This window comes from Eptesicus fuscus, chromosome 12 (assembly GCF_027574615.1).
Source record: "Eptesicus fuscus isolate TK198812 chromosome 12, DD_ASM_mEF_20220401, whole genome shotgun sequence".
NCBI classification, from domain to species: domain Eukaryota; kingdom Metazoa; phylum Chordata; class Mammalia; order Chiroptera; family Vespertilionidae; genus Eptesicus; species Eptesicus fuscus.
The window spans coordinates 5,116,955-5,188,088 of record NC_072484.1 but is presented as its reverse complement, the minus strand read 5'-3'; the positions used below and the strand labels follow the sequence as shown (position 1 = coordinate 5,188,088).

The following is a 71,134-nucleotide window of genomic DNA, read 5'->3' as shown; positions in this document are numbered from 1 at the left end:
AAGTGTGCGGGGAGGGGATGGTCCCAAACCAACCAGCACACCTGTCCTCCCATTCCTGTGTCTAATACTGCCTTTAAAAAGGAACAAGGAGAAGATGCAGCCAGTGGTGCCCACCCCGCCCTCCACACGGGCAATGGGCTGAGCATCCTGTTCAACCCTCCCCCACCCCAGGATGCTCCTCCTCCCTGGCTAGGGACCTTCCAGCTGGCCTCAAGTTTGGCTGCAGGTCTTCGTTTGTTTGGACCTTGGAGAGACTTTGCAAGCTGCTCTTGTCGGTGTCTGTCTGTTTATGAAGATGACTCTTGCATGAGCCTCCCAGGGCTGTTCTGCTGATGCAAGCATCTGTTCAGCTGAGTCTCTCTATTTATTTCTCCAGTAAACAACCAGGGAAGAGGCAGTGTTCTGTGGTATTTCCACAACTCCCACTGCCAGCGCCAAGATCTAATAGGATGCAGAGATGATGAGGGCAACATGAGGGCCCCGTGGTCTGAGCAGAAGAGTGTCAGGCTCTGGAATCTACAGGCAGAGGCTGTATCTTTGCTGCAGGCACCCACGGCACCCATAGTACCCACGGTACCCAAGGCATGGACAGAGCTGGTCACTCTAGTGGACATCTGCTGGATTTGCCCCACCAGCCTCTGTTCCCTCTTTTGCTGCTCACAGCACCCTAGTGATCCCCTAATGGGCCCCAAAGGACCATCCCTCCCTTTTCTCAGTCCAGGGAATTTTAAGGTAGGCCTGAAGCCCCTGCTTCCAGCCCCTACCCCTGCACCCACAGCCAGGAACAGGTACATTGCTGAGCCCTGACCACTGAATTTCCTCTACTTCCTCTGGCCTTTACAATTGGCTCAGCAGCAGTCATATGATCCAAGGTGGACCAATGTGGGCCATCCCATGACTTTTAGGGGAACTTTTAGAAAAAGTGAGGTCTCCCTGTTCATATTGCTAAGATAGCAGGATGTGAGCTCACAGCGGTTGGTGATCATCTTAGCCACCATCTGGGGGGAGCCTGCCTGAGACTAAAACAACACAAAAGAAAGCAAAGTGGGTGGCTAGAAAGATACAGATTTCTGAAAGTAATAATTGAGCTCCGAGACCCAGCCAAGCCTGAAGTCCATGGATTTGGGAATCAAATAGTTTCTGTGGTTTCCTATCACTCAGAATCAACAGGGTTCTAACGTATTCACATGCACACAGCAGTAGATCAATAGGAGGAAGTGGGGTGTGGTGGCAGAATGAACACTGGGCAGGATGGAGAACGAGAGAAGGCAAGTGTGTGAGCAGAGGGCAAGGAGATCTGAGAGTCACATGCTTGTGATGGTTTTGTGTCCCTCTTCATAAATGCCAAGTCTTCCCCACAGCCTACATGGCCCTGTAGGATCTGGCTCATTACCTCTTAGGCCTCATTTGCTCTTTTTCCCTCTTGCATCCTCTGTTCTAGCCACATGGCCTCTATATCAATAAATTATTCAATTTAGCGGTTTAGAATGGCATCTATTTATTAGCTCACAGTTCTGTAGGTTGGAAGTCAAGCAGAGCACGGCTGGCTTCTCTGCTCAGGCTGGAATCAAGGTGTTAGCCAGCTGTGTTTTTATCTGGAGCTGAGGGCTCTCTTCTGAGCTCATTTCTGTAATGGGCAGAATTCAGTTCCTTGTGGTTATAGGACTGTAGTACCCATTTTCTTGGTGGCTTTCAGCCCAACAGGTGGGGGGACATGGCGGGGGAGGAGCATCTCTCAGCTCCTCCAGGCCACTTTGTCACATGGCTCCCTTTGTTATCTTCAACCAGCAATGGCACATCAAGTATTTCTCATGTTTCCAGCCAGAGAAAACTCTCTGATCTTAAAAGGCTCACCTAATTAGGTTAGGCACACCTGCCTCTTTTCTGCATCTTAAGGTTAGCTGACTGGGGACTTGAATTACAAATTCAGAGTCCCTTTACAGCAGCACCTAGATTCATAACTGGGAATAACCAAAGGATGAGGATTTGGGGGGGGGGGGGTCAGCTTTAGAATTCTGCCCACCGCAGCTTCCTTGTTCCACAAACATTCCAATCAGGCTCCCCCTCAAAGCCTTGTACTTGCTGTTCCCTCCAAGAAAGCTCTGGCTGCAGGTGGCCTCTTGAATCACCCCTCACCTCATTCAGGTCTCCTTACAAATGCCCTGTCCTTGAGTAGCCTCCACGAAACATCACCCCCATCGCTGTCCAGCCCCTTAACCTGCTTTGTTTTTCTTCATAGTGTTTATGTGCGATTACAGATTAAATAAAGACTGGCTCCCCCGCTGGACTGTAAGCCCCAGGGACAGGGACTTTATGTTGTTTGCAGAGCCTGGCACAGAGTAGATGTTCAATAAATATTTGTTGAATAAAAGGATGAACATGTTTCTTAAATTTCTTAATGGTCTTAAACAGTCACCCTGAGGTCTTTCCCATGTTTATCTGCCAGCCCCAGGCTCCATGGGAGGCAGAGTAAAGCTAAGACTGAGAGCTCACGCATGGAGCCAGATGGCCCAAGTTCATATCCTATGGGCCCACCCCTTTACCTCTCAAAGCCAGATTCTTCATCTGCAACACAGGGAGAATATTAGGACTATCTCAAAGGGTGTCTGTTTGAGCTAAATGAAATAATCCAGGTAAAGTGTCTGGCTCCCAAAACAGAACCGTAAGATGACACCATTTTACACCCTCAGATAGGCAAAGAAGTAAAAAACACTGACATTATCAAGGGTTGGCAAGGATGGGTGTGACAAGGACTTTCTTGGGAGCACATATCACTGCCATCACTTTAGAGATTCCTTTGGCAAAGTCTAGCAAGGTGAAGGTGTCCATGTCCTCTGTCCTACCAAGGAAACAAGTACAGGAGTCTTCATCACAACAATGTTTGCAATGGGATCTACACATCTATCAATATATAATGCTGATATCAAAAGGGTATTACAATACAGACTCACAGAGACGACCAGCAATACAGCATCAACTGACTGACTGACACCAAACACTAAAGGAAGCACTTTACAAAAATAATTTCACCTATTTTTCTCCTCACCTTAGGGGTACGAATGAAGGCTTGGCAATGTGCAAATTACTTGCTCGAGGTCACACAACTGGGAAGTGGCAAAGTTCTGACCTACACCCTGGGCAGAGGATAGGGAAGGGAGGGTGGGGGAGATGAAAGAGGAAAAAAGGAAAATGACAGGGCAGACAAAATGACATCATCAACACATCTTAAAGAGTACTGTCTCCTGCAAAATACTAAACACAGAGCTACCACACATGACCCAGAATTCACTACCAGGTACATACTCAAGAGAAATAAAAACAAATATCCACGAAAAAAAAATCAGTATATGTATGTTCACAGCAGCATTATTCATAAAAGTGGAAACAACGTAAGTATACATCAATTAATGAATGGATAAATAAAATGTGGTATATCCGTATAGTAGAGTACTACTTGGCCATAAAAAGGAACTAAGCATGGATACATATTACAATGTGGATGAACCTTAAAAACATGCTAAGTGAAAGAAGTCAGTCACAAAAGGTCACATGTCATATGATTTCATTGACATGATTTCATTGTATGCTCTTGCTTTCTTTGTCAAATATTAATTGAGCATAATGGCTTGGGTCAATTTCTGGGGTCTCTGTTCTGTTCCATTGATCTATATGCCTATTCTTGTGCCAGTACCAGGCTGTTTTGATTACGGTGGCTTTGTAGTATAACTTGAAATCTGGTATTGTGATTCCTCCGACTTTGTTTTTCTTTCTCAAGATTGCTGGAGCTATTTGGGGTCATTTTTTTTTAAATTTCTTTATTGATTAAGGTATCACATATTTGTCCTCATCCCCCCATTCCCATCCCACACCCCTCCCCACACATGCCCCCATGCCCCTGTTGTCCTTAACGGCTGGTTAGGCTCATATGCTTGCGCACAAGTCCTTTGGTTGATCTCTACCCTCCCTCTGAGGCCCGACAGTCTGATCCATGCCTCTTTGTTTCTGGGTCTGTTCTTGTTCATCAGTCTATGTTGTTCATTATTTCCCTTAGATGAGTGAGATCATGTGCTATTAGAAATACACTTATAAGAACCGAAAATGAGACAAGCAATAATGGTTATGGTGACAGGCAAATTAATCAGTGTGTAGTGAGTTTCTTTCTGGGCCAACCGTTCTTTTGAGACCCAATTTCAATGTCCAACAGTTCCTTATGCGTACATGTCAGCACTGACATTTCAGTTCTGGATGGTGGACAAATGGTGGTAATGCAGGTCCGACTCTCTCTGGTTTGGTCCTGGGCAACCTGCAGTGACACACAGCTGCTAACTGCTAGTATGGGAAGGCCACATCAGCGTCTTCCGTCTCTGGACTGCTTCTCTTCTGTCTTCATGGCTGGAGTAGTCCTGTCGATTCCTCTCTGTTGCTGGAATCCACATGGTCTCGGAGTTGTTTTCTGAAAATATACAAACATATTCTTGACCAAAAGTTAATAAAGGAATATTTTCTATAAATTTGACTTGGGATCCTATTTCATTTTTTGCCCAAATGATTTTCCTCTGGCTTGTTTTGTATTTGGGGTCATTTTTGATACCACATAAATTTTTGGAGTATTTGTTCTGGATCTGTGAAATATGCCATTGGTGTTTTAATGAGGATTGCATTGGATGTGTAGATTACCCTGGGTAATATGGACATTTTAATGTTGATTCTACAAATCCATGAACACGGTATATTCTTCCACTTGTTTATATCTTCTCTGTTTTCAACATCCTGTATTTTTTCGAGTACAGGTCTTTTGCCTCCTTGGTTGTTTATTCCTAAATATCTTAATTTTGTTGTTGCAATGGTAAATGGGATAGTTTGTTTAGTTTCTCTTTCTGAGAATTCATTATCCTATCCTATCCCATATAATGAAAGCCAAATATGAAAACTGTCCGACCGGAAGTTTGACCAGGAGTTCGACCGCTCACTATGATGTGCGCTGACCACCAGGGGGCGGCGCGGAACATGGCAGGCGCTGGCAAAGCAGCACTGGCAGCGGGCGGCAGTGGAGGCGCTGCCGGCCCCCATGGGCCCCGATGAGAGTGGGACCACGGCGGGATGGTGGAACAGGTGAGCGGGTGGCACCAGGCCAAGGCGGGTGTGAATGGGGGCCAGATTGCCCTGCCAATCGACCCACACACAACAACCAACAGCAGTAGTGGAAGATGGACCCGCCGCCCAGCTCCCAGGCACTGAAGGAGCTGGGCAGGGTCCTGGCTCCAATCGATTGCCCCACAGGGGAGATGGTAGAGCAGGTGAGGGGGCAGCACCAGGCCACAGCAGGATGTAAGGTGGGACTGCAGGGCTGCGAGCATGGGGGCATGAGCTGGGGCCCGATCCCCAAAGGTCACCACAAGGGACCCCACCTGTGCATGAATTCATGCACCAGGCCTCTAGTGGGTGTATAAAAAAGCCATCGATTTTTGGGTGTTGATTTTGTATCCTGCTACATTGGCAAATTCATTTATTAAATCTAGTAGTTTTTTGGTGGAGCCTTTAGGGTTTTCTATGTACAATATCATGTCATGTGCAAATAATGAGTTTTACTTCCTCCTTTCCAATTTGGATGCCTTTTATTTCTTCTTCTTGTCTGATCACTTTCAGTAGTAGGTTGAATAAGAATGGTGAAAACGGACATCCCTGTCTTGTTCCTGTTCTTAGGGGAAATGTAGTTTTTATCCATTAAGTAAGACATTTGCTATAGATTTTTCATACATGGCCTTTATCATGCTGAGATATGCTCCCTCTATTCCCACTTTTCTGAGAGTTTTTATCAAAAACGGGTGTTGGATTTTGTCGAATGCTTTTTTGCATCTATTAATATGATCATGTGATTTTTGTCTTTCAGTTTGTTTTTGTGATGTATTATGTTTATTGATTTGCAAATATTGTACCAGCCTTGCATCCCTGGAATAAATCCCACTTGGTCATGGTGTATGATCTTTTTGATATATTGCTGGGTACAATTTGCTAATGTGTTGTTGAGGATTTTCTGAAATAGTTTGAGGAGTATAGGTGTTAGTTCTTCTTTGAATGTTTGGTAAAACTCCCCTGTGAAGCCATTCCAACTAGGGCTTTTATTTGCTGGGAGGTTTTTTTTGTTGTTGTTGTTTAAAAAATAAATTTTCATTGTTCAGATTATTACAGTTGTTCCTCTTTTTCCCCCCCATAGCACCCCTCCACCAGTTCCCACCCCACCCTTTGCCCTTACCCGCCCCCGCCACTGTCCTCATCCATAGGTGTACGATTTTTGTCCAGTCTCTTCCCACACCTCCCACACCCCTTTCCTCCCGAGAATTGTCAGTCCACTCCCTTTCTTTGCCCTGATCCTATTATATTCACCAGTTTATTCTGTTCATCAGACTTTTTATTCACTTGATTTTTAGATTCACTTGTTGATATGTATTTGTTGTCACTTTGTTGTTCATAATTTTTATCTTTACCTTTTACTTCTTCTTCCTCTTCTTAAAGAATACCCTTCAGCATTTCATATAATACTGGTTTGGCGGTGATGAATTCCTTTAGCTTTTTCTTATCTGTGAAGCTCTTTATCTGCCCTTCAATTCTGAATGATAGCTTTGCTGGGTAGAGTAATCTTGGTTGTAGGTCCTTGCTATTCATCACTTTGAATATTTCTTGCCTCTCCGTTCAGGCCTGCATAGTTCCTGTTGAGAAATCAGCTGACAGTTGTATGGGTACTCCCTTGTAGGTAACTGTTTTTCTCTTGCTGATTTTAATATCTCTCTTTGTCTTTTGCTCTTGGCATTTTAATTATGATGTGTCTTGGGGTGGTCCTCTTTGGATTCCTCTTGTTTGGGGTTCTCTGCGCTTCCTGGACTTGTAAGTCTACTTCTTTCACCAGGTAGGGGAAGCTTTCTGTCATTATTTCTTCAAATAGGTTTTCAATATCTTGCTCTCTCTTCTTCTGATAACCCCCTAACCACTCCCTGCCAGCCTGATTGATGTCTAACTGCTCCCCTGCCAGCCTGTTTGCCCCCAACTTCACTCCTCTGCCGGCCTGGTCACCCCAAACTGCCCTCCCTTGCAGGCCTGGTCCCTCCCAACTGCCCTCCCCTGCTGGCCTGATCGTCCACAACTGCCCTCCCTTGCAGGCCTGGTCCCTCCCAACTGCCCTCCCCTGCTGGCCAACTTGTGGTGGCCATCTTGTGTCCACATGGGGGCAGAATCTTTGACCAAATGGGGGCAGCCATCTTGTGTGTTGGAGTGATGGTCAATCTGCATATTACTCTTTTATTAGATAGGATAGAGGCCTGGTGCATGGGTGGGAGCCAGCTGGTTTGCCCTGAAGGGTGTCCTGGATCAGGGTGGGGGTTCCCTTGGGGCCTGGGGTGGCCTGGGCGAGGGGCCTGTGGTGGTTTGCAGGCCGGCCACGCCCCCCGGTGACCCAGGCAGAGGCCCTGGTATCTGGAATTTATTTAGCTTCTACAATTGAAACTTTGTAGCCTGGAGCGGAGCCAAGCCTTCTGCTCGCTCCATGGTGGCAGCCATTTCTGTTTGAATTTATTTAACTTCTATAATTGAAACTTTGTAGACTTAAGCGAAGGCCAAAGCAGGCCAGGGCTGCAGAAGCTTGGCTTTCTCCATCGCAAGGGGCAACCCTAGCCTCCTGCTCTCTCCAGCTCCGTGGCTGCTGCCATTTTGGTTGGGATTTATTTATCTTGTATAATTGAAACTTTGTAGCCTTAACCAGAGGCCTGGGCCGGCTAGAGTTTATCATTTCAAAGAACCAGTTCTTGGTTTCATTGATTTTTTTTGTGTTTTTTTTTTTTTTTAGTTTCTGTATCATTTATTTCTGCTGTAATCCTTCTACTTACTCTGGCCTTTCCTTGTTGTTCTGTTTCTAGTTATTTAAGTTGTAGGATTAAATAGTGTATTATTAATTTTTTTTTGTTGTTTTTTGAGGTAGGGCTGTAGTGCTATGAACTTCCTCTCAGGACTGCTTTTGTTGCGATTTTGGATTACTGGGTGTTCATTTTCATTTCTTTACAGGAAGTATTTGATTTCTTTCTTGGTTCATTGTTTAGTAACATGCTATTTAGCCTCCATGTGTTTGAATGTTTGAGGGTGTTTTTGCTGTAGTTGATTTCTAATTTCATTCCACTGTGATCTGAAAAGATGCTTGATATGACTTCAATCTTCTTGAACTTATAGAGACTTTTTTGTGTCCTAACATGTGGTCTATCTTTGTGAATGATCCATGTGCACTTGAGAAGAATGTATATCCTGAAGCTTTGGGGTGAAATGTTCCATAAATGTCAATTAAATCCATTTAACTCAGTGTGTCCTTTAGAGTTACTGTTTCCTTATTAATTTTTTTGTCTGGAAGATTTATCCAGTGAAATCAGCAGGGTGTAAAGTCCCCTACTATGACTGTATTGTTGTTGATCTCTCCCTTAAAGTCATCTAGAAGTTTTTTAAAATATATTTAGGTGCTCCTATATTGGGTGCATATATGTTTACCAGGGTTACATCCTCTTGTTGGATCAATCTCTTTAGTATTACGTAGTGACCTTTGTTGTCTCTTGTGATGGCCTTCATTTTGAAGTCTATTTTTTTGGATATGAGTATTGATACTCCAGCTTTTTTCTCTTATCCATTGACATGAAAATTTTTTTTCCATCCCTTCACTCTCATCCTGTGTGTCTCTTTTGTTCTGAGGTGGGTCTCTTGTAGACAGCATATAGTAGTGTCATGTTTTTGTATCCATTCAGCTACCCTATGTCTTTTGATGGGAGCATTTAATCCATTTACATTTAAGGTTATTATTGATAGGTACTTATTTATTGCCATTTTAATTCTGTATGCCTAGGTTTCTCTCTCTATTTCTTCTCCTCATTATAGCAATCTCTTTAATATTTCTTGTAATGCTGGCTTGGTGGTGATGTACTCCTTTAGCTTTTATTTTAATTATTTATTTATTTATTTATTTTTGGTATGGGAAGCTCTATATTTGACCATTTATTTTGAATAATAGCCTTGCTGGATATAGTAATCTTGGTTTCAGATCCTTGCTTTCCATTACCTGGAGTACTTCATGCCATTGCCTTCTGGCCTATAGAGTTTCTGATGAGAAATCAGGTGTCAGCTTTATGGGAGCTCCTTTGTAGGTAACAGTTTGCTTTTCTCTTGCTGCCTTTAAGATTCTCTCTTTGTCTTTAATTTTTGGCATTTTAATTATGATGTATCTGGGTGTGGGCCTGTTTGGATTCTTCTTGTTTGGGGTTCTCTGTGCCTCCTGAACTTATACGACTTTTTCCTTTACCAGGTTAAGGAAGTTTTCTGCCATTATTTCTTCAAATATGTTTTCTATCCCTTTCTGCCTCTTCGGGCATACCTGCTATTCGAATATTATTATGTTTCATGTTGTCCCACAGCTCCTTTATGCTGTCCTCCTGTTTTTTCTTTTTTTCTTTTTAGTTCTCTGATTTTTTCAACCCTGTCTTCTAATTCACTGATTTGATCCTCTGCTTCCCCAAATCTGCTGTGTATTCCTTTGTGTTCTTTATTTGTGCTATGTCATTCTCTATTTCTGTTTTCATAGTTACAATATCTTTTCTCATGCTGTTGAGCATCTTTACCATCATTATTCTGAATTCTATATCAGATAAATTTCTTATCTCCATTTCATTTCTCTCTTCTTCTGGAGAATTCTCTTGTTGTTTCATTTGGGGGTTGTTTCTTTGTCTCCTCATTTTGGCTGCCTTTTTGGGTTTGTGATCCTGTATTAGGTAGATCTGCTACACCTCTCAAATTCTGGTGGAGGACAGTGTCAAATGCTGTTTCTGACTAATTATGTCAGGCAGAGACTCAAATCCTCCAGAGACCACCTCTGCCTATAGAGTGATAGGGTGCCATCTTAAATTGCCCTCAAGCAGTTGTCCACAGGTGTGGCAATAGTTTTTTTCAACAGGGTGAGGAAATTGCTTCTTCCTAGAGACTAACTGTTATTTTCTGTCTCTTAATGGGCCTGAGCAACTCAGCACCATGGGGTAAGAGGGTTTTCCAATAGAGTGGATCAACTGTCTTCCCCCAAGGCAAAGCCACCTATATAGCAATTGTCTGTGTCAGAAAGACCTCTGCAGTGTGAGGGAATGATTCAGCACAGGAAACCAGGGTATCTGCTTTCTGAGCTCTAACCCCAGAGCCCCAGATCCTGGCTTTTGCTCACACAGCTCCAGTCCACTCTGCCCTCCCTCTGCCAGAGCACAAGGGGAGTGGCTCCATAGGGAATTTTGTGCATTGGCCCTTTAAGAGGGTGTCTGCATTTCCAGCTGTCTCTCCCTGGCAGAAAGCAATCCTGCTGCTTTTCACAGCCAGATGTTATGTGGTTATCCTTCTCAGATCTGGAGCTCTCTGCTGGGGAACAGATCCCAGAGTTCTCAATGGCAACCCCCCACAGCTGAGATATCTCTCCGGAACTTCAGTTGCTATCTGTGGGAGCCCGGCCAGCCCTTTTGTGCCTCTGCCCCTCCTACCAGTCTCTATGATGTCTCCATTTTCCGTCCTCAGTTATCCAGGTTCTCTCCATCAAGTCTTCCGTTGATTATTCAGAAAGTTTGTCTGTATTTTAGTTGTAATTCCAGTTTGTTCTTGGAAGCGTGTCCATGAAGCATCCACTTACTCCGTCGCTATCATTAAAGCTGTTTATAAAATGTGTTCTAGGGACCTCTGGTTTTCTGAGTGTTTGTGAGGAGTATTCATGAAAAAATAAATAAAGGTTTGGTGAATGCAGGTTAAGCAAGTTCAATCAATATGTAAATCAGTAATATTTTTTTCTGACTTCTCAGAGCCTTCAATTTGTAGCAATGCATGGTAAAACTCCTAAGAGGAACGTGTTTTGATAATAGATAATGCTTATTGAGTATTCACAATGTGCCAGGCATATATTAACTCATTCACTCCTCACACTAACATTATAAGTATCCCCATTTCACAAATGAAGATAGTGAGACACAGAAACGTTGATGATTCAGCTAGAAAGTGGCAAAGCCAAGATTTGAACCCAGCTATTCTTGCTCTGAAATTCATGCTAGATTGCTTATCTTAATGTAGTGTACAGCATTTCCAAAACATGTTTGACCATAGCTTACATTAATAAAAAGAATCTCAAAACATTTGCCTTCTCTCCAGCTTTGAGGACAGTGCCCTGTTGCACTGTCAACTGAGCATGTGCATTTCCTTTCCCCAGTCACTCCCTGCCATCCATTCTCCTTTCTTAGCACAGAATACATCATTCCCTTGCTTCAAATTCTCCAATGGCCTCCTGCTGCCTTTAGACCAGGCTTTCCTAGCCTTGGCACTTTACTGGTAAACATTTGGGATTGGCTCACTTCCTGCTATGGGGCTTCCCTGTGCACTGTAAGATATTTAACAGCAATGAACTCTACCCACTAGACGTCAATAGCTTTCCCTGCCACCAAGTTGTGACAGCCAAAAATGCCCCCAAACATTGCCAAATCACTGCCTTAGAATATAGTCCTAATTCCTCATCCTGGCTGATAGGCCCTAGGGTGGCCCTTGCCCTCCTCCTCTCTGACCACCCTCTGCAGCACCGGCCTGCTCTCTGATCTTTAAACTCTCCAAGCACATCCTCCTCAGGACCTGTGCATGTTCTTCCCCCTCCCCCACTCCCCAACCCTCGTCTCGTGTCTGGCTCTTCCTCATTATTCAGACTTCTGTCCACCTTCTTTGCTGTTTCTGTCCACTCACTCGCTCTCCTAACACCTGCATTCGTTTTCCCTGTAACACATCCTTAATTTCATTGAATTCATGTCATGTATGTAGTTTTTCTTTATAATCTGACTTCTCCATCTGTGTGTGGGCACTTGGTGATCTTGCTCTCTATTGAATCTCCAGTGCCAAGAAGAGCCCTGGGCACTAGAATGGTGCTTGTCTCTGTGCGCTGGATGAATCACAAATTTGTCACTATGTAAATCAAAAGCCCTTCTGCCGTGTACCTGTGCACAGTAAAGATTGGGAAATAGGGAAACACTTTAGGACTTTTTTTTATCACCTTGACTTTGGGTATCAAATATGCCTTCTGGTCTTTTGTAAAAGGTCTCTTTCTATCAAAACAAGTTGCTAAGAAGTCTTTAAAATGGAAAACAAACAGGAAAAGATGAAAAAGCAGCAGCAGAGGGGGAGGACAAGAATGAACTGCAATATTTTCAAGTCTCCTTCAATTAAAGCAAGTCTCTATTTAGTGTCAACTGATTTTTCAAATAAAGCAGAGACTAGACATTGGAGCAGGCCTGGAAGACAGTTGTGGTGGGGTGTCTCTAGGTCATTGCTTTAACAAATCCAACAAAGAGGGGGTGTGAAGAGGCAATTAGCAGCCCAGTTGGGATGTGAGGAAAAGAGAAATAAAAAGCAGAGAGGATGACTCAGGCTGGTGGCAAGAAGCCACCCAGTGTGCTAGCAATCAGAGAGGGGGCCTTCCCTGCAAATCCACAGGACAACTCTAAAGCTCTCCCCAGGTTTCCTCCTCTGGGCTGGTCTTCTATGCTGGGGTTTTGGTGAAGACCATTGAACCTCCCAGGCTTGGCTTCTCCTTCTGTTAATGAGAGGCTCAGGCTCACTCACAACTTCTCCACTTGGAGGCCCCAGCCGTAGAGGTCCTGGAGGGTTCCACTGGAGGTCATGAATATTTCACACCACCTATGAAATATTTTTACTAAAGAAAAAAAATCGAACCAAAAACAGTGAAGCCCCTAAATCTCATCACAATTTACAGGAACTACCAGGGATGGGAAAACATGTTAAATGATACCACAGGGTTGCAATTCACAAATTCTTTTATATATATACTAGAGGCCCAGTGCATGAAAGTCGTGTCCCTCAGCCCAGCCTGCACCCTCTCACAATCTAGGACCGCTGGCTCCTACCCGCTCACCTGCCTGCCTGCCTGATTGCCCCTAACCACCTCTGCCTCAGCCCCCACCACCACAGCTCCATCGGGAAGGACGCCCGGAATGACATCTGGAAAGTCATTCGGCTGTCCAGTCTAATTAGCATATTGCACTTTTATTATTATAGACTAGAGGCCATATCTACGCATTCGTGCACCAGTGGGGTCCTTCAGCCTAGCCTGCGGGAATCAGGCCGAAACCAACTCTCCAACATCCTCTGAGGGATCCCAGATTGCAAAAGGGTGGTTCTTGGGTGATGCACCCTGGAATCAGGCTCCCTCCTTTCTGGTTCTGAGTGCATTACCCAAGAACTGCAGCTGCCAAGTCACCGCAGCTTGGCAGCTCCTGCGTTGAGCATCTGCCTCCTGGTGGTCAGTGCATGTCATAGCTACCAATTAGACGGCCGAACGGTCAGACGGTCGCTTAGGCTTTTATATATATATAGACATATATTTTATTGATTTCAGAGAGGAAGGGAGAGAGAGAGATAGAAACATCAATGATGAAAGAGAATCATTTATTCACTGCCTCCTGCATGCCCCCTACTGGGGATTGAGTCTGCAACCCGGGCATGTGCCCTGACTGTGAATGGAACCATGACCTTCTGGTTCATAGGTCGATGCTCAACCACTGAGCCACACTGGCCAGCCATCTTTTTTTTATTTTTAAATATGTTCTTATCGATTTTAGAGAGAGAGGAAAGGAGAGGGAAAGAGAGAAACATTCATCGGTTGCCTACTGAATGCCTCCTACTGGGGATTAAGCCTGCAATATGGATATGTGCCCTGACCTGGAATCAAACCAGTGACCTCTCGGTGCATGGGACAATGCTCAACCCACTGAGCCACATAGGCCAGGGCACAATCCATAAACTCTTTTTAAAAAAATATATATTTTTATTGATTTCAGAAAGGAAGGAAAAGGAAAAGAGAGATAGACACATCAAGGATGAGAGAGAATCATTGATTGGCTGCTTCCTGCAAGCCCCACACTAGGGATCGAGCCCTCAACCTAGGCATGTGCCCTGACAAGGAATTGAACCATGACCTCTTGGTTCATAGGTCGATGTTCAACCACTGTGCAACACTGGCTTGGCTGGGCAATCCATAAACTCTTAATCATACAAAACTTTCTAGGATGAATGACTCAGTGCCTTTAACAAATAAAATGCAAGGAAAGGCCCAGCCGGCATGGCTTAGTGGTTGAGTGTCGACCTATGAACCAGGAGGTCAGGGCATATGCCCAGGTTGTGGGCTGGGTCCCTACTATAGGGATGTGGGAGGCAGCCGATCAATGATTCTCTCTCATCATTGATGTGTCTATCTATTTCTCCCTCTCTCTTCCTCTTTGAAATCAATAAAAACATATTTTAAAAAATAAATTGCAAGGAAAGAAAAGAGAGGAACCTGTAGAATTCAAGAGACTTAAGAGACTTAATCAATTAACAGCCATGAATGGGTGGACCTTATCTGCACTTGGAAAGAACAACCTATAAAAACAATTCATGAATTAATTGGGGACATTTCAACAGTGATGGAATATCTGATGATATTAAGAGATGATTGTGAACATATGTTTCCGCATGATAATGGGATTATGACTATTTTTAAGAGACCTTTTTCTTTTTCTTTCTTTCTTTCTTTTCTTTTTTCTTTTTTCTTTTTTTTTTTAGAGAGAGATACATGTTCAAGTACTTATGGGTGAAATAATAGTTTATGGATTGCCCGGCCGGTGTCACTCAGCCTGGGATTTGCTTCCAAATAATTTAAAGGGAGGGTTAGGAAGGGGATGGATATAGTTGGAAAGGTTTGACTATGAGTTTACAGTCATGGAAACTGGTGATGGGTCCATGATGATGCATCATAGCACTTCCTCTATAAAAACAAACAAACATACCTCCATCAGTAAGATGACCTACAGGCTTACAAATATTTAGGTGATCTTATTAAAATTCAATTTAGTTTTCTTTAATTGATCTGCTTTACATCATACGCCCAGTTATATAATCACTGGTTATGAAACATGGGCAAATTAATTCATCAATACTAAATTACCCTGAATTTGAGGCAATACCATATGGCAACTAAGAGCAGAGAAACTGTCAGTGCTTTGTCATTTGCATCTCTAGAACACTCAGCAATTGTATTTCTACTTCTCAGAGCCTCCGCTTTCTCCCCTGTAGAATGGGGAGGGGAAGTAAATGAGATTTTTGTGTGTGCAGTGCTTGGCCCAGTGTCAGCAAACTGCGGTCACTATTATGACCAGGGGCAGCAATACCAGAAGAATGTAGAGTAGGGTCTTATTCATAAAAAAAAAAAAATTATGTTTCTAATGGACAAAAAATAGAGAGAGAGGTATTTAACTGCAATAAACTGGCCCCATGTAGCCCTGCCTTGTCAAAAAAAAAAAAAATTATGTTTCTTCAGGCATTGTAGAAAGATGCCTGGAATATCAGAAATAGAGAACAAAGATAATCCCATGGGAATCATTCATTCGTTCAACAAATACTGCTGAGTGCCTCCCGTGTGCAAGTGCAGTAGCAGAGGATGAGTCAGCTCCTGCTCTCCTGGGGCTGACAGGGTGGAGGAATGCAGACGTGTTGAGACAGGAGAAACCAGGGGGTCAAGACTTCCTTAGGGGAGGTCCAGGGAGACAAGATCTGAAGGCTACAGGAGAATGAGCCAGGCTGGTAGTGGGGAGGGAGGCAGAGAGTAGGGAGAGAAAAAGGAGAAAGCATTCCAAGCTGCTAAGGGAAGAGCAAGTGCAAAGGCCCCAGGACAAAAAGGAATAACTCCAGGATCTGAAGGACTGCCAAGTCCAGAGGGGACAGATCAAGGTAGAGCAGTGAGTGGCTGCAGCAGGGACGGGGGTTGGCCCACAGCGTGCCCTGCAAAGTGGCAGCTGCCAGTTTCAGCTGCAGTCTGTTGCTAGGGGTGGGATATGTTTTTCTGGTTCCCTCTCACAGCCGGGGGCGGCTGACTTTGATGTGGAGGCAGTGCACACACCATGCCTGCAAGTTACCTGAGTGGGCTGGATGCCTGGAGGCAGAGCCACAGCTGCCTGCAAGGATGCGCTAACGCCTCCAACTTTGCTCTGCCACAGTGGGAACCTTTCAAGTCCACACCTTGTGGTTTCTCCGGCAGGAATGCCGGGTTTATGATGCATCTGTTCCCTTCACTGTTTTGATCTCCTCCCGGTGTCCCCACCCAGCTCAGGACCTTTCATTTCATGGCCGATTTAGTGAGGCCACTGGTCCCTAGCTGAGTGTAGTGACCTGTGATACTGAAGGGTCTGTGTCATGAGAGAGAGACACCAGTGAACGGATGTTCTGGTCCCAGAAGAAAAGCACCACCCAGTGAACAAGTCTCACAGATGTCACTGACTTGGCCTCTCCCTTCAAAGGCCTTTATTTGTTCCTCATTGACGATAATAAAGGAGAGCCCACCTGTTGCAATGCCCTCATCTGAAAGATGAAAACACGGAGGCCAGTGTTTTAGATCTCCTCCCTGAGCCCCCACCCAGCTCAGGCCCTTTCATAATCCCATCACCAGAAACCTGCACAAAATTATGACACGTTCCCAGCCGGACCATCAGCAGTGCCTCATACCCTAGTAGTAAGAGCTCAAATTTGGAGTCCAAATTTGCCTCTTGGCTCCATCACTTACTGTGGTACAATCTTGCACAAATGGCTCAACCTCTCCAAGCCTCAGTTTCTTCATCTGTGAAATGGAGATAAAAATTTATACGGCTTAGGATTGTTAATTTAAATCTACTTCTGATTCTATCACTTCTTTATTCCCATGTTTATCTACTAATCCCAGTTCCCCCCTCCCGAAGGGCAAGGACTCTGCGTGCCTTGTTCACAGCTGTGTCCTCAGTACCTAACATTTCCTCACACAGGGTACATGGTGAGCAAGTATATGTGATAACAGTAACAAAGGCCCTCGGCACAGTGCTTGGCACTGGCAGGCAGCCATCATTATGAACAGAGGAAGGCCATTATTGATGATGAAAAAGCAGGTTTCAAAACTACCCAATAACCAGGAACTGAAAACAAATAACCAGAAAACAAACTAGGTTTTTTAGTGGGCCTGCCATCGGTGGCTTTTCTGGGGCTGAGTCCCCAAGCCCCCGCCAGGCCAGGACCCCACAAACCTGGGAGCCAACTTGCTCCAGAGTCTCTTCCCACTGTCCTCGCTCACGGACATCATCCCCCAGACAAAGGACTGGGGCTTCAAAATCCCTCTCTTGTGCTCCAGAGGGCCGGGAGAGGGCAGGGAGAAAGGTGCAGGTCACCCAGGGTGCAAGGGGTCCGATGGCTGGATTGCTAGATGAAATGCCCGAGGTCAGCTAAATTCAAATTTCAGAACAATACATAATTTGTAAAAGTACGTTCCGGAGCCCAGCCCGTGTGGCTCAGTGTTTGAGCGTCCATCCATGACTCAGGAGATCCGGGTACAATTCCCTGTCAGGGCACATGTCCTGGTTGTGGGCTCAATCCCCAGTAGGGGGCGTGCAGGAGGCAGCCATCAATGATTCTCTCTCATCATTGATGTTTTTACCTTTCTCTACCTCTCCCTTCCTCTCTTTGAAATCAATAAAACTTTTTTTAAATAAAAAGTATGTCCTAGAGATTACATGGGATCTAGTTACCCTAAAAAAAGAAAACCAAAGTATTTGGTGTTTATCCGAGATTCGAAATTATCTGAGTGTCCTGTATTTTAATTTGCTAAATGTTGACCCACGCCTGCCTGAACTTGGGGACCTCACTTTACCCTCACCTGCAAAACTGCCCTGAGCCCATGAGGAACCTTCCGGGGTGGTTAGGAGACAACAGAGAGAGGCTGAGTGAACCGGGCTCTGTAAGCCCGCGATTCCTACATCAGCGTCCGTGAGGGCAGGAATGTGGTTTGCTCTGCTCACAGCTGAGCCCAGTGCCCAGCACTGTATCTGCCACACAGCTGAGTTGCCATAACTATTTGTGATGATGACAAATCTCTGGTACTACTTTCCCTAAATGGGCCAACAAAACCAAACAACAACAAAAACCCACAAAATGATTTCAATGAAATCTAGGTCCAACATCCCAAACATACCTTGCTGGTCCCCGTTGCTTGACAGACCGAGCTCCAGGAAGGCCCCAACACTCAGGTGTGACCGGGCCTGACTGTCCTGCGGGCGGGTGGGCGGGCGCGTGCCACTCAAAGCGGGGTGCTGTGCGCCTGCGCCTGTACAGCTCGCCTGGGGGGGTGTAAAGTGTGCGCATGTGCAGGAGGCCTCGACCAGGAAGCGCAGGAAAGCGTCCCCCCCAAGCACGCGCACTGCCCACGCAGGGAGGAGCCCTTTGGGGCCAAGGTGGATTGGCGCACCTGGGCTTCTCATTGGCGTCCGTCTTCATGGCCTTTGCGCCCATGGGGCCTGAGGCCTCGTTTTTCGAGGTTTTGGACCAGCACAGGGCTTCGCTGCTGGCCGCCCTGAAGAGAGGTGGCGGGGAGCCCGCAGGCAGGGGCACACACCTGGCCTCCAGGTATAAGGGTTCTCCTGGGGCGCGAAAGCAAGAAGGTCCCACGGCCTGCTGGGGGCGTGAGGTCTCTGTAGGGAAAGGCCCCGTTCGACCTTCTGGTCTCTCCCGTTTAGGGCCAAAGGCTGCCTGCCTCTCAGGTATTGAGGCCCGGGGGGCCCTTGGCCGGCCAGCCCAGAACCCCGAGAAGGCACCTTCCTTAGCGCTCCTTCCCTTTTCAGCTTTTAATTCTTATTTTGGACTCCCAAAAGCCTAGTGACCCACCCCCGCTGCCTTCTAGAATGTTCCCACTCTGGAACGTTCTGGGAGCATCTCCCTACTGGGCTTGCGGGTTTCCTGAGATCCTTTTGGGTCGGGAAGTTTAGGGCACAGTAAGAAAAAAAATTGGGATAAAAATTTTAACCCCAGTGTCAAGATTTTCTTTCTAAAAGAAAGTGAGAGAAAATGAATGTTGTGAGTTCTCTAAGTGTGTTTTATAAAAATGAACAAGGAAGTCAACACATTTTAAGTGTTTTATAACAAAACAGTTTTCTTGACTTGGAAGTGAAGACAGGGTACATATTTTAAATGATTTTAATATCAATAAAGCTCAGAGTGTGGTGCTGATAAAATCAATTAAAGCGATTCTGCAGCCACCCAACTTGGAATTAACTACAGAAAATATGTTTGTTATTGCCAACTTTTACTTCAAATGCTCTGTTGTTGTGCTTCCTTGATCTGCTTTTCTGGTTTATCAGCAGAGTTTTTCAGCCCAAGCAAATGGCTGGGGTTTTTTGTTTTTTGTGGGGTTTTTTTGGTAAGCCAAACCAATTATCAAACACACACGATAAGAAAGAAAGAAAAACCCACAAGCAAACAATTTTTTACATAAGGATTTAGTTTGAGGGAGAATTTATGATGAGGGAAAGAAGGGAGTGGAAGTCCCTTGTTTACATTTAAGATGTAAATTAATCTATTGTATCTCAGAGTTGGTCACAGTATTGTCCTGCAACTTTTTTTTCAAACTGGAAAAAATTAATGAGATATTTGAGTCAGTTTTTACCTGTCGAGATTAGAAAATATTAAATGTTTTAAATATTTGAGTCAGTTTTTACCTGTCGAGATTAGAAAATATTAAATGTTTTAAAATTTATTTTCTGATACTTGTGTTTCTGAAGACAGCAAGTTCCTGTGGAAATTAGAAGTATCTAAAATTAATTATAAATTTTGCCCATTGGCTAGATTTTCCATCCTAGGCAATATGCTAACAGTGCTTATAACTGAACCGCATTTTTTGAAGCTGATGGTGTGTGAAATTAAAAGTCAGCTGACAGCCGAAACTGGTTTGGCTCAGTGGATAGAGCGTCGGCCTGCGGACTCAAGGGTCCCAGGTTCGATTCCGGTCAAGGGCATGTACCGTGGTTGCAGGCACATCCCCAGTAGGGGGTGTGCAGGAGGCAGCTGATCGATGTTTCTAACTCTCTATCCCTCTCTCTTCCTCTCTGTAAAAAATCAATAAAATATATTAAAAAAAAAAAAAAAGTCAGCTGACAGAAAACTGCTGTAAAGTTTGCTGTAAAGTGGTATAAGAGTTGCCAAGTCTTTTTGTGGTAGTGATTAAAACTTTTTTTTCTTTTTAGTATCACTAAAATTCAAATGGGCTGATCTAAGGCATGAGATCAATTAGGGAAATTTGCTACAAAAAGAAGTGTTTCTTTTGAAATACTTTTGCACTGCAGTTTTGGGGAAAAATTTAAATTCAAAGTCAATATGACATCATTTTAATTGAAGTAGTAGTTTTTTTAGCCAATGAATTTGTATTTAAGTAGGTTAACATGAAAAGTAGATTAAAATCCTATATAATAAAAGGCAAATATGCAAATTATCCCCTCTACCAGGAGTTTGACCAGGGGGCAGGGCCAGCCGGCCAACCACCTGTGTCCCCTCCCCCTGGCCAGCCCAATTGGCCCAAATAGGGCTGGCTGGCTGGACCCCCACCCATGCACGAATTCATGCACCAGGCCTATAGTATATTTATAAATTGTATTGTCTAGTCATTAATCTAAAAGGGAGATACTACTTCAATAGGTAATTGTTTGAAAAGTAAAATTTCAAGCAAATGAAATTTCTCTTAAGTAACCACTATAAATAGTGTTGTTTTAATGCAGTACTGACATTAGAATTTAGTGAGAGATGTCATTATTGACATGGATTACCTAGTCTTCAAAAACAACCAATGAAACAAAAAATGATTTCCATGTTGACCTGGGGAAATGTTACATATTGTAAAGGCCTAATTTAGAATTAAGATTGAATCATAGTATGTTTATTTCAGTTCTGAGGTTCTTGCATCTATAGAAAATGTTATCCAAGACGTAATTACAAGCTTGGCAAGAAACGAAGCACCTGCATTCACGATTGACAACAGATCAAGCTGGGAAAATATAAAGTGGGCATTTTGCATTTTAAAATTTGTAAATGTCATTATTTGAATTTATTGAAGTTAGAGTTCTAGTTGGATTTCATTTTTGTTGTTGTTGTTGTTGCTTTTACCATACCAAACAGGATTTGAGGAAGTTTACAAAATACATACCATTTAGGCAGGTTATGTAAACTAGAAGTAGAGTTTAGGCAAAAGGAAAATAATGCTAGGAAGAAAGAATGGAGCTCTGAAAGAGGTTGGAATTCAAAATGCATATGATAAAGTCTTACAGTTCTGCTAAAAATAGGCTCCAAACTGAGATCTAAGCTTCCCAGCACTCGAAGGGGGCAATTCTCAGCTATACTGAGAAAGTAAACCACTTGTGCAGGGGATCTACAACCAATCCTGATACGGAGACCAAAATAAATGTGTCCTGAACATAGAGCCTGTTTCAAAGGCTCTTTCTCCCAACAGATCTTCCCCTGCTCAGTCATGTGTCCAAGTGGGTAAAATCAGCAAACAGCTTTATCAAATTCCTAGAACCTAGATACATAGTTTGTTTTTTTGAGATCCTCAGGCTGTAGAATCTTTCCACTAAATAATGAAAAACACTACAAAAATAGTTATCAGTGAGAGTTATAGAAACAGAATAAAAGTAATTTTGAGCCTCAGCATCACTATTATTTTATGATCAATATAGTTAATTTAAAATGTAAGCTTTTGAATCATATTTTGCTTCATTATTTTGCAAAGTGAGTAAGAAGCCCCTTGACACCTGGCCTATTTGCCTGATGCTTTCTGCCCCCTTTAGGACAGGCTTGGTAGTTCAATTTAACAACCTAATATAAATGATTTCATTTAATGTAACTTGGGAGGTAAATCAGAAATTAAATACTTCAAAACTTATTAAATTGAGTAACATTATTAAATGAATAAATTGTTAAGATGATCAAAATGCTAATAAAATTGTGAAATATTTGGAAGTAGTTCACATACACTAAATGTCTTCCCAGGAAAGAAATACACAGACACACACACATTGTAATCAAAGGTCTATAAACACTTTGTTTTATGCCTCTATATGTCACAAAACCAGTTACCCAATTATCACCTGGAATTATTTAAGTTTATAATCAGATTATCCTAAAGCTTTGGTACTTACATTAAAAAGAAATGTGGATTTAAATTATATGCAGATGAGGCCATTAAGTGTATATTGTTTGGTATTTGGAAATTAATTCTTTTTATTCCCTTGCTTTAAACAAAATGACAGGTTTGAAGATTCTGTGGGTCTTCACATGGTATCTCATTGTACCACAAGAAAAATCAAAAGTGATTCACTAAAATCAGTTAAAAATTTTGGTAAGTTAATCTTTCTTAGCTTTTAGGATTAAATGTATTTGGTTATCTTAGGGGTTTTCATTATTCCTAGTTAAATAATTTTACTTGTTCTTTCATAGTACCCTTGTACTTGAAATAAATATATAGAATTTTGCATTGTCATTAACCATGGAAGTAAATTGTAATTCCAAAATAAATTTTCAAGGTACATGATTCAGTGGAAAAGTATTCTCTCAGTTTTGCTGTTCATTGAGCAATTAATTTTATCTGATTCTTCAGGCAATTATATTCTGTACTTAACACTTCTGTTTTGGAAAGATTACTTTTTGTAATGTTATGGAAAGTAACTGGCAACAGTTAAATGTTTTGAATTAGTCAGAGAAATGATGAGTAACTTGTTTATTGCATCTTATTTCCAGCTCTAATTCTTAAAATATTGTCCATGATTTATAAATTAGTGCAGAGCAACACTTATGCAACCAAAAGGTAAGTATATTTTGTGGTCAATTACTCTTTAAAATGCAATGTGAGACTTAAATTGACTTTCATTATATTAGTATGTTTTGAAAAGTTATGTCAAACTAGATTATAGGTAATAGATTATTTTGTTTATATGTGTGTTTCATCCAGTTAAAGCTTTCTTTAAATAATACTCCAATCCTTGTTATATTAAAAAAAATATGGTTAATTAAAAAATATTTTTAAAAATTTTATAGAGACCTATATTACACAGACAGCCAACTCTTTGGTAACCAGACTGTTGTGGACAGCATTATCAACGACATTTCCTGTATGTTAAAAGTGCCGAGGAGGTGTTTACATATAGTAAGTACCATTTAATATAAAACATCTTTTTTAAAAAATATATTTTTATTGATTTCAGAGAGGAAGGAAGAGGGAGAGAGAAAAACATCAAGATGAGAGAGAAGCATTGATTGGCTGCCTCCTGCATGCCCCCTACTGGGGATTGAGCCCCTAACCTAGGCATGTGCCCTGACCCAGAATCCAACCATGACCTCTTGGTTCATAGGTTGACACTCAACCACTGAGCCACACCAGCCGGACAAAGCATCTTATTTTAAGACAAAATGTTTGTATAAAAATTGTAATAAAAAAATAAATGTGATCTGTGCCTTCTTTTGATAAATTTTGATACAATATTTTTCTCACTATAAATTTAAATATCTAGGCTTAATGTTTTTCCTTGGATGAATGAACCAAAATAGATGAATTACCAAATGTTTTTCAATCCTAAATACTCTGACATATTTTTCCTTTATCTCTTAAATTACAATCTGAGCTAAAAATACGTATATTTTAGCAGGTGTATATGAGGAATGTACATACTTTGAAGCACAAAATATAGTCATGAAAAAGTTTTCAAATATGTCTTTTTTCCTTTTTTTTAGTTATCTACATCAAAGGGTTTAATTGCTGGCAATTTAGGGTATATCGAGGAAGATGGCACCAAAGTGAATTGTAGCTGTGCAACAGTAAGTATTCTTAATGTTTTCACATACTTTAACTCCCTTTCAGATCCTTTGTTTCAGAAATGTATTTTATTTCCTGCTTGTTATGTAATTTGGAGCTTAAGATTTTAAAATAAAACTGAAGGCCCTGGCTAGTGTTGCTCGCTCAGTGGTTAGAGTGTCAGCCCACACACCAAAGGACCTAGGGTTTGATTCCCAGTCAGGGGCACAGATTTGGTCCCAGCCCTGATTGGGGCACCTGCTGGAGGCAACCAATCCATGTGTCTGTTTCACATTGATGTCTCTCTCTCTTTCCCCTTTGCTTCCTCCCTCTCCTTCTCTCTCTCCCTTTCTCTCTCTACCTCCTCTGCCCCCATTTACTCCTCTCCTTCCTCCCTTTCTTCTACTCTCTCTAAAAATCAATGGACAAAATATCATTGGGTGAGGATTAACAAAACAAAAACAAATAAAGTAAAACTGAAGGATGAATAAATAGGTATATGAATAGATATAGTTTTAAAATATGTCATTTGTCAAATGTCATTGAAATAAATGTACACATTTCTTTTAAAAATGTACTGTTGTTTTCAGGTAGAGTGTGGTTTGACCCTGTTAGCATGGTTATTTAGGTAATCTTCATAAAATTTTCTGGTTCTGAAATTAATTGATTTAAACCTAAACTATTTTGCTCGGCTTTGGTGCATAGAAGGCCCGCAATACTAAACAAGCACAGCAGTTTGAAAGGGCCAACTCATCAGTTTGGAAAGGAGGAAGCCTATGAGAACCTACATCAGGAAGTCTTTCCTTCACCCATTTCTGCCCGTTAAGGCACATATCCGAAAAGTTTCCAAGAAATTCTCACCTCCTGGGAAGTAGTTTGGGTCGTGTGTCTGTTTTCTTACTGGAGAATAAATCTGTTTCCTATTGTTTTCTTACTGAGGTGTAAACCTCTAATGACAGGTATATATATTTTTAATGAAAATACTGGATTTTTGTGATAAATTTTAAAATGTGGTTATACTTTCTTTGTATCTAAAAAACTGTCTCGTTTTGTTAATGTAGGCTGTTGCTGTGCCATCTAATATTCAAGGAATTCGGAGTATCCTTTGAATGGAAAAACTATTTAAACTTCTAGAATGTTCATGCATTTGTTACTTTGATAAATCAAGCTTTCTGATGTGTATCCAACAAGCTAGACCCTATAGTGGTCAAGATGAACACTGCATGGTCCCTTCTATAGGATTCTTTTAGGAGCTCACCATGTAGTAGGAGAGACAGATAACTACATATATGAATAGATATGTTACATATGTTTCAAGGTAAAAATGAAAAGACTACATCTGTAGCTGCTTTTGAATTGATCTGTAGGGACCATTAGTTACTGGTTAAATTGAAATACTCTTTCCTTAAATTTGCCTTAACTTCACAGATTTAATTACAGATGGGAAATTTCTGTTAATTGTAGAAAAAGATGCAACATTTCAGCGACTGCTAGATGACAACTTTTGCAACAAAATGTCTCCATGCATTATGGTTACGGTATATTACATGCCTTTACTACAATTCCAGTATTAACATAGTACTTTGGTGATTGATAAGAGGGGTTTATGAGGTCATCTATACAGCTTGGACAACATTCTCCTATCAGTATGATGCTACTTGACAGGGGCTACTTGTCGCAACTGTAATACGGTAACAGCATAGCTTTGGGCAGGGTGGAATAGACAAGAGCTACTCCTCGTTTTCCTCATACAGGTTTGTATACCAAGTAATTTCATCAAGTCAGTCAAAAGGAACCTGTTTTTTTAAAAAAAGCTAAATGTTTAAAGAACGGCAAAGAACACAGGAGGGCACTATGGACATCAGTTAGCAAAGGGCAGTAAACTTCCTGCTGCAGGATAATGTGGGAGGAATTTGTAAAACTTGATGGATGATATGGGCTGGAGTAGGAAAGAAAGAGGTCAGAATAAAGGAAGTTTGGGGTGTGGATAGGTGGAATGATGACAGAATAACAAAATAGATCAGGTTCCCCTCTGCTGTTCCGGCTTTCTTCTAATTTATAGAAACCTAGGTTTATAAAGGAAAAAAAGCTCATCTATTCAAAATTATTCTGGCTTATTAGATTAACAATAATGTGATGTTTGTGAGCTGTGTTTGTGGAAGCAATGAGGAGAGCTGTCCTGGAGAGGAAGCAGGACGTCGGCAGCTGTAGGGAGGCTTCGGAGGCCTGGCCACACCCAAGGAGGCATCCTGACTTGGTGGCATACATACAGAAGGTTTGGGATTGGTGAGAAAGGAAATGATGAGGATTCTTGTGGCCGAGTCAACAATTAGATGGAGCGGGAGAGCTCTGGAGTCAGGGAGCCTGTCAGGAGGCCTTCAGGAGTAAGGAATGGTTAAGGAGAAAGGACTGAAACAAAGGGCATTTCTAAGGCCAATTCCAAAGGACTTGGTGACCACAGGATAGAGGAATGAGTCAAAGTGACCCTGATGTGATGTATGGACCCACATCACCAATTGACAGCTACAGGACAAGTGGCAGGAAGGCTCAGTTCTTTGAGGAAGAAAAATTTTGAGTGTAGTTTTAGAAATTTGAGATGATAGCAGGGAATCCTAGTGGTACCTAGGTGGAAGTGGAGATGGAAAATGCAGACTAGGACCTCATAAACAATAGAGGTTGTATTTAAACCCCGGGAGTGATCCCTTGCTAGGGGTGTTCTGTGGTGCACTCTTTGGCCCAAATTTTATAAATAAAGCCACAGCTCAATGAAACTAACTGGCCCGATGTCACCCACCAATGAATGGCAGAGGGAATTCAAACTCAGAGCTGTCCAATGGGAAGCCCATCCTATTATCTCTCTACTTGTTTCCTTCTCTGCCCCCTTTGATTTCCTGCTTTTCTCTCTTAACACTATTGCAATGCTTAGTAAGCTACTTCTCTACATAGTTATTTTTTAATAACTTCATAATATTATTTTACCACTTAAGTTTATTAAATCCTAAAGTTTAGCCAGGTTCTCTTCTAAGTGCTTTATAGTTACTAAATTTCTATAACCTTGTAAGGTGTTACAGAGCCCTAAGCCACAGAGGTTTGAGGACTTATTCAGGTTCATACTACTAAGTGGCAAAGCCGAGATGCCAGCCCAGGCTGCTGGCCCCGCACCTGGTACATATATCACCACTGTGCAGTGCTGCCTTTCCATGTCCCCGTTGTTAGATATTTTGGCTATTTATAGTATTTTTGTCATTTTAAATTACACTGCAGTGAACACCGTCAAGTATGTAGGATTTTCATTATTCCTGTTTCTACTGAAATAGTTCCCAGGACTGGAGTAACTGAATCAAAGGTATGAATGTAGATGGGCTTTTTCACCCTGTTGTACATATTGTGCATTTTTCATAGTCAACACTAGTCTCCCACCATCTGAAATTTAAGGTGAGGGAATCTAACTTTTACATGATTAATAAGATAAGGATATTGTTTTATAGATTTCATTCTACTATAATTAAAATGCATAATTTTTATCTTGCTTTTAGGGGAAGGGAGTGCCTGATCTGAACACCAGACTTTTAGTTAAGAAGCTGTGGGACACATTTCACATCCCCATTTTCACTCTTGTAGATGCTGATCCACACGGTGATTTATCATTTATATTTGATGCAGTTAGAATTAAATCATATTTGTAGTTTTGTGTTGTTTTGCTCTTAGAACACTTCCATAAATATTTTTAAAGAATATGATTATTAGATAAAACTTAATGACTGTAATCATTTGAGGCAATTTATTGCTATTTTAGCCATATTAAACTGAACAATAAATTCTTCTTTGGTAAGGTCCACAAAAATAAAATTTTCAGACGTTAGACATAATTTGAGAGTGCAAATTATCTAACCTAGAATAGACAAGAAGTCTAATTTTAAAGTTAACTCTCTTTTAACAGGCATAGAAATAATGTGCATTTATAAGTACGGATCTATGGTAAGTAAAGAAAAGTTGTTGTTTTATTCTCACTATTAAGGTATTTTATATTCATTGGGGTTATTTCTGCATTTACTTATCAGCCCCTAGTAAGTGGAGGTCCCTCACTAGTTTCCAGGGAAGCTACTGTCCTGGTCTAGGGCCAGTCTGTTTCTGTGGCTGTGATTCCAGCTTCCAGCATGACCAGAGCGACGACAGATGACAGAGTGAGATTAGCTGTGGGCAGGAGGCATTAATAATATCCTCCACTCTCCTGGCTGCTGAAGTAACCTTGGGCCTCAGGGTAACAACATTGTCTGGTTGCCAAAAATACTCTGAACATTATATGTAGCCTTGAATTCTGACTTGGCCAATTCCCTTTCTCCTACCATAAGGACCAATTTCACCACTAGAGTCTGCAACTATCATACACCAGTGGTTTTCAAATTGTGGCCCTGGACCACACTAGTGAATCATCAGTGTCATTTGGGAACTTGTTAGAAATGCAAATCACAGCCCCTCTCCAGACCTACTGAATCCACTGAATCCGTGTCTCTGAGGATGGCCCCTCCAAGTGGTTCTGACGCATAGTCAAGTTTGGGAGCCACTGGTATACTCCGTGAGTGTCGTGTCCCTGACGTCTACGTCTAGAGCAGATGAAAAGGATGTGGGAGCAAGGTGTTGAGATATGAAGTCAGAGTAATACAGGAATAAGTGCAGGTCAGGGGGGTCCCTTTGTAGTTTTACTTTATAGAAAATCAACCCAGAAATACTACAGAGCAGTTTGAAACCCTTCAGCGAAGCTTCGGTGATTTTCTCGCTTCTGTGGGCTCTGAGGACGTGAAGCCTTTCGTATTTGTTATTGATAAGTAAAAAATTCGGCTGCAAAACGAGTATGCCAGTTCTCTGAAATTTAGCTTTACCTAATGCACTTTTGCTCTTTATTTTAGTCTATGTCTTTTGAAGCGCATAATCTCACAGTTCCAGCTATTAGATGGCTTGGTCTCCTCCCTTCGGATATTAAAAGGTTAGATGGTTTAGTAAAACTGGGCTCTTTAAAATAATGACTCGTTGTAATATGTCACAATAAGCCTCAAAAGTCACACTACAAGGAAAAAGTCCTTACTGCCTTTTATTTACATTGTTCATTGTGACTAAGTATTACATAATTATGAATTAAATTCATCAATGTTTCTGTTTCAGCTGCTAAAATGCCTAAATGAATTTGGTTAATTGAACTTTCAGCTAGCTAGAAAACACTTTTTGTTTTACCTTTACTATGAAAATATTTTGAAATTTATTATACTTGGAAAGCATAAGACATTGAATCTGGTTAAATGGTCATCACTCACAACATCATTTGACATGAATCAATTTTATCATAGATTTAAATTTTTAATTTCATAGAAAACTTCATTTTATACATAGTTTGAGAACCTCGTTTGTCACGTCTACTATATACACTCATTATAGAAAAAATATTCACTAACAAGATAATAAATAGGTGAACAGCTTTAGCCTTGTAGATTATTTTCTGTGCATAATCATAGCTTTTCACAAAAATGGACTCATACTCTAATATTATTTTGTAATCTCCTTTTCTCACACAACACACTGAGATCACTTTTCCCTATCAATAAGTACATTTCTCTTCTCCAGCCTAAGTTTAATGTCTTATATTACTGAGTTCACATTCTAGATGTTCTTGTTCAGCCAATCCCTCAAAGTCAGACATTTGGGTGGTTTCCAAATCTCTCTGATAGCGCTTTGATGGACCCTCTTGTAACTGAATCTTTGCCTCCAGCTTTAATGAGTCCCATAGGCTGAATTCCCAGGATGGCTGGGTCAAAGGGTATGCTCACTTTCCAGACATTGGCTGCCCTCTGGATGGGTTAATTATTTTGCTTTCCCTGGAGAGTAAAAACCCACCTGTCCCTCAGCATAAGACAATCACTTTTATTCATTTCTACTGGTGGGATATTTTAAAATATTTTATTACTACTGTAATTGGCCAATGAGAATGAACTTTAACATGTTGATTGGATTTCTTTAAACAGTGAGTGAACTTTGGTAATGGGCACTTGTTTTCTAAATAAGGAATATGAACAGGTTTTGGGTGATTGCCACTTGTTACAAAACAAGGGCACAAGAGAAAACATTTAATTTTTGATCTTTGAATATTTACATTCTAGTGAATCAAAGTTCTGTTCAGTTTAGTGTAATATGTCATGGTCCAAATCCCTCAGGAGGGAGATGTATTTGTATGGATATTATTCCTAACACAAATTTAGGACAAATGATCTGATAAGCATTAGGTGGAGGGCTTGGAGAAGAACTCGCTCATAATTCCTTTAGTGCCCTCAAAAGTCACTCCAAGTAAATGTACAATCAAAGATAAAAACAGTGTAGTAGCTACACAAACAGGGCATCAAGGGAAATCCTCTAGGCCCCCTTTTCAATCAAATTGTCACCCTTTCCATGAGCTGCCACTGGCAAGTGGTCATAATTATGGGGACTCAAAAAGACTGTTTGGAGCTCTCCCCGGAAATCCAGGATTTATGACTTCAAAAGTAGTCCACACCATAAATCCAGACCTCTCATGGTCTATTTTTAAAACACATAGCAAGATGAAATTGCATTTTACTCTTTTAAATTTAAAACTAGGTAGGTGTGCGTGTATGTGTGTGCACACATTGCACATAAGTGAGAAGTGATTAACTTCCATGGACTAGAAAATTCTCAGTGATTACAAAGAATTAAGTACTCAGTGGAAACTAAAATCCCACAGTGAGTCTCGCTGTGGCACACATACTGGACCTCACTGCTCAAGACTGTGGAGCTCTGGAGCTGCCTTGGTGTGTATATATGTGATGTTAGTGCTATCATTTGTTGTTTGTTTGTTTTAATATTTTTATTGATTTCAGAGATAAAGGGAGAGAAAAATAGAAACGTCAATGATGAGAGAGAATCATTGATCAGCTGCCTCCTGCATGCCCCACACTGAGGACCTAGCCTGCAACCAGGCACATGCCCCGACCAGAAATCGAACCGTGACCTCCTGGTTCATAGGTCGACACTCAACCACTGAGCCACCACAGCCAGGCTCTTTGTTTTTTTGTTAATCCTCACCCGAGGATATTTTTTTCACTGATTTTTTTTTTAGAGAGAGTGGACAGGAAGGAAGGGCAGAGAGTGAAAAAGAAAGAGAGGGAGAGAGAAGGAGAGAGAGAGAGAGAGAGAGAGAGAGAGAGAGAAACATCAATGTGTCTGAGAGACACATCCATTGATTGCTTCCCACATGCACCCTGACTGGAACCAGGGATCAAACCTGCAACCCAGTTATGTGCCCTCGACTAGGAATCAAACCCTCAACCCTTCAGTGTGCGGGCCATGCTCTAACCACTGAGGCCATGCCGGCCAGGGCATCATTTGTTTTATAACCAATGTTTGTCTTCCTATCATCCTGTGAGTATGGCATGAAGAAAACCAACAACTTATAACAGACTTCCACTATGAACTTGATCACTTCTTGGTCTAGGACATGCCAGATCCCCAAAATTCTGGATTTAAAGGGTATATCTGTATTAATTTTCTTATCTGTGATTTCTTAGTTTCTTGGAATAGTGTAGTAAATATGAATGAAACATGACCTTCAAGTGATAGGAATACTATTTTTTACTAATTTTTTCATCTTTTTTTTTTTCTAGGTTAAATATACCTAAAGATACTTTAATTCCATTGACAAAACGGGACCAAATGAAACTTGACAGTATCCTGAAGAGACCTTATGTTACTTGTCAACCATTTTGGAGAAAAGAAGTATGTGTGTTTGTTTTTTTTAATTCGAGTGCTTTATGTTTGATTGCATTTTACTTTAGTAGCAGCCATTCACATAATATTTTGAGAACATCCTCCTTGATGAAATCTATGTAACCAACAACTAAGGTGGGTATTGTTTGATAGTACATGATTGTTGAAACATCGAATCATGGATGCTGATAGATGAGATCACCTGGATGGAACTGGTCTATTTTTACCCTCATCTTAGTTATGTACCCACAGTCTATGGATGCATCATAGTTTATGAAAGGAAAAAAGAAGAGAATGTAGTTAGAGAGACGCTAGATTTTTCCTGGTTATTGAAGGCATCCATACTGGTTAGTCCCTTCATAGTCTTAGTTGTTGCAGCTCTAGAATATTCTGGCTGACTAAAGACTGTTGCCCATGGTTTTGAAGAATGAAACAAGTCTAGATTTACCAGTTTGTTGAGTTGCCAGAACTGTAGCAAAGAACTCTGGTATGACTATATTTTACTTTTATTGACAGATGGAAATAATGGCAGACTCTAAAATGAAGGCAGAAATTCAAGCTTTGACCTTCCTATCATCAGATTATCTTTCCAGAGTATACTTACCTAACAAATTAAAATTTGGAGGGTGGATATAAAAATGTATCAGAATATAGCTTGCAATTTCAAGAGGATTCTCAGTTTGTTGCAGTAGAATACTGTTGTGAAAAAAATTTTTTTCTTTTTAAAAAAAATCTTTATTGTTGAGAGTATTACAGATGTCCCTTTCCCCCCCCCCCCATTACCCCCCTCCACCAGGTTCCCACCCTACCCCAAACCTTCACCACCCTGTTGTCTGTGTCCATAGGTAATGCATATATGCAATTAAGTTCTTTGGTTACTCTCTTCCTATACCCGCTTCCCTCTGAGATTCGTTAGTCTGTTCCATGTTTCCATGCCCCTGATTCTATTTTATTCACAGTTTATTTTGTTCATTAGATGTCTTGTTCATTTATTTTTATTTTTAGATTCAATTGTTGATAGATATGTATTTACTGCATTTTATTATTCATATTTTTATCTTTTTCTTCTCCTCCTCCTCATCCTCCTCCTCCTCTTCCTCCTTCTTTTCCTCCTTTTTTCTCTTCCTCTTCTTCTTCTTAAAGAATACCCTTCAACATTTCATATAATACTGGTTTGGTGGTGATGAACTCCTCTAGCTTTTTCTTGTCTGTGAAGCTCTTTATGTGACCTTCAATTCTAAATGATAGCTTTGCTGAGTAGAATAATCTTGGTTGTAGGTCCTTGCTATTTATCACTTTGAATATTTCTTGCCACTCCCTTCTGGCCTACAAAGTTTCTGTTGAGAAATCACCTGATAGTTGTATGGGCACTCCCTTGTAGGTAACTAACTATTTTTCTCTTGCTGCTTTTAAGATTCTCTCTTTGTCTTTAACCCTTTGCATTTTAATTAGGATGTGTCTTAGTGTGGACCTCTTTTGGGTTCCTCTTGTTTGGGACTCTGTGATACCTGGATTTGTAAGTCTATTTCTTTCACCAGGTAGGGGGAGTTTTCTGTCATTATTTCTTCAAATAAGTTTTCAATATCTTCTTTTCTCTCTTTTCCTTCTGGCACCCCCATAATGCGAGTGTTGGTACACTTGAAGTTGTCCCAGAGGCTCCATACACTTTTTCATATTTTGGGACTATTTTTTCTTTTTGCTCTTCTGATTGGGTGTTTTTGCTTCCTCATATTTCAAATTGTTGATTTAATTCTTGAAATCCTCTACTACTGAATCTTATAAATTATTCTTTATTTCAGTTAGTGTATGCTTAATTTCTAACTGGTCCTTTTTTATCTCTTTGACATTCTAAGATCCTTGAAAGTCTCACTAAGTCCCTTGAAGCTCTCATGAAGATCCTTAAGTAACTTTATAACTGTGGTTTTGAACTCTGTTTCCAGTAGTTTGCTTTCTTCCATTTCTTTCATTTGTGACATGTTTCTTTGTGTCTACATTTTGGCTGTTTCCCTGTGTTTGTTTTAGCAAAGTCTGAAGCCTGAGCCAGGACAGGCCATTCATATGGAAAAACTGCTGCAAACAGCTTGGGTGGAGATGCAAAATGGATGGGATGGGGGTCTCAGGGAATCACCAGAGTGGAGCAAACTGATGGAGCCAGGCTGATGGAGACTCAGATATGCCTGCCAGTCAGCCCTGCAACAAGGGAGATTCCAGCATAGGAACAATAGCCCTGTAGCACCTTTGTCTGGAAGAAAGCCACCCCCAAGTTCCTGCAACAATGCCAAACTGTCCAGTTCCTTCCCCCATATGTATCTTGGTCCCCCAATGCCTCCTGGCACTGGAGCTTAGAGGGATTGAGTCCCAGTAAGTTTGTGCATTTGCCCTTTAAGAGGGACACCTGGTCTCTGGCAGCCTCTGTGTCACATAGCCACAATCCCTGCTGGTTTATACAGCCTGAAGTTACAGCGACTTCTCTTCCCAGCTCTGGGACCCTGGGTTGGGTGTCTGGTGTGAGGCTGGGACCCTTTGCTCCTCACCGGCAACCTCCACAGGGACAATTTCCCTTCCAATTAAAAAAACAGCACACATGGGTGTCAGACTAGCCTGTTCCACGCCTCTGCCCCTCCTACCAATCGCAATGTGGTTTTTTCTTTACTTCTCTAGTTGTAGGACTTCCATTCAGCCAGATTTCAGGTGATTCTGAATGATAGTTGTTCTATATTATAGTTGTAATTTTGATGTGGTTGGGGGAGGCAGCAAGTACCTACGTTTACCTATGCTACCATCTTGGTTCTCAAAAAACAACAACATATGTTCTTAATTTCATAGATGTAAAATAATTTTTCATTAGTATATTTTTTGTCGAAACAAATGCTATATTCGAATTTTCTTTAGAAGGCTTCATTTTACCCTTTTCTATAGAAACTGATTTCTATCCTATGTTCTAAATTATTTTTTAAAATGTTATTTCAATTTTTAAATTTTATTTGAAAAAATATGTTATACATTTAATCAAAGTGTACAAAAATATTTTATTTGTCCAGCTGCTTGGTGGTTGTGTGTCAACCTATGAACCAGGAGGTCATGGTTCGATCCCCATCGGGGCACATGCCCGGGTTGTGGGCTCAATCTCCAGTGTGGGACATGCAAGATGTTTCTGTCTGTCTCTCCCTCTCCCTTCCTCTCTGGAATCAATAAAGATATATTTTAAAATATATATTTTATTTACTTTCACAATACAACTAATGTTAAAACATGAAGTATTTTATTAGCAACAAAAAATAATAACCTAAATTTGAGAGGTTGTCCAGCAATTTCTTCTTAAATTTCCCTTTGTCTTCATAGTTTAGGGGTCAGACCTCATTCATCCACTTGTGAAATTAGTACAATTTATTGTGAATAAATATTTGGGTGTGTGTAGTCTTCAGTGATTTATTTTGTTTTTCAGTGTACTTTTTATTAATAATATATGTTTTTAAATGTTCTCAAGGGTTTATCAGTTCTCACCCAAGTTCAAGTCAGCTAAATTCTTCTCTAATCTAAGTTTATAGAACAAAGAACTTCTCCAGTTTTAATATTTACAGAAGTCTAAAATTTTAATAAGGCCCTTCTGTAACAGTCAAGATGTGATCTTTCACCCTTGTAAACCTATCTTAATTTTTCTAGATGAGTTTTACGATTTTATTCTGTACTTTCAATAAACTGTTAACTGCACTGAAAAGTTTCTTGTAATTGTGAGCAAGAATATGTATTTATAAAAGTACAGAAATGTTGGGCTATTTTATCAAGGTAAATGTTAATATAATAACAGATACCATTTCTGAGAATTTATATCTACCAGTCACTGCTTATACATTATCCTATTTAACTTTCCCAAGAACCTTGTCTCCCAAGAACCTATTACACCTGTAGTTTATAGGCGAGAACACTGCGGATGTTGCTTGTCCAAAGCTGAGTAGACAGAATGTGGCTGAATGGGGACAATAATCCTGTTTACCTCAAGAGCAGAACTAGTGACAGAATATGCAGGGCCCAATGCTAAATGTAAGTGTACGGCCCCATGTTCAAAAGTTATTAAGAAGCCTATCTAATAAAAGAGTAATATGCAAATAGACCGTACCTCCACTACACCCATAAGCCACGCCCACCAGCCAATCAGGAGCAAGTATGTAAATTAACCCAACCAAGATGGCTGCAGCCATGGAGTGAGCAGGAGGCTTGGGTTTCCCCGGCAATGGAAGAAGCCAAGCTTTCCGCACACCCTGTCCAGCCGCGGACTCCATTCAAGGCTACAAAGTTTCAATTATAGAAGATAAATAAATCCCAACAAAAATGGCTATGGCCACAGAGCAAGCAGGAGGCTTGGCTCCACTCAAGGCTACAAAGTTTCAATTATAGAAGATAAATAAATCCCAGATACCAGGGCCTCCGCTTGGGTCGCCAGGGGGTGTGACCGGCCTGCAAACCACCATAGGCCCCTTGCTCAGGCCACCCCAGGCCCCAAGGGAACCCTCACCCTGATCTGGGACACCCTTCACGGCAAACAAGCTGGCCCCCACCCATGCACCAGGCCTCTATCCTATCTAACAAAAGAGTGATATGCAAATTGACCATCACTCCAACATATAAGATGGCTGCCCCCATGTGGACACAAGATGGCTGCCCCAAGATGGCCAGCAGGGGAGGGCAATTGGGAGGGACCAGGCCTGCAGGGGTGGGCAGTTAGGGGTGATCAGGCCTGCAGGGGAGAGCAGTTAGGGGCAAACAGGCTGGCAGAGGAGCAGTTAGGCATCAATCAGGCTGGCAGGGGAGTGTTTAGGGGGTGATCAGGCTGGCAGGCAGAAGTGGTTAGGGGCAATCAGGAAGGCAGGCAGGCGAGCAGTTGGGAGCCAGCAGTCCTGGATTGTGAGAGGGATGTCCGACTGCCTGTTTAGGCCCGATCCTACTGGGATCGGGCCTAAATGGGCAGTCGGACATCCTTCGAGGGGTCCCAGATTGGAGAGAGTGCAGGCTGGGCTGAGGGACACACACCCCCGTGCACAAATTTCGTGCACCGGGCCTCTAGTTTCAAGATAAAAGCAGCAAATGATTAAGCCACCTATGGGGCCTTTCTGAGCACAGGGCCCTGTGTGACTGCACAGGTTGCACACCCAGGAAGGTGGTCCTACTCCTGAAGTTCTAGTAACTATTAAATAAGGTACTATAATCCTATCTAATAAAAGAGTAATATTCAAATTGACCATCACTCCAAGACACAAGATGGCTGCCCCCATGTGGTCAAAGATGGCTGCCCCCATGTGGACACAATATGGCCACCACAAGATGGCCTGCAGGGGAGGGCAGTTGTTGGGGGGACCAGGCCTGCAGGGGAGGACAGTTGGGGCGGGGACCCAGGCCCTCAGGGGAGGGCAGTTGGGGGGGACCAGGCCAGCAGGGGAGGACAGTTAGGGGCAATCAGGCCGGCCGGGGAGCAGTTAGGCGTCGATCAGGCTGGCAGGGTAGTGGTTAGGGGGTGATCAGGCTGGCAGACAGAAGCGGTTAGGGGCAATCAGGCAGAGGCAGGTGAGCAGTTTGGAGCCAGCAGTCCTGGATTGTGAGAGGGATATCCAACCGCCCATTTAGGCCCGATCCCAGATCCCAGCGGGATTGAGCCTAAATGGGCGGTTGGACATCCTTCAAGGGGTCCCAGATTGGAGAGGGTGCAGGCTGGGCTGAGGGACAACTCCCCTTCCCCCTCTCCCTGCATGTATTTCGTGCACCGGGCCTCTAGTAATAAAAGAAAATACCTTCTATAACACATTCTGTGCCAGGTATTTTTCTAGTTGCTTTATAAATATTAATTTCATGGTCATAGAAATCCTGTAAGCTAGGTAGTTTTCTTATCATCCTTATTTTACAGACAAGACAACAAAGGCACAGAGGTTAATTAACTTTACCAAGGTCACATAACTGCTCAGCAGCAGGGCTGGGACTTAAACCCAGAGGGTCTGGCTCCAGAGCTCGTGCTTAACCATGACATTGGTACAGGTAAAGTGCTCCATGTGGCCAGGCGTGCACACTGCTTGGGAAAGGTCTACAATTCTTATTGTTGGTTTGATGTCAAATCAAGGCCCCCAATGCCAAGCCTGTGGTGTCAACAATTTTGTTATATTCCCTGGTCACATCAGAACTAAGTATTTCATTTTGAGAACATTCTGATATACTGTTGACTTGCTTTGTGAGACTATCAAAAATTCTAGAAAAAAAGTTTTATAAATCACAATTTTTTTCTTTGAATTCATACCATATATCTTCCGCTAACGTCTAATTGTATCATTAAACTTCACGTTTTGTAAAGAAGATTACTATCTTAGAAATATATGGTTAAGCCTCAGAATCTCTGGATCAGTATATACATTCAAAATGGGAAGGAATGAAAAATCTACACTAGTTATTGAAATTCAAAAATAAATTTCAAAAAGGCTTGCAGATATATTCAGTCTGGATAATTAAATTCATCTCAAGTTTATGATGGGAAATTTACTTAAAAATAATCTTTACTACCCTGGCTGGGTAGTTCAATTGGTTGGAACGTTGTCCCATACACCAAAAGGTTGCAGGCTCGATTCCTGGTCAGAGCTCATAGAGGAGGCAACTGATGTTTCTCTCTCTCACAGATGTTTCTATCTCCTTCCCCCTTCCTCTCTCTAAAATCAATGAAAACATATCCTCAGGTGAGGATTAAAAGTAATAATGATCTTTATTTGGGAAATGGAAAGAGAAAAATACACCATAGTTTGGCATCAGTACCCATCTTTATTAGATGCAGATGAAAAATTAATATTAGTAGCTATATGAGAATCTAGAACAGTGGTCGCCAACTTTTCGGACCTCATGTGCCAAGAACCAATTCCAGCATGTAATAATTACAAGAGTTTCACCAAAAGGTTGGTGAAGCTTGGGGAGCTCAACAGGGTTGAGTCTTATGTAGTTTACCTATTGGAAACGGCTAAATGGCACTTCCCCCAAACCTGAATGGGATTGTTAACTGCCAGACAGCTCAGGGCATTTTATTGCCTCCTGTTGGCCAAACACCTGAACAGCTGTAGGCTACTCCCCAAACTGATAATGCTTCTGTATTCTACCCTTTGATACCTTACCCTTTGAAGTGTATATCTCCACCTTGCCTTGGGACAAATTGTGTTAAATAAAAGCACGGGTCCTTGGTCAAGGTAGAGTCTTCAGTTCCCTTTAGCTGAAGCTCCTCTGACCCCCAATGCCTTTCAAAAATATCTTTCGTCCTTGGACTCTTTAATCATCTACGTGCAGCCCCTTTCTCCAGAATGCTGAACCCTTTGTAAGGCTGGGAACAGAACCCCGGCATTATGACGCCCAAACGAGGGACACCAACACTCATGGACCACTGATCTAGAATTCTAATTCTTAAGATTTGTTTCCAAAAAGCATTATTGTAAAATAGGCAGCTTTTTAAAATGGCAACTGACAACAGACATCCCCTCTACCATGATCTACTGCATTTATTTTAAATATTTCCATAATTTTAATCAAGAACATCATTTGAATTGGAATCTGTTTATAATTAAAGTAATAAAAACTTATGTAACAAAAAGATGTTCAGAGAATCTTTTTTCCTTGAAGGCTCATAATCACCCTAGTAAAATGAAAGTTCTTGTGATATCCTCACGTTTCTGGGAAATTTAACTGTCATCATTGATGATGCTAAATTATTTCAGAAATCATGATTTCATGGGGGGGAAACATTGCACTTTATACAAAATAGGCAAAAAAAAAAATACTTCCTTTAATGAGAGTGTCTAGTTGAACTGTTTGGTGTAGATACCTGTGCAGTGGTGCTGAAAAAAATGCTTTGAAAGCTAAGCCACATGTACATGTACACTAAAAAATAGTTTCAATGGAATGTTTTTATAGAAAGTATTGATAAACATTACTTCTGTTCACCAGGACATCCCAAGGAAACAGTCCTGTGTCGCCCTCTGCTGGCAGAAGCTCTACAGTTCTCTCCAAATTCTACCGCATTTCTTTAAAACATTTTTAAGTCATTGTTTTAAGGAATAGGGTGAAAGTCTGACACACAACAAAAGAAGTTGGGGAAAACTGGGAGGAGCTGTGTGTGACACTGAGTATTTGGCAGGGATCCATTTCTTATCTCCAGCTTCGGATGCCCCTAATTCCTTATAAAGCTACACTTAACGTGTGCCTCTTTGCAACTGAGCTATTTACAAAACCTTAAACATATTAAAATTTTTAATTAAAATTTAAGAATTAAAGATCACTTCAAATACAAAGGAACTAACACAAAATTACAGACATACTCCATTTTCACATAGCAATGGAATATAAAGTGTGCAGTCATTCATACTATCCCTGTGTAAAAAGGTTTACCAATGTAAATGATAGCCATGACCAAAACTTAATTTTAATTATTGTTTACTTTTAATAACTTTTCACTTATAATCTATGGCTCAATAATCATACCCCTGTGTAAACTGTGGTGACCCCCTTCTTGTTTCTAAGGAGGGAAAGTGTGATGACTCGCCACAATCTGCCATCTGTGGAGGAGGAGTCAGAACTGGGGAAACAGGCTGCTTGGATCCCACATCCACTTCTACTCACTGCCTCTGCGGCTGGGACAAGTTACCACCTGGCCTTGGTTTTTGTTGTTTCACTTTTTTTTTTCTTTTCTTGGCCTTGATTTTATCAACCATAAAATGGGATAACAATATCTATCCTATAGAGTCATTGCAACGATTAAATGAGATAATTCATAAAAAGTGTATGACTGAATAATACCCTTTAGAAAGAATCAAGGAAAGGTAGTTGTTATTATTATATTTTGGTGAGCATGCTGCTGCTGTTGTTCCACTAATAAATAGTCTGTGCAAAAGCAGTTTGTCAATTAGAACCCTAAGTAGACCTGGCTGGTGTGGCTCAGTGATTTGAGTGTCTGCCTGGGCACTGAAGGACAATGGGTTCAATTCTCAGTCAAGATCAAGGGCACAGACCTGTGTTGCAGGTTGGATTCTGGCCCAGTTGGGGCTCATGCAGGAGGCAACCAATGGATGTGTCCCTTTCACATCAATGTTTTTCTCTCTCTCTCTCCCCCTTTTCTCCCTCCCTTCCACTTTCTCTAAAAAGCAATGGAAAAAATATCCTGGGGTGAGGATTAATAATAAAAAAAGAACCCTAAGTAGCAGAAATATTTTTAAAAGTATGCTGAATCTACCAGTATTATGCAAGAATCTGTATCATAATTGGTACTTATGGAAGATTCTTTGTACCTACTAGTAGAACAATATCATTCAACAAATATTAACACGGCATGTATGTAAGATGCTGTGCTTGGTGCTGCAAAAGATGTACATGGGAGTAGGACACAATGTTTAAGGTCTAGGAAGCTGGACAAGGCAAATACAGTTTTGCTAGGCCAAGTATGATCAGCACTGAGATAGCTTTGAGAAGGCTCTGAGAGTTTAAAGAGAGATGGAACGCGATGATTCATTTGGGAAAGAATGAGGAAAGGTGTCGTCGAGGAGGGAGGACTTGGAGAAGATTCTGAGGTTTTGTAGGTAGAAGAGTTAGGCACAGGGCAGACATCATTGTCTCCACTGCCTAACAGCTGTGTCGTCTCTGATAAGTCATGTTACCTCTCTCAGCCACACTTTCCTTTTCTGTAAAATGAAGAATGTTAGAATACCGACCTTATAGGGCTGCTCGGGAAATTACAGGAGAGGGGTCATCTAGTGCTCAAAGAATTATTATCTAAAGGAGAGGTTCTCAATCTGGCTGCATCTTAGAATCACTTGGGAGCTTTTTTAAAAAAAACACATTAATTCCCTCAGTTTCACCCCAGAGCAACTAAATCAGAATCTGAACACGAGGCCCAGGCATCAAAGCTTTCTCAAGTTCCCTTAAGTGGTTCTAAATACCTGATCTCGATCCTTGGTACTCGACTGCAGCGCCTGGTCCCGCAACCCCAGCTGGGCGTTTGCTAGAAATGTGGGTTCTCGGAGCCACCATGCACCGTCTGAAAGTGCATTTTATAACAACGTCTCATCCTCCCTCCTCCTCTCTCTCCCCCTCCCCCCCAAACCGGGCTTTGGACATCCCTGAAAGGGGAAAAAAGCAACCAGCTGAAAAATTCCATTTGGCACGGGTGTCCTGACAGCCCTTTCACATTCTTATGGAACTTTACATTTACCCAGAGCCTTTCGCGTGTATTACTCCACTTGAACCAAATTAAGAACAACCCTGAAGTTAGACATTTTGCAGCTGGAAATTGAAGTCCAGAGAGCTAGGACGGCTCAGGGAAGTCACGGCAGGAACCCGCGCAGAGTCCCATCAGTTTCTGGGAGAATGGCCTTGGGCGGCAATCAGAATTTTGCCTGACTTTTAACTTTCAGGAGAAAACACTACCCTCCACCAGTCGGGAGGCGGGTTTCTCAGAGAGGTCGCTAGGTTACTTGAAGTCGGAACTTCCCACCAATCCGCAAGCTGCTGGCACCAGGATCTCCTCTCAGCGTCAACAGCGTTTGTGCGCATGTGTCGTCGCCTGGCCGGAGGAGGAGCCTTTTATCTCTTCCTTGCCTTCCGGGCGACACAGGAAGTGGCTCGGCTGCGCATGCGCGGTGTCTCCACGGTAATAGGGGCAGTTTCCTCCGCCGGCGTGGGGAGATCCCGGGCTCGCAGGATTCTTGGTCGCGCCACCTCGCCCTTGCCCCCTTCGTGCCGGAGCGGGGTCGCAAGCTCCCGAGTCCCTCCGGTCCCTGCAGCCGGCGTCTCGCCGTAGTGCGACTCTCAGGTAGTCCCCGTGCCGCTTCCCCTCGTTACCGCCGCCATGGCGCCGCCGAGGCCGGGCCCCCACTCCCCGGCCCAGTGCGCCCTCGACGAGCCCGCCTGTTGAAAAGCTCCCCTAGTGGTCCCTGGGAGTGACGTCATAGCTGGAAGGGGCCTCAGCGGTCGCCTCGGGTCTGAGCCCCTCATTTCTCTTGTGGGGAAACTGAGGCACGGAGAAGGGCCAGAGTTGAAGGCAGCGTCTGTCGCCTCCGCCCTTCCGTGCACAATTCTGGCTTCTCGTCAAACGCATTTCACCTCCTCAGAGACCTTGCCTGACCGTTCTTCTACCCAAAGCCACCACCTTTTGGTCCCCCACGTCAGCCTGCCTTACTGCCCCGTTGCGCTTATCACTCTCTGAAACTAAGTCTCTCTTTTTCCCCGTCTTCCTCCGCCAGGTGTTTATCACACACTCACACACACACACACACACACACACACACACACACACACTGCCCCCAGGCCAGGCCCTGTGCTGAGCGCCAGGTGGGTGTGAGGGAAGAACCCAGGCAGGTCTCTGCGCTTTTGCCGCTGGCATTCTCCTGGGAAAGAGGTTGATTGCAAAGAAATTCCAGATCCTGACAGGTGTTATGAAGGAAACCGGGGTGGGGGGTCAGGGGGGGCGGTGATCGAAGGTTGGGTATGTTAAATTAGCAAGGCAGAGAAGCCTCTGAGGAGGTAATCTTTTTTAAAAAACATACGTTTGAGAGCTTTATTGTAAGTAAGACCTTTGTGTACATTTTGATGAGTTTGGGGAGTTTAATATAGTTGTGCAAACATCACCTCAATGCAGTTTTAGAACATTCTGTCCCCTCAAAAAGTTCTCGGGAGGCACCTTTTGACAGACGGCTGGAGGTTGGGGGAGGGAGAGTGACCCCGGCCACAGCTACTAGGAAAGCTCCAAGGCCGGGCTGAGCACGCCGGGTTCAGGGGCAGAAAGGGAGCGGGCAGAGAGCGAGTGGGTGGAGAGCAGGAGGAGGGCAGCATGGGGGCGACGGGGTAGGTGAAAGGCGGACAGGAGTCTTCTGAACTGAGGGTTCCCAGTGTCCTGCATATTCGGTCCACAAGGGCTGATAAAGACTTGAATGACCTGTGCTCTTTCCTAATGGCAGCAATGTTCTCTCCCATCTTGGTGGTTGAAGAGGGGGAAGGAATGGGAGTAAAGTTTCAGGCACTGTGTGTGCTCACTTGGTTTTCATAACCCTGTGAGATGGATGTTAGTGACTGTTTTTATGGATGAGAAAAATCAAGGCTAAAAAACATGGCCAGAGCGATTTAGCTAGTTCCTGCACTCCATGGCAGAAGCCTGGCCATTGCTTTGTTTATTCGCCCGTGCAATTCACTGGTGTTCCGAGTGCATTGCTCACATTTAAGACAGCGGTGGTTGGCACGCACCACCGCCTCTCACAAAGTTGCTTTCTGAGATATAAATGTGCTCAGAGCTGTTGCTTTGACCTAGCATGTCTGCACCTGCTTATTTTCATGAAGCTCGGGAAACTCAAATGTCTTTCCAAAATTCCTAGTAGTTTCCCATTTTGTGTTGTCTTTTTTTAGAGATGTTACCCTTGTTGGCAAGTATGCCACTCAGCTCCCTGACTCCTTTGGAGAGGTGACTGACATGGTAGGCTTCTTAGTTTAAAATTTTGCTATCGGCATACGTGAGTCATCAGGGAGTTACAGTGCACAGACTTTCTCCTGGCAAAGGAAAGTTACTTATTGTACCCACTAAGTGCGAGGTACTGCCCTTTCTACACGTATAACCCAATTTGATCCTCAGATTCTCCTGGAGAAAGTATTTTGTATTTATAAAGCAGGAGAGTAAGGCCTGGTGAGAGCAGGGTCCAAACCCTGGTGAGTTTACTAAGAAAACTCATAATGGGAGATTCTTGCTGGCAAATATCCACCCATATGTGAGGCTGGTGCTCAGTAGACCACAATGGATTACTTGGAAAAACTACAAAGAAATCGCAGCCAGGATGGGTTGCTTTCCTAAGTAACTTCACGTGGAGATCTTGACCTAAACCAGCGAGCAGAGATTAGTAAGAAGAAAGGGGATTCTCACTCAGTGGGAACCTGGCAGAGTGGGACCTTCTGCTGGTTTGCTGTTGTGTCCTGGTGCTTAGCACAGTGTCGCCGTAAAGCCTGAGCGAGTTGAGTTCTAGCTGGGGACTGAGAAGCACTGCAGGGATGTGTCAGCCTTGGTTTATCCATGGTGACAAGTGTAAGAAGGAAACTGGCTGTGGGTGTATAGGAACTCTCCTATCTTTACCATTTCTATAAATCTAAAACTTCTAAAATAGAGAGGTTATTTTTAAAAAGCATTCTCACATATTTAGATCTCTTCAATAGAGAGAGGCCATGTACTCTTTGTTTCCCTTCTGTGCCTTAATTCGCTTTGTTTTGCCTCTCGGTGGTATTTATAACTTAAAAAAGGACTTGTCCTTAACATTTTCCGTTATTTCTTTAGAGCCAACATGAGTCTGTTTGGAACAACCTCTGGTTTTGGAACTAGTGGGACCAGCATGTTTGGCAGCACAACTGCAGATAACCACAACCCCATGAAGGTACCACATTGGACATCCTGGGTTTGCCTGAAGGGTGCAGGCCAGGGTCTCCCACAGCAGTGACGGCAGGAGAAACAGAGTGTGGGAGTTTCCTTTGGGTGAAAGCTCTGAACATTTGTCGGGTTGCTCTCTCAAACATTGGAGCATAGGGACCGTGTGTCCCTGTACTGGTGTCCTGTCCCCCTCACTGCCCCAATCACCAGAATCCCCTGAGACCGGGCCTACACTGTTGAATCAGAACCTCTGCGGGGAGGGAGGGCAGGCAGTAGCTGTGATCAGCACGTAAGGGCAAGATGGTGGGCCCTCCTCCGGAAATGTGGTGGTGCTGGTGCCTTCACGGCTTCTTTCTCATCACCCTTGAATGGTGATGAGCAAAGTAAGACAGGTCGATCCAGTTAGTTCTTGAGCACAAGGGAATTTCACCGTGAGGTGTTCAGTGAAAAAAAAAAGCAATTTTAAATGAAACTGGGATGATGCATACATTTTAACATTGACCTTTCTTTCCCCCACCAGGATATTGAAGTGACATCCTCCCCTGATGATAGCATTGGTTGTCTATCCTTTAGCCCACCAACCTTGCCAGGGAACTTTCTTATTGCAGGATCGTGGGCTAACGATGTAAGTGCTCCTTATGTGCGTGCTCTGTAAGTCACGCCTCTTTGGATGGGTGGAATTAGCTTTCCTTTTGGCTCCGTCCTCTCCCAAGTGGATGAAGCTGAGACAGATGTAAGAAGGAAACTGGGTGTGGGATATATGGGAACTCTCCTGTCTTTACAATTTTCTGTAGAAATGTTTTAGAATATTTAAATAAATAAATTATAGATAAATCAGTTAGCACAGCGGTCGCCAACCGGTGGCCCACGGACCACTGGTGGTCCGTGAAGTCTGAAAGGTTGGCGACCGCTGAGTTAGAGGGTATCAACCAGTGGTTCCCAAACTTGTTTTGGCCATGCCCCACCTAAGCATCTCTAAAATCCTGATGCCCCCCTGTGACATATAATTCTTCTTATTAAAAAAATGACTCCTATTCCCGTGGAGGAAGCCTAAAAGGTCATTAGCTTGGTCTAAACAAGCTTCCAAAGAACATGGCTTCCATGAAAGAGAAAAATGAACAAAAGGACAGTTGAAGTACTGAGGAAAAAATCACTAAGAAATTGTTTTAAAAAAATAATAATAATATGAAGTGATATGAAAAAATACCAAATAAAATTTCAAAACATAATAGGGAACTGAAATGCATAAATACGCCACAATATATATTTACTAGAGGACTGATGCACAAAATTCGTGCAAGAGTAAGCTTTCCTTCCCCCAGCTGCTGGCACCGGCTTCCCTCTGGCCCCTGGAAGCCGGGCTTCCCTCCGGCCGCCAGCAGGCACCCGGGACCCAGGCTTCCCTCATAGCCCTGGCTTCATCCAGAAGAACATCCGGTGTAATTAGCATATTACGCTTTTATTATTATAGATATATACTGTATATGAGGCCCCTAGAACCATAAGAAATGCAAAAAATTTACTGTCAATTACTCATTCTTGAATTGTCCCCCTGTGGGGCGTGGGCCCCACGTTGGGAACCACTGGTGTAAACCCTTCTGAGTGGGCAGATGTCACTTCTTGGTACACTGAGTTTTGTTAAGAAAGCACGATTATACGGGTGGCTCAAATTCCTCCTCTAGGTCAGTATCTGGAAGTGTATTCCCAGATCAACTGGGGTGTTAGTTGGGAATGCATGTTGTCCATGACAGTGTACCTAGGCTTCCTGAGCATGTTCTTCAGGCATATGGCAAACTTTTCAACTTTAGATACAGCACAGATTCTGCAGAGACCTTATACTTAACTGTTGTGTACAAAGAAGAGACAAAATCATAGTATACAAAGAGAAATAAAACTCTGGTAGAAAAATAAGCAAAGGGTGTGAAGAGGTACTTCACAAAAAGGTTCAAGTGATCCGTTAAACTTCAACCACTCAGCCACACCTAAAATAGGTAAACGCATTTACACGATAGACTTGTTTTTCTATCAAATTAACAAAAATAAGAAGGTTAAAAGAATTGCACTTGGTGCTGACAACACTAAGCTGAAACCTTACATGGTGTGCTGGTAGGTGTGTGTGTTGGTACAGTTCTTAAGCAATCCTGACTCTCGGCGATTCCCCTCAGGGCCTGAGGAGGGTCTAAGCATAGACCCTTGAGGGTCTTCATGCAGTAAAACTTCAAAATTGTGCTTTCTAATAGTAATGGTAATTTATGATATGTCGGAATGATGGGATACCATTTTTAAAGTTTTTGAAAAGGTTTCTGCAACAGGAAACCAGCAGGCAGTGAGGGGAGGAGGGGAGGAGAGAATAGGCCAGGGGGGAGGTTGTCAAGGTTGAGCAGGTTTGATTTTTACATGGAGTTTCTAGAAAGACTTCAGTTGATTCTCTGCCAAAAAAATGTAAGAGTGTTTATTGGCAACTAATGCAGTTGAGGGGAACTGCAATTACAAAAATGAAGATACTGTGCAGTCTCGTTTTTCAAAGAAAATACGTGTGTGCCTAGAAAGACTGAAAGCACACAGCTGCCAACTAGTTGTCCGGTGGGATGAGGGTAATTTTTGTTTTCTTGTCATATTTACAAAATCTCTAAGTAAAATGCATTACTTTTGTAACTGGGGAAAAAATGATATTAAAAAATCAAAGAATTCAGAGAAGAAAGCTAAGTTTCCACTTCGGTTTTTATTCTCTGAATGGTAATGAGGACATTCTACCTAAAAAGACAGATGTGGCTCATAGCTATGTTGAGAAAACTATCTGCAGTTTTAGGTGGAAGCAAACAAATTTGTATATTTAAATGGCTTAAAAATAGGAATAGGAAAATAACTACTTGTGTATACTTTTCAATTACTTTATTCTAAGATTTTAATAAGTAGATTAATAGAAGTCCATATATATTTTAATTGTACTCCATTAGTTATTAGTTTTTAAAGGCAAATAATTTATCATAAATTTCTATGTTTGCATTAACTTGTCTTTTTACCATAGGTTCGCTGCTGGGAAGTTCAAGACAGTGGACAGACTATTCCTAAAGCCCAGCAGATGCACACGGGGCCTGTCCTCGACGTCTGCTGGAGTGATGTAAGTGTTATTCGGTTTTTCATGTTTTCTTCTACATAAAGTTCAGTGTATTCAGAATGTTTGTATATTTCTGTTTTTATATAACCCCAAACACAAATAATAGGTATGTGTACACATTGAAGGAATTCTAGATATCTGAGTGTAAATATAGTAATTTATTGATGTTCCTGATGTTATCGTTTTTGGCTTTAATCTCTATGAAAGCTTTGTTGCATAAAAAATCCATTATTTTAATGACAGGTTACCTTGAACAGAGGATTTTTCTTGAGGCCTTTCCTACTTCTAAATATTCCCTGAGCTTAGGTTGTTTTAAAATTTAGAAATTTACTATCTAGAAAATAAATTTTTTTCTGTTATTAGACATTTGAAGACATTTGGGTTTTTGGGATTCTCTTTTCCCTCCCAGATCCTGACTGTCAGCTACATAAGCAAGCATGTTCAAGGTTTTTGTTGTTATTTGTTGTTGCTATTGATTGAGGAGAATTTAATGAAGGTGAAGGGTAGGTGGCAAGGCACAGAGACAGTTACAGCTGTGGAGGGCCTGCCCCCGGGATAAAGGAGGAGTGGGGATCGGGGAGAGCTGACAGCCCAGCCCTTCTGCTCCCTCTCCTGCTTGGTGGCTGCTCCGGTACAAAGAAAACAAAGGGTCAGTCAGAAGTTGATAGATGTACCAATAGGTAGATGCAAACATTTTGAAAAGTGATGCATTTGTTACAGATATAATTTCTAAGTTAATTTGCCTGTCTTTCTTAACTGATTGGGTAATGGTTCAGAATTGTAAACTTTCTAACAAGTGTGGTAAGGAGTAGAGGTAACTGACAGGAATTCTGCTGCCCGGATGTTATTGAGTGGCTGTTGGCCTTTACCAAATGATGCAGTCCATTCCCTTTCCCAAGTTATGCCTCATCTCGTGGAGGACTCAAACCTAGGAGTGAGGAGTTCTGACAGTGAGCTGTTCTAGAAGCAGGATGTCTTGGTTGGGGTCGCGAACACAGGGAGCCTAAAGAGTTTGGAAAGGGTGCTGTGAATGTGTCACTAAAGAGGCAAGAATTGAGCTGAATTTTAAAGGAAAAGTGAGCTGTGAGCATTGTCTCGTTCAGGCTTAGGTTCAAATTTTGTCTTTATCTCCTCCAGCTTTTTTACTTTGGCAAGATACAATAATGTCTGCGTCTGTTTCCTCACATATCAAATGAAGATAATAATAACTAAACAGAGAATAGCATTTAATTCAGCCAATAGTTACCAGGCCCTCTAGCACGACAGAGCACCAAGATGTAGTGGAACTCAGGAGGCAAGGTCGGCAGGTCCTGTGCTCGTGGGACTCATGACCTCTTAGGACAGACATAGAAACAGATGAGAATTTCAGGTAGCGGACATTTGTGACAGCTGCATTATCTGCATGGTGCTCCCATATAAAATGAAGATAATAATTACAACAGAATAGCCAACTATGGCCAAATGGGGCCATTGCCTGTGTTTGAAAACAGTTTTGTCAGAATACAGCCACACTCATTCACTTACGTGGTGTGGCAGCTGCTTTCATGCTGCAGTAGCAGCAGAGCTAAGGAGCTGCTACGGTGAACTACAAAGACTGAAATATTTACTAAACAAATAACCAGCACTTTAAGACAAAATTTGCCAGCCACTGGTCTCGACTTTCCAATTAGTACTTTCTCTTTTTAGTAAAAATTATCCTATATAATAAAAGAGAAACATGTAAAATTGACCGTACCTCCGCTACACTCACAAGCCAATCAGGAGTGAGTATGCAAATTAACCTGACAAAGATGGCGGGTTAATTTGCATACACAGGCGCGGAGCGGCCTGGGTCCTGGGAACATCCTCCGAACCCAGGCCACTCCTAGCCTGTAGGCCCTGAGCGGCTGGGGTCCCAGAACTCCCCCTAGCCACTCCGGGTCTATGGGCGCAGGTGCCAAGTGGCTGGGGACGGGGCGGGAACATCCCTGCATCGCCATGGCAGTGTGGCAGATTTTCCCGCCCTGTGGCCGCTAGCGTGTGCACCAAGCGGTGGCCCAGGTCCACTCCCCCAGCCCAGCACCCACAACGCGGGGCTGGCTGCCGGCCTCGGGGGTGTGCGGAGACCCGGCAGCTGCCACCGTGTGTCCCAGGGTCTCCGCATGCCCCCCGGCCCAGTGCCCACAATGCAGGGCTGGCTGCCAGCCTCAGGGGCGTGGCCCACCCCCCCCTGGCCGTGGGGATACGCCCCTAGCCCAGTGGACACAATGCAGGGGGTCCTCTGCTCATGAGCTGCAGAGGAAACACCTTTTCTTTTATTTTTTTAAAAAATATATTTTATTGCTTTTTTTAAAGAGAAGAGGGGAGAGGGATAGACAGTCGGAAACATCGATGAGAGAAAAACATTGATCAGCTGCCTCCTGCACACTCCCCACTGGGGGTGTGCCCCCAACCAAGGTACATGTCCTTAACAGGAATCAAAACTGGGACCCTATAGTCTGCAGGCCGACGCTCTATCCACTGAGCCAAACGAGTTTGAGCGTAAACATCTTTCCTGACCACTCATTGGCTAAGCTCCCTGTATGCCGCCACTTGCAGTATTCTTGGTAACTTGGATAATAAGAATCCAAGAAGGTGATCTAGGGTTTTTCCACCACACTCTTGGAGGAAAAAACGAAGGTCCACTGCTGGAGGGGCTAAAAAATGTCAAATCCTGCCCTAGTCGGTTTGGCTCAGTGGATAGAGCCTCGGCCTGCCGACCACAGGGTCCGGGTTCAAGTCTGATCAAGGGCATGTACTTAGGTTACAGGTTCCTCCCTGGCCGGGGCCCAGGTCAGGGCTCATGCAGGAGGCAACCAATCAAAGTGTCCCTCTCACATTGATGTTTCTCTCTGTCTCTCTCCCACACTCTAAAAATCAATGGAAATGTATCCTCAGGTGAGGGTAAAAAAAAAAAAAGAAAGAAAAGAAATGTCATATCCTATGAAAGACACATCTTAAAAATGCCTAAAGAAAGTTGTCATTTTTTTCATGGTGAAGGGACTGGAGTCTGTGTTGATGAAAACACCTTGGCGGCTGCAGTGGCTGGCAGTGGCTGCAGCAGCGGGGTGATGGGGCTGGCGCCTTCCCCTGATCAGCCTGGTCACCTCCCGCAGAGGGAGGCAGGCCTAAGCTGTCAATAGGACATCCCCTGAGGGCTCCCAGAATGTGAGAGGGGGCAGGCTGGGCTGAGGGAACTCCCCCCCCTCTGACACACACACACACACACACACACACACACACACACGAGGCCTGGTGCACAAAATTTGTCCACTCTGGGGTAGGAGGGGTGTCCCTCAGCCCAGATTACAAGAGGGCTCAGGCCAGGCCGAGGGACCCCACTGGTGCACGTTTGGGGCCGGGGAAGGATTCAGGAGGGTTCCAGGGCATGTCCGGCCCATCTCACTCAGTCCCGATCAGCCGGACCCCAGCAGCAAGCTAACCTACCAATTAGAGTGTCTGCCCCCGGTGGTCAGTGCATGTCATAGCGACTGGTCGACTGTCTGCCCCCTCATGGTCAGTGATTGCATAGCGACCGGTTGAGCGGCCTTAGCATATCATTAGCACATTACGCTTTGGTTGATTAGATGACCGGACACTTAGCATATTAGGCTTTTATTATATAGGATATATCTAAATATATATAAAAGCCTAAATGACCATTCGACCTGTAGGTATGATGCGCACTGACCACCAGAGGGCAGTGACACTCCGACCAGTAGGTTAGCTTGCTGCTGGGGTCCAGCCAGTGGGGACTGGGTGAGATGGGCCAGACACACCCTAGAGCCCTCCCATGGTTCCTCTCCGGTCGGCCAACCTCCCGTGGTCCCTCCCTGGCTGGCTGGCCCCAATCAGGACTGGGTGACATGGGCCAGACACTCCTTGGAGCCCTCCCGTGGTCCTTCCCCAGCCCAGATCGTGCACCGGTGGGGTCCCTTGGCCTGGCCTTCTCCCTCTCGCAACCCGGGACCCCTCAGAGGATGTCCGCAGGCCAGGCTGAGGGACCCCACTGTTCATGCTAGTGTGTGTGTGTACATATGTGTGTATACACACATACATACACATATACACACACACGTATGTATATGCATATATATATGTATATATTTTAATTTCAGAGAGGAAGGGAGCAGGAGAGAGAGATAGAAACATCAATGATAAGGGAGAATCATTGATCAGCTGCCTCCTGTATGCCCCACACTGGGGATCAAGCTTGTAACCCAGCATGTTATAGGTCGACACTCAATCACTTAGCCACGCCAGCCAGGCAGTAAAAATTATCTTGTGCTTCTTCATATTTGAATGGCCTACTTTGAGTTCTGTATGTGAATATTTTCAAAACCATTTACAAGAACTGCTATTTTTTAAGATATTCTGTAATTGACATAGGACCACTGATTATTGAACATTAGTGTTGTTTTATTGCATGCCCTTTGGAATGCTATTAGATATGGAGCTGAACAAAAGTTATAAGTATAGACGTGTGTATAAAGAGAAAAAGGAAATATGACAAATGTTTATAATTGGTGGATCTAAGTGGAGGGTTTATGCGTGTTCATTGTTTTATTCTTGCAACTTTTGTGAAGGCTTGAAATTGACTAAAATAAGAAAAAAAGTGTAAGTGGCTCCTGGTTAACCAACATAGACACCAGATATGCTGTCTATTCCTGGAGGACGTGTCAGGGCCCTGGCTGCCTCTGAGAGGAGAGCTGGTGTCACGTGGGAGAGGCCGAGTCCTCACCGTGCCCTTTGAATTTGTTCATCCTGTTTACATAGCATGTCTTATAAAAAATAAACCAATAATAAAAATGGAGCTGAAAATGTGTTTTGTATATGACATTGTCATTTATAGTATAGCGGCCCCATATAATTGGAAAAGTAAAAATTGCAGAACAAAACATGCCTGAATACGTTCAGCCTCATCTAAATATACATATAGACAGAGATTTTCTTTTTCTTAGCATGACAGATTCTCTCCATTTTATCGTAGGATGGGAGCAAAGTTTTTACAGCTTCATGTGATAAAACTGCCAAAATGTGGGACCTTAACAGTAATCAAGCGATACAGATTGCACAGGTAAGGAGAACTTGCCCCCTGCAAATTCTATAATTCAATTTCTAGAATTCTCTTATAGAAACGATGCAGTTTGACTATACCAACTCACTTAGACTTAAGTAGACAGAAACCCCCCACATTAGCACAACAGAACCATTTGTGACCATTCTTACTAGTGCTCCACAGATGGCTCTGTGAAGGGTCTTCCATGTCTGTGCAGATGAGAGCGTCATGAGGAGTTAGTGGCGTTAAATCTGTAATGGATGCATGTGACAGGTGACCCGCAACGTTCACTCGCTTGACACTCAGCACCCGTGGTGGCTTGTCTTTTATTTATTTTTTTTTAAGTTTTTTTTTTAAGATACATTTTATTGATTTTTTTACAGAGAAGAAGGGAGAGGATAGAGAGTTAGAAACATCGATGAGAGAGAAACCTCGATAAGCTGCCTCCTGCACGCCCCCTACTGGGGATGTGCCCGCAACCAAGGTATATGCCCTTGACCGGAATCGAACCTGGGACCCTTCAGTCCTCAGGCCGACGCTCTATCCACCAAGCCAAACCAGCTAGGGCGTGGCTTGTCTTTTACCAGCTACATATGCTCACTCGTTCATTGGGCCAGTATTTATCCAATGCCTGATGTATGCCAGGTACTGTTAGCAGGGAGGTACAGCGGTGAGGGATGCTTCCACATGCCCCAGAGCTTTGTAGTCCACTCAGGGACAAGGCAGGCTCTTGTGTGAAGTCTGCTAAGAAAGCTGGAAGCGATGAAGATGAGGGGACCTAGAGCCGGGGTCTGGAACCTGTGGGGACACTGAGATGGTGTCAGGAAGGTGTTCCGCACTCGGGCGACAGTGATCTGTCAAGAGACAACTCCTGATCTCTTAGTTTGTGTCACCTCAGTAAGTAAGTAAAACCTTGGTGGAGTCCCCTACTAGTTATTTCTGATGATTTCCCAGGAGGGACTCCCTCTCACTGTCACATGCTAGTTAATTGTGGGTAAAATCCAATTAAGTTCGTGAGAATGGAAGGGAGACATGGGCTCTTATGTTATTTGAACGTTTTGGTCATGGTGAAGGGCTACAATACCCTTTAGTTTTTGTTTGGTATGACCTCAGTATTTAAAATAATTCCTTCTCTTTGGGTTTTTAGAACTACAGCTGTTAGCACTAGTTACATTTACCTTCATCTATTTTGGTTTTGTCTTGTTGAAAGCATGATGCTCCTGTGAAAACCATTCATTGGATCAAAGCCCCGAACTACAGCTGCGTGATGACCGGGAGCTGGGATAAGACTTTGAAGGTACACTCCGCTGAGGGGCCCTGTGGCCCGACCGGGTCAACATGCGTTCATTGTTCTTACGCTGTTTGGGCTTTAGCTCTGAATGGTCGTTTTCTGGCTTTTTCCTTTTAGTTTTGGGATACACGATCATCAAATCCCATGATGGTTTTGCAGCTCCCTGAGAGGTGCTATTGTGCCGACATGGTAAAGTTTCTAACTTTATACATATTTCCTTTTAAAAGATAAAAGCTTTTCTGACTTTATGACATCTTGCAATTAGAGGGGGATATAGTCCAGATTGCCTCAGTCATCTTAAATCAGATTCTTGTGCTGCATTTGTTCCAGAATTACTAAATAGTGGGTGTCAGGTTTTTGGTCACTTGTCATTTGAATGTATGCAGAGAGCTGTGTGCCATCAGGATATGACCTTTATCATGTGGCTGTAGGAAAATGGGCAGTATTGGATTTGTGGGGACTGTCTCTGTGGGTGAGAAAATGAAGAACTTTCTCCATCCATTTAGTCATCAGTCTTCAAGCTGTCTACCAACTGCCCAGCAATTCCACTTACAGAAATTTGTCATGAGAACAAGAAGGCTGCACATGGTCTCTGTTGTTATAATACGTGAAACATGGGAAGTGATCTAAAGGGCAAGCAAGACAGACATGATTAAGTGAATCCTGGGTAGGATTATTTGAGAGAATATTAGTCACTAGTATTCTTAGAGTACACACTTTGAGTTAATGATACGGATTATATAGAAACATACATTCACATGCATACATGTATAATGCTCAGAAAAAAGACTGGAGTAAAACTACCATAACGTTAACAACTATTATTATTTGAAGAACCATAGGTGATTTTTATTTCTTCTCTGCTCCTAAGTATATTTTCTAAGTATTCATATATTTTATGAATTCGTGCACTGGTGGGGTCTGGCCTTCCAACCCTGATCAGGGCTGATTGGGGCCGGGCTGGCTTGGGGGAGGGGCTATGGGCAGTTGGCCAGCCGGCCCCACCCCCCTGGTCGAACTCCCCCAGTCAAAGGGACAATTTGCATATTAGCCTTTTATTATATGGGATAGTTTTAAAGAAACTAGTCTTTTAAAAATAAATGATTTTATCTAAATGTGATTTTATGTTTTCTTAAAACATGTTGATATCATTGGGTTTTAAACTTAGGAAAAATTCAGACTTATTTATATGACTGTAAGAAAATTTGATATAATATTTTGGTATAAAGACAGCACACTCCTAGGTTGGGGGGCAGTGGGCTTTTTTTAAAAGCACAGTCCTCTATTTAGTCATGTCTCTGCTCTCCTCCATTCCCTAGATTTATCCTATGGCCGTGGTGGCAACTGCGGAGAGGGGACTGATAGTCTATCAGTTAGAGAACCAGCCTTCTGAATTCAGGAGGATAGAATCTCCCCTGAAACATCAGGTGAGTGGGAAGTCAGATCAAGAAGCCGGGGTTTAGACCCATCCTGTGCCCGCGTATGGTTTTAAACACCTGTAAGTATTTTCAAAGGGAGTCAACTTAAGGACACAAATGTCTAGTGAGTGAAAACTCTTCATTGCTGGATGAGCCCAGCTTACCTGTCTCCCCTAAACTTCCCCCTGATAGCTGGGTGCTACTGAATAAAACTGCACTTCCCAGTGGACTGGTTCCATTGTAAGCTCAGAGCTTCCACCTTCCACAGTGCCTTTGTCTTGCCCAGGCGGTGCTTAGGTTTTTGTCTCCTGCTCTGTCTTCCACTTGCCACAGGCTCTTAGATCTTCACTCTCTTGGGTCCCCTAGACTCTCCCTCTTTTTTCCCCTTTGTCTCAGAGCTCAGATCAGCTTCTACTCAGAAAACAAGCTTGTGGTTGGGAGCTTCCTTATCTTCCTCCTGTGAATCCAAAAACCTGCCTGTGCCTTTTCCTGCCCATCCCCAGCTGTCAGGTGGAGGCAGTGTTCTCCCAGGGCCGGTTTCAGGGCAGGACCCATGCCCTCGGCCTTCTCAGGAACCTCCTGCCACTGATCAGCCAGCTCCCTTCTGTACCTTCAGTCTCTCCCCCGCGTAGTGCTTAGTGCAACATGCTCAAGTCTCACTTGTCCTAGGAAACAAACCTCGTTTTGACCCCACCACCTGGGCCCCTCTCCCTAACCAGTTGAGTGACAAGAAGAGTTTAGGTCCTTCAGTCCATCCTCCATACCTGAGTGTGCGGACTCCTATCTCGGCACATACGACCCTGCCGTGCACTGGCTTCAACCCCCTGACTGACCTCGTTGCCCTTTGGGTAAATTCAAACTCCTTGATAAAGCCTAGTCTAGTCTGGCTTCACTTCCAGGCGCCTGCTCATTCACTTGTTGAGGAATGCCACCCGTCTTCCCCGGGTCACCCTGCAGATGTGTTCTTGTAAATCGTACCCCAGTTGTGTGGTTGCTGTCTGTGTGCCGAGCTGGTGGGCAGGCAGGGGTACAGCTTGACCAGCCGTGGTTCCTCCTGTCCTCCAAGTACTTGCAGGCTTTTGTCTCTTTTTGTTAACTTTTCTTACTCACAAAAGTAATGGGCTTCCTATTTTGTTCATTTGTTTTTAATCAGTTAACTGCCACGCGTCCAAAACGGAAACCATCCCCACACGCCATGATAGTTTGAATTTTAAAAAATCTATTTGCAATGAACATTATAAAAGTAAATCTATTACTCACAATTTGGGTGTTCTTGAATATTTTCAGCTGAAAATTCTCACGAAAAATGATTTTAAAGTTGGTCAGGGCTGCCACTTAGGGAAAACATTTTTTTTTAAGACATGCATGGCATGTAGGGAAGGTCCACCGCTTGCGTCTGCAGACGCTTATGGCGTACAATGGGTTAAAGAGCAAATGGCACCAAAAGGGAACCAGCGTTCACTTTCCATTTCTGTAGGACGTTTGTGTGCTCTGCATTATCACAGTAACAAACTGCTCTTTCCCGTCATCTCTTGCTGCTCCGGCCGCATCTGACCTCCGCAGAAGCTAACATGTCCAGCTTGGGCAGGGTGGGTGGTCCTCGGGTTAGGCCAGGTTGTCATGAGTAGGAGGAGGAACAAGGACCCAGAGGTGCCCAGCCCTGCTCCTCTGCCCAGGAGGCTGGGCTCTCGGCTCTTACTGTGGGATCTTGGGTGGAATCCAGCAGATGCTCCTTTGGGCCCCCAGACGCGGGGTTGGGTCAGGTCAGTGACTTGCTTCGGCATTGCCCATGTGTGGTTTAGAAAGGGCTGGCTCAGCCCTGTCCCACTTGACCCTTGGTCCCCAGTGATGGCCAGGTGGGCACTGCTTCCCTTTTCCAGTGAGGGGCAGAGGCACAGAACACTGGGTCACAATGAAGGGCGCCCACCAGTCAGTGCAGGGCTAAGAATCACACTGACGTGTCTTTCTCCCTCCCCACGAGGGACCAGCACCAGAGTAGGGTCCGACGGGGTCCTGAGGGTCGTGAGCACCTCTGGAGTGGCAGCCAGGCCTCCGGGGTGGCAGAGAACAAGCAAGAAAGTCAGAAAATAGTGCTGACTGGGGGAATAGAAATATCTTATATTTGAGTAATACCTTCCTGGTTCTCCTAAAATGGAAAATGGGGTAGAATTAATTTACCTTTCAGTTCGTATGAAATGCTTTATTTTAACTGTGAGGATGTGCTTGTCTTGTTTTTTCAAACTACAGCACCGATGTGTGGCCATCTTTAAAGACAAGCAGAACAAGCCGACAGGGTTCGCGCTGGGAAGCATCGAGGGCAGAGTAGCCATCCACTACATCAACCCCCCAAACCCGTGAGTGGGCTCGGTCGGCGGTGCATTTTCAACTAAGACTTTTTCTAAAAAAGGGAAACTGAACTGGGGCCTTTGTTTTTCAGTGCCAAAGATAACTTTACCTTTAAATGTCACCGATCTAACGGAACCAATACTTCAGCTCCTCAGGACATCTATGCGGTATGTTTTTAGAAACTTAACCTTGAGAACGGAATGCGCCTAGAAACCAGACGCAGAGGTGGGTGGCTGAGTCATTGTAGGATTAGAGACGATGTGGGGCTCACGGCTCGAGGGAAACGGCTGCCGATGGGGCTGTTTTCTGTTTTTGTGAACATGTTGACTGTCTTCCTCCTCTGACGGCTTCTGAATGCAAGCTCAGGGCTGTTGAGGGAGAGTAGCCCCCTCCATGGTGCTGGTCGACAGTTTATACACTTGGCTTATACTGAGAAATGGCTGTTTGCTGAGGACGAAGAGCGTTTTCCCGAGGCTGTGCCTTGGTGTCACTAGCTACTCACTTGTTACCTTCTGTTGACTTGTGTTGGTAACAAGAGCCACGATCCGGTCCCGGGCTGGCGGTGGCTCAGGGAGCATGGCTAGTTGTTCCTGTGACCAGGCGCAGCAGCTGCAAGCAGGAAGCGCGAGCTGATGAAAGCAGGTTTCTCCTCCTCCGTCTGCCTCTAATTGTGCGAGTCAACCCTTGCAGGTCAATGGAATCGCATTCCATCCTGTTCACGGCACCCTTGCCACCGTGGGATCTGATGGTAGATTCAGCTTCTGGGACAAAGATGCCAGAACAAAACTGAAAACTTCGGAACAGTTAGATCAGCCCATATCGGCCTGCTGCTTCAATCACAACGGAAACATATTTGCCTACGCTTCCAGCTACGACTGGTCCAAGGTGAGCGTTCCCGGCCCGCTGCGTCCCTCCACGCACAGCAGGCACACTAACCACTTCCACTTCCCTTCCCTCTGGGTCAGGGGCAGCTCGCCCTGGGCCAAGCCCTTGTCCCCGTGAAGTCATGGATGAGGACCTCTTCCATGAAACTGCATGTCAGACCTAATCGTCCGCCGCCCTCTTGGCGCCTTGCTCTCTGAGGGTGGTCATCTTGGCTTTTTTTTTTTTAATATATATATATTTTTTATTTATTTTATTGATTTCAGAGAGGAAGGGGGAGATAGAAACATCAATGATGAGGGAGAATCATAGATTGGCTGCCTCCTGCACATCCCACACTGGGGATCAAGCCTACAACCCGGGCATGTGCCTTGACTGGGAATCAAACCGTGACCTCCTGGTTCATAGGTCGACAATCACTGAGCCACGCCGGCCTGGCCATCTTGGCTTATTAAAGGGGTGGCAGCTTAGCGTCTCGGCACCTACAAGACAAACATGTACAGGGTGGTTCCTCCAAGTGGGACATGGAAGGCAAATCCCACCAAGTCCCCAGCCTCCTCCCCAAGGACAGAGGTTCCTGTTGAACGGTTAGCTTTTCTCCATTCGTTCTCCAGAGACTGTGCTTCATGCACGTATGCTGGGTTCGGCGTGAAGAGTGCCCACAAAGTGCTAACTTTTGCTTTCTCATAATGAGATTGTTGTGTGTGTTTTCCCCGTTAGGGCCATGAATTTTATAATCCTCAAAAGAAAAATTACATCTTCCTGCGGAACGCAGCCGAAGAGCTGAAACCCAGGAACAAGAAGTAGTGACGGAGACGTCTGTGGTCCGGAGTCGTTTCCTCTGTGCTCTGCCTGATGTGGACGAATCTGGGGCCTGGCTTTTGGTGGGTTGTGAATCATGGATGTGGATTTCAACCCCTGGGGAAAACGATGTCATGGTTTAGCATTTGGGCCCTCGGGCTGCAGTGACTGCTGGTCTGTCCATTCCACTGCCTGTTACAGGAGTCCTCTGACCCTGCGGGGACCGAGGCCATTACCGAGGTAGAGTCGTGTGGGCCCCTGGTCTGCAGTGCTCCGTTCAACAGTGTGTTCTAGAGACACTGGGCAACGTTTTATGAACACTGTACTGTTCTTTGTAATAAAACATTTTAAAGACTGCCTTCTAAGCTCCCTTTGTCCATCTCCTCCCTTGCCCGGAGAGCGCCCAGTGAGCTCTGAAGTGATCATTCCTGTTCAGCATCGTCGTGGGTTTTGATTTGTGACTTCCGACGCCCTTTGGGAAATGCCAGGATCTCAAAGCTTGGGAAAGGTGGGAATCCTGGGCTGTGAATGACTTTCTACCAAGTGGAATGTCTAGCAACAGCCCCTGCCAGCATGGGCCAGCAGAGTTGCAATGCGGTTTCCTTTTCCTTCCTTTCCCGTCTTTAACATCCCAGTGCTTTTCCTCTGCTGGGCAGCTGTCCTGGAGACTGAGGGACGGGCCTTTTTAGGCAAGGCCCGAGTGGGTGCTGTGTGTGTGTGGCCAAGTTAGAACCCCAGTTCCCTGCATGGGAAGTGCTCTACTCATGCCCTAGTGATAGTTTTGGGGTGCTGCTTTTTTATTTCGTGTAATTTAAAATTCCTGATTGGTAAGTACCAAATGAAATTCCAGTTGATGTTTGACTTTGGAGTTTATTGTGTTTTTACCCTGTGATCCCAAATGCTGCTTACACTTTACTGTCTGGGGCTGGTGTGTAAACTAACTTGCTGAGTGTGGAAATCGGTGTCATCATGTAAGCAATGTGTTTGCCTGCTCATCAAGAGCAATGACAATAAAATTTCCTCCTGGAGGAGACTGCACTCGGTGTAAATTCTTTGGTACTTGGAGCACAAATGAATTCAGACCCATTAACTCTCCAGCTCTGTCTTAGCCTGAAAAGTTATTTTTTGTGAGAGAAAAAGGCACTAGAAAAAGGGGGAGGAGGGTAATAGTAAGATATGTACACATATAATACCTCAATAAAAAAAATGTCAAAAAAGAAAGAAACCTGAATTTTCAAGTTAATCTTTTGCATCTCATTTTCCCTTTTATAAATGAGCCCTGTGGCTTTATGGTGTATATGGACGGGAGATACAGAGGAAGAAAAGATGGCAGTGAGGGAGTCCAGCTTGGTTAGCTCAGGAGCCCCTTTCACTGGAGTGGGAGTAGATTTACAGCTTTAGTTTAGCCCCCGTGCCAACATTCTTTAAGCTAAAGTTGAACATGGCCACAAAATAATGAGTCTAAGCCATGAGCTTTCGGAAGTGCTCCAAGACTGGGCCTTGCCACATTGCCAAAGGGATAGTTTTTGTAACTGGCAAATTGGAAGCATTTGCACAAGTCCAAGGTTGGACTTGGGCTGCCAGGAACCAGGAGTGAGTTTGCTGCTGTTGCCCACCAGGAGCATAAAAGACTACCACTTACTTGCTGATGGTCAACCAGGAGGTATTTGTTGAAATCATTAAACTTCTAGGATATTTGTTTCCATGTTTCCTCAAAAACACAGGGAGCCTTGAGGAACTCTCCGCCTTAAACCTCCCCGTCCCTGCAGACGCCAGCACGTGTGTTGCGTTCAGTAGGTGCTCAGTAACTATTGGTAAATTTGATGGCATCTTCTATTAAAAAAGATACAAGTGTAATCTTGACTCTAAGAAATGTCATTCTGCCATTTAAGATCTACTGTATACCCAGTTAATAAAAAGGGGGGGGGGGTCTATAAAGCTCATGGCGAAGACACAGTAGTGTTCCCCACACTTCCCCCGTTTCACTGTAAACATTTTCAACATATAGCCCAAGCCGGTTTGGCTCAGTGGATAGAGGGTTGGCTTGTGGACTGAAGGGTCTCAAGTTCGATTCCAGTCAAAGGCACATGAACGGGTTGCAGGCTCAATCCCCAGTGGGGGGCATGCAGGAGGCATCTGATCAGTGATTCTCATCATTGATGTTTCTATCTCTCTTCCCCCTCCCTCCCTCTGAAATCAGTAAAAATAAAAATGAATTTCCAACATACAGAAGAGTTGAGAAGGTTTTACAGTGGACATTAGCCTAGTCCTGGGATTCCGTTCACTTGACTTTTCCATCTGGTTCTCCCAGGCTTTTCCGCTCCGTGGGAACAGGCTTTCTCGGTTACTGAGTGGACGCGAACTGGTGGGATGGATGACGTACTGGGACGATGCTGAAACGAGGTCGTTAGAGATGTAGGAGCTGTCCACAGGAAGTGCACGCCTGTGTTCTAGGGGGCAGATCCTGGTAACTGTGGAAACGGTGTTCTGTGTGAACATGCGTGTCTTCGAGTCTGCTCTCTGGGGTGCAGCACCCGTCTGAGCCCGCCTCTGCCGGGGGTCTGCTGAATCCCGCCTGCCTGACCCCATCTTCCATGGCCTTGGACCCTGGACCCCTGGACGAGAGGATGCCAGGTTGGGATTTGGTGGGGCGATGTGAGTGCCTGCTGACTGCAAAGAGTCATTGCTGTCCCTCCTGAGAAATGCGGATTCCAACGGAGAGGAGCCCCTCAGGGCACCATGTCTAAGCGGATTCCCCAAGGGGGATGCTGTGCTTTGGTGAAGCCAGCAGGTGGCGCCAGTGACTCCAATACCACTATTCCGGGGCAGGTTCTGTGTTCAATTTCAGGGGCTTAACTTGATTAGAGGAAATGAGTGTAGACTCCTGGTTTGCTCTTGTTAATGAGCTTGTAAGATACTTGGAAAGTGAAACCGAGGGATTATTTATCCTGTGAGAAGAATATTCTTTAAAACAATACATTTTTATCTTTAGAAAAATTGATGGCCTCCTTTGGAAAAGCTGAAAGCAACAATTTGTCAGAGGCCAGAGTCCTGATTTTTCTACTTAAGAATGTAATGTCCCTGTTGGTTTCCTTCTTGGACCTTGAGGCCTGGTTGCTGATGGTGTAGGAGACACTGAACACCGCTCACCCTTTAGCATGATTCCTGCCCCTGGTTTGGGAGATTATGAAACCCATATCTCCCCAGATGGGGATTGATGGCAAACGGCTATTTTAAACCGAGTTTTAATTTGAAGCTCTAGGCCTGCATGCTGCTAGTGTGAATTGAGGTGTAAATAAATGTAAAATGCACAGCAGATTTCAGAGACTTGGTACAAAAAAAAGTGATATTTTGAATAATAAAATTAATTCACCTGATCATACTTCTGTAACCATGGCTACTAGATGTGTAACTGCACTGGCTGGCAGGACCTCTCCCTGGGACTCTGCTGCCCTAGGCCTGGCGTTTGGAGGTTTCTCCACTCATCAAATATTAACATGCACCCTCATCCCACCTTAGCGGCACATTCTCTGCAGATTTTTTCATGTTTAACTTCTGAAATTATTTGGCAATCTCTACACTTGACAATGATTTAGTAACGATCACCTTGAATACTGGGGAATTTCTCAAAAGAAGTGTTATGTGACAAATTGTTATCAAATGTATTGAATGTGTTCGAACACTAGTGAGATCTACAATATTGCATTTGTAGACGTTTAATGAAACTGATCCATTTGGGATTCTTATTTTTATACTTTGAAGCCAATTCTCTCCTCTCCTCTCCTCTCCTCTCCTCTCCTCTCCTCTCCTCTCCCCTCCCCTCCCCTCCCCTCCCCTCGCCTCCCCTCCCCTCGCCCTCTCCCCTCCCCTCCCCTCTCCCCTCCCCTCCCCCCTCCCCTCCCCTCTCCTCTCCCCTCCCCTCTCCTCTCGGAGACCTTTAGACAAGCCCCTGTATAAGCCCCAGACCTTGGGTCTAGAGCACCTGGTGGAAATCTGTCCTGGCAGCGCTTACAAAAGCAGTTCAACACAAGCCACCTATGTCCTGGAGAGGTGCTGGGGACAGCCAGAGGCTGCCAGCAACACATCCCCGCGGGACTTCCTGCTAAGTAAGGCTCCCCAGTCGCCCAGAGTGGGTGCAGTAGGTGGGAGAAGGTGGGAGAGCCCTGTGGCTGCAGTTTTGAGAGTTTTTATCGTAATAGGTGTTGTTGCCACAAGGCAAATACAGCAGAGTAAATCACTCCATAGCCTGTTGTACGTAAGTCTATTGTGGATTTTGTATCAGTATATTAAGAAATGCTTTTTAAGGTGAGGACTGTTGACAAAGCAAATAAAAACCTTGCATACTTGCTTAAAGTAAGTCGGCCCCTTAAAAAATAACTGGCATGCATTCTTATTCTTGTAGGTTCTCCCCATGGGTGTGGAGCAGGGGAGGGGGCGGGGAGAGGAAGTGGACAAAGTACTAAGAAGAAACTGTCAATTGCCAGGCTTCCATGGGTCCAAATCCACACTGCCCTTTGGGTCGTCACGACCATGGCAGTGCCCCGCACATCTTTCTCTTCTCTGCCACCGGCCACAAGTATGGGCCTCTTCCTGTGTGTGAATCTCATGGTCAGATGTGGCCCTATTGCCTGTCATACTGTGTCCGTATCTCTCTGACAAGATTCCCCTGGGCTGCCTGGGGGCTGCGGGAGGCTGGCTTTTCCTCACTCACTCTGACCTGGACTTCTGCCACGACTGGCCACCTTCCCCCGCAGGTCGAGGCCTGGCCACTCCTGGCCTTGGGCACCTCCTCATCCACCCAGTTTGCCATCATTTCCCTCCCTTTTTCCCTGCCTTCGTGGGTCTTCCTGGCTCCTGGGTTGGCCTTTGAAACAATGGAAGCAGATATTTTCTGAGAAAAAAATGTCTGGATGACCAGCCCTTCCCACCGTCTAGATTCATGGCTTCTGGCGCCAGAGGCCCGGGCTATCTGTCAGGCTCTTTACCCGCGCGGATTTCATGTAGCGTGACCTTCCCAACACCTTGATCTTGGACTTCTGGCCTCCAGAACTGTGTGAGGAAGTACATTCTGTCATGTAAGCTGCCCAGTCTGGGATCTTTTGTTACAGCAGCCCGAGCTAACACAGTCTCCCCAGGTGTAACGTGCTGTGCCCCTCTCCCCCGCCCCCCCGCCCCGCCCTCGGGATAGATTCCATGTCCATGCTGTGTCTACAGGAGCCTTCAGAAACACCACCAGGCTCCCGGTGATCTGACTCACCGGCCAGGCTGCACCTGCTGGGGCAAGGTCTCAGCAGCGCTCACCAGGAAGACCCGGCCAGCCGATGGCCACCCTCCCTCCGACGCAGGGACAGGCACTGGGTCCCAGACTTTTCGAAGCCCAGGTATTAGTCGCTCACGTACTGGGCAAAGGGGCTTTTGTTTGCACAGTGGGGCTTCCCAACACACCCGCCTCCCTGTGGAGTGGCCAAAACTGAAAAGCATGTGGCCTTCGCATCGGGACTTGCGTGTTTGTAATCCACGTTTCCTCTCAGCACCGGCGGCTTTTCTAAGTGTGACGGAGCTGGGCCCTTCAGCCCTGGTTTGGGAGGCAGGGAAGGAAGGGATTTGGGACTTCGTCCCCCGGTGGTGGGAGCCTCTGAACCTCTGACAGCACGTGTGGGAGGGCTGCCGCGGCTGCTGTGCAGGCTGAAGCGGATGCGCTCGGGTAAAAACATGAAAACTGCAGGGCTCTGCGTTACCGAGCTCCCGTTCAGCCGGGCGCGCTCAGCACTTTCTGTCACTGTCTCGTTTCGCCTCCACAAAAGCCCTGTGAGGAAGTGACTGTCATTGTGCCCATTTTACAGCTGAGGCAGCTGAGGCCCCGAGAGGTTGTCGCTAGCACGTGTGTGACGGGTGCAGGTCACAAACAGGGCTGTCTGCTCTTGGCCTGCCCTCCGCCCTCGCAGCGGCCCGTGCTGCCTGCACGGAAAGGACAGTGACGCTGACCTCCTAACAAGGAGCAGCGGAAGGGAACGTAGGAGGCAGGTCCCTGCAGGGCTGAACCTGAACCGGCGGGGCCCAAGCCAGGCCGGGCTGCCGTGGGAACGCCTGCCAGCCCCGCGCCTCCCGCACTTCCTCTTTGCTTTGCTGTGTTGGTGTTTTATGTGGAGGCGCCTCCGGCCTCCGGTCTGGTGAGGCGGGTGCAGGTGGGGATGATGGGACCCAGCCTGCAGCCTAGCTCTGAGATGAAGAGGCGGCCGCCCTGGCTTAAATCCACAGGAACCCCACACTGCTCACGTCTCCAGTAAAATAGGCGGGCTTTGCACACCCCAATGTCAGTTTTCTGGAAGGTGTTACTCATGCCTTCATTCACTCAGCACGCATCTGCTGAGCGCTTCCATGTGCCGGGCACGGGGAACACGCAGTGAACAAAGCCATCCGCAGCCCGTCCTCCCCGGCCTTACGTTTGGTGGGGAGACAGACCATCCTGGAGGTGCAGCCAGGTGGCGCCTAGGAGATGCAGGTGGGATGATGGGACCTGGCCTGGCCGCTGGCTGAGCCAAAGGGCCCTGATGCAGGAGCAGGCAGGAGGGCTCTGGGGAAGGCGGGCACCAGTCCTCCTCCCAGTGGGGGGAGGGAGCCCGGGAATGGATGTAAACAGGGGATGTTTTAAGTGGAAGGATCCTTAGCTGAGCCCCTTTCCAGGCTGAGCAGTGGTTCCCTCTGCCCAGGGCTCTGTCCTGCTCTTCTCCCACCAGCGTTAGCCTCCTAGGTCTAATGCAGCGTTAGCCTCCTGGGTCTGATGCAGCGTTAGCCTCCTGGGTCTGATGCAGCGTTAGCCTCCTGGGTCTGATGCAGCGTTAGCCTCCTGGGTCTGATGCAGCGTTAGCCTCCTGGGTCTGATGCAGCGTTAGCCTCCTGGGTCTGATGCAGCGTTAGCCTCCTGGGTCTGATGCAGCGTTAGCCTCCTGGGTCTTTAATGCAGCAAATGACCACGATCTGGGCGGCTCGACAACAGGCCTTGGTTCTGTCGCAGTTCTGGAGATCAGAAGTCTGAACTCCAGGTGTCGGCCAGGCTGTGCTCCCTCAGACGGCACGAGGCGGGGTCTGTCCGGGCGGGGCCTTTCTCAGCTCCTGGTGTGGCAGCATCATGACCCGCCTTGGCTCGTAGCTGCATCACTCCAGCCTCTGCCTCTGTTGTCACATGGCGTTCTCCCTGTGTGTCCTTGTCTTCACGTGGCCTTCTTACACAAAGAACAGTCCTTGGCTTAGGCCCATACTAGTCCAACATTACTTCATCTTAAGTTGATTATACTACACAAACTGTTTTCAAATAAGGTCACATCCATGGGTACCAGGGGTTAGGACTTGAACCTATTTTTTGGAAGACACATTTCAACCCATGGCCAATGCGTGTTCACACACACACCCGCCCCCAGGCACCGTCTCAGACAAAGGCCAACCTCCCAGAGCAGGGTCCTGAGTCCCGGCTCTCCCCATGGGGACAGTGACAAAGTCTGTGCGGTGGGACTCAGTGTCAGACATCCCCTGTGTGGGCGGCAAGCAGGGGACGGAGCCGTTCCATCTGCCGCACCCAGAGCGGGGAGCCCGGGACACGGTCCCCCGGGGACGAAGGGCAGTATGCGTATAGGGCAGCAGCAGTCTCTGGGCGCTGGCCCCCCGGCAGCTCTGCCTGTCGCCAACCTGTGCTCTTTCCCTCCCGCCCGCCCAACCCCCCAGTGCAGAAGGCACCTGGTCGCCCCTGTGAGGAAGGGGCTGGGGCTTTAGAGGGAGAGCCCCAGACCAAGATCAGCCTCCAGGCTGACCTCCCAAACGGCCATGCCTCGAGGGCTGGGGAGTGGGAGGAGGGCTCCTCAGGGGTTTCTTCTTCCATAACCGGGAGCCTCGTTGTTGGCACAAGGTCTCTGTCTCAGTACTGACGCTTTGGGCCAGAGAGCTCTTTGTGGCGGGGCATCCTGTGTCCTGTAGGATATGTAGCAGCTTCCCTGGCCCCACATCCTACATGCCAGGAGGATTCCTTCCCTACTGGCAACTAAACGTGTCTCCAGACATTGCCAAATGTCCTGTGTTTGGTGGAAGCAGGACTGGTGTCTGCGAGTCTCCTGGACTCTGCCTCATGTGGCAGGGGCTGCCCAGCTCCAGACATTGCACCCGCCTTCAGAGCAGAAGGAACACGAGGGGCTAATGCCAGCTGCAACTGTTTCTTTCTTTTTTTTTTTACTCTTTTTTTAAAAAATATATTTTATTGATTTTTTTACAGAGAGGAGGGAGAGGAATAGAAAGCTAGAAACATCGACCAGCTGCCTCCTGCACACCCCCTACCGGGGATGTGCCCGCAACCAAGGTACATGCCCTTGACCAGGAATCGAACCTGGGACCTTTCAGTCCGCAGGCCGACGCTCTATCCACTGAGCCAAACCGGTTTTGGCTGCAACTGTTTCTTTTAGCAGAAACTGGACGCTTTCACAGAAGCCCAACGGATTTCCACTTAGGTCTCACTTCACTTAACCTCTCTGAGGTCCCCCCGGCCCAGCCCTCCAGTGGGGAGACAAGGCCTCTGTAAAGGCTGTGGGCAGGACAAACCGGGATCATGGATTGGCCTCTCTGTCACTGCCCTTGGCGGCCTTGGGGAAGCCACTCTGAGCTTAAAACTGGGCTAATAGTACCACCGACGACAAAGGCTGTTTTGCAATTAAACCACCTAATCTAAGTAAGTAACCCAGTGAAGGACCTGGCCCACATCGGGCACTCCACGGCAACTGGCCTTCACTACTATTAGTGGTGAGAATTAACCACATGCAAGTGGCCAGCACTCAAAAATATGCGGTAAATGTTGGTGGCTGTATCCCCCACCTCAGAGCCTTCATCTTTTCTGTTCCCTCTGCTGTTCCCTTTACTCTCATGGCTCTGGTTCTCACCGGCTCCAGGGGCCTTTCGAGAGGCTCAGTACACCTGTCACTTTTACCCTCTTCCTTGGTCCCTTCTCAGCAACTGCCTGAACACTTACCTAATGTACTATTCCCTTACTGTCTCTCTACTCGTAAAATGTGAGCTCGCTGCGGGAAGCGGGGAGGCACGTTTGTTTCCTAAATGACTCAGGTAGCAGTTGGTGACACTTGGGGCCGTGGGGCTACCGGACAGAGAGGTTGACGATGCCGAAACTTAAGTGATCAGGGGGTGAATGAGTTAATGAACCCGTACCTGGGGATCCGTTGCCCCCACCTCCACCCCTACCCCAGCCGACTTCCGGGCGGGGCAGGAGGCGAGGTGCACGCAGGGAGCCCACCCGCCCGGAGCTGGACCAACATCTCGCCCGAGCCCTGTGCCTCCCGCTTTCTGACCCTGTGGCCCCGCATTGGGCGGCCGCCCAGGGTTGGACCTTTGCGGACACCTCCGGACCCCGGCGCCAACACGTGCTCCACAGACGCCCGCGCGCCCGAAGCCGCGCACCCCGCGGGAGCACCGCCCCCGCTGGCTGGGGGGGCGGGAGGGGAGCAGGGTGGGGCCGGCGCGGGCGGCGCTGGGATTTGTAGTTCCGGTGTCGCCGCCGCCCGCACCTCACCCCCCGCCCGGGAGTGTGCCGAGGGCGCCGCGTATCCTGCCCCAGCCCTTCCTGGCCAAGGCTATCAGAACCTGTCCGTCACAAAAGGGGAAACTGAGGCCCAGCGAAAGAACCCAGCTTCAAAAGATCACGTGATCGAGCCGTGGCCGCCCTCCCTGGTGCAACAAGTGTAGGTCACACTTTATTTTATTTTTAAAAGTTCTCAGTTTATTAATCCTCTCATGACAAATCTGCACAGTCGCCACAGATAAAGTCACTGAAGAATCTTTACTCTTTTTTTTTTTTTTTTTGCCTGCTCCATCATTGGCTTTCCCTGACTTTCTTCATTCTGTCCTTGCGTTCCTTTCTCTGTTTCTCGAGTCTTCTTTTCATACAGGCCATGTCTTGTGAGTCCATGTTTGGGTTCACTTTTCTTTTCCTAATCCAAGGAACCATAAAGCCAGTTTGTCTTGCCACCACCAAAATGGGTTCCGAATCCAAATGCAAAGATGACTTCTGTGTGGTCTCTCACTACATTTAGGCTAGTTTCCCTGGATTTCTGTCCTAGATACTGTACTGTTACCTGCCAGGGTGAAGGGCGTCATTGGCCATCTGTTTTCCCCGAAGTCATCTGTTGTTCATGAACTTCCTGGACCCGATAGTTACTGTGTCGTTCAGGGATGGTGGCTGATCTTCCGGCGGCCAGGGAGGAAAAGTGCTAGTCACACTTTAATCAAAGTTTTCAAAAAGGGTGGTCGGAGGGTCCCTTTCCTAGTTGAGAGCTCTCCTCGCCTCCCTCGTCCCATTGTGCATTCACTCATCTGTTTCCCGAGGGCCCTCTGCTTGCCAGGGGATGTGGCAAAGGCCTGGAGGCAGTGTTGTGCCCAGCGAGTTGGAGGGACAGTGAGTGACAAGAGAAGGGGGAAATGAGTTGACACAGAAAAGTGTGTTCCCTGTAGGCTCTCTGAAGACTTAGGGTTCCATACCCAGTGTAAGGCGGTTAGGGCCAGGGCTTGGGGAAGGAGGGATCAGACTTCAGTGGCTGCCGGTGCATCTTGGAATCAGGGAGTCCAGGAGCTTGAGACAGGTTTGAGCGGACCTGGGTTCAAACACAGCCTGAATAACTAGCAAACAGTTCGCCTGCATCCCTTCCTCTTCAGCCCACCTGGTGTCACTAGTGTCCCCACAGACCCCAGCCTGTGTCCCACTGTCCAGAGAGAAGTCCATGGGTTGGGGCCAGGAGTGACCCCACTTAGAGTTCCAGTTCCCAACTGTACAGGGGGTCCCAATGGTGCCCGGACATGCAGAAGGTCTGACGCCCCCAGAGCTGGCCTGGCATCATGGTGTGACCCACTGGTGGGGGAAGTTGGTGCCAGGGCCAGCGTTGAGGGCAGTGACCTGCACAGTCCCATGACGGGATGCTCAGAAAGGCCCCACACTTCACTTGGTTAAGTGCTCTCCTATCAAATGTGAATTTCCTAATAACTTTGAACTCTGAAAATTCTGTAGCCGACCTGCTAGGTGTGACATTGAGAGGGCTGAAAATGGGCCTGTTTCTGTGGTTGGAGACAGGAACAAAGGGAAGGTGGACAGCCTCTGCTTGTCTCCTCCAAGGGTGGAGGAAGGAGGAATCTCTGGCAGCAGCAGAGGTTGGCAACAAACTTCTAAAGAGCCCAGGACTACCTCCCCTGCCCCATCGACGAGGGCGGGGGGGGGAGGGGGGAGGCGGGGGAGGGAGGGGGGGCCTCCGGGACCACTCGGGCCCCTCCTGGACCGCAGCAACC

The 71,134-nt window shown here is 44.9% G+C and overlaps 2 protein-coding genes across 3 annotated transcripts; both read left to right on the top strand.

Moving 5' to 3' along the window:
* Window positions 1-18,367: 18,367 nt before the first annotated feature.
* Window positions 18,368-32,107, top strand: SPO11 (SPO11 initiator of meiotic double stranded breaks). 2 transcript variants are annotated; one of them, XM_008141201.2, is made up of 13 exons: window positions 18,368-18,498; window positions 20,807-20,920; window positions 22,167-22,255; window positions 22,654-22,720; window positions 22,951-23,059; window positions 23,644-23,727; window positions 24,766-24,802; window positions 25,133-25,242; window positions 27,241-27,340; window positions 27,645-27,682; window positions 28,612-28,688; window positions 31,369-31,480; window positions 31,988-32,107. In XM_008141201.2, the coding sequence occupies exons 1-13, from the start codon at window positions 18,368-18,370 to the stop codon at window positions 32,105-32,107; spliced, it is 1,188 nt and encodes a 395-aa protein (XP_008139423.1). The 2 variants fall into 2 exon arrangements, with proteins under 2 accessions (XP_008139423.1, XP_008139424.1); XM_008141202.2 differs by lacking the exon at window positions 20,807-20,920.
* Window positions 32,108-42,098: 9,991 nt separating this feature from the next.
* RAE1 (ribonucleic acid export 1) lies at window positions 42,099-60,837 on the top strand. The gene is made up of 12 exons (XM_054724223.1): window positions 42,099-42,287; window positions 44,787-44,883; window positions 45,397-45,501; window positions 47,905-47,997; window positions 53,003-53,089; window positions 54,282-54,368; window positions 54,480-54,551; window positions 55,682-55,789; window positions 58,028-58,134; window positions 58,218-58,293; window positions 58,817-59,011; window positions 59,729-60,837. Exons 2-12 carry the CDS (start codon window positions 44,794-44,796, stop codon window positions 59,813-59,815), a joined length of 1,107 nt encoding a protein of 368 aa, XP_054580198.1. The 5' UTR covers window positions 42,099-42,287; window positions 44,787-44,793; the 3' UTR covers window positions 59,816-60,837.
* The last annotated feature ends 10,297 nt before the right edge of the window (window positions 60,838-71,134 follow it).

Coding starts and splice junctions, on each gene's coding strand:
- SPO11 (XM_008141201.2), top strand. CDS start 18,368: ATGGCCTTTGCGCCCATGGGGCCTGAGGCCTCGTTTTTCGAGGTTTTG. Junction 22,256..22,653: donor AAAATCAGTTAAAAATTTTG/GTAAGTTAATCT, acceptor TCTTATTTCCAG/CTCTAATTCTTAAAATATTG. Junction 25,243..27,240: donor CTCCATGCATTATGGTTACG/GTATATTACATG, acceptor TCTTGCTTTTAG/GGGAAGGGAGTGCCTGATCT.
- RAE1 (XM_054724223.1), top strand. CDS start 44,794: ATGAGTCTGTTTGGAACAACCTCTGGTTTTGGAACTAGTGGGACCAGC. Junction 47,998..53,002: donor TCGACGTCTGCTGGAGTGAT/GTAAGTGTTATT, acceptor ATTTTATCGTAG/GATGGGAGCAAAGTTTTTAC. Junction 54,552..55,681: donor GGTGCTATTGTGCCGACATG/GTAAAGTTTCTA, acceptor TCCATTCCCTAG/ATTTATCCTATGGCCGTGGT.